This window comes from Notamacropus eugenii, chromosome 4 (assembly GCF_028372415.1).
Source record: "Notamacropus eugenii isolate mMacEug1 chromosome 4, mMacEug1.pri_v2, whole genome shotgun sequence".
Lineage (NCBI taxonomy): Eukaryota > Metazoa > Chordata > Mammalia > Diprotodontia > Macropodidae > Notamacropus > Notamacropus eugenii.
Window position 1 is genome coordinate 362,317,408 of NC_092875.1, and position 72,089 is coordinate 362,389,496.

Consider the following 72,089-nt stretch of genomic DNA (forward strand, 5'->3'; position numbering starts at 1 on the left):
ATAAGTTTTCAGTTCTTCCAAGATGGTGTGTTCGAAGAAGAGGTGTGGTCAATGCTTTATTAGCTTGTTCTTTTATCTATGAGTGATCAGCAGCAATCTTTTTTACCATGAAATTGTGACCAGGTTCATCATTTCACTGAGACGTTACACTCTAATGGTTTAGTGCTTCTCCTTGCTGTGACCTGGAACCACGTATATGCAATGCAATAGCAATGCTAGCAAAGAATTCCACTGTCTCCTTGTGACCAATTGTTCAAACTCCTTATCATTTATGTGAAACTACCACTGTACTTTTAATAACTCCCAGCAACTGTTGTGGGCTTGCCCAGTGCAGCCTACTCTAAACTGTGTTCCAGTCTCACCCCAGTGAGAGAAACCTTTGCTTCCAACCTTATAAATTTTCTTAGGCTAGAAAATTGTTTTACTCCATCCTTTTGTTTTTTCTCTCACTCCAGAATTCCTTTAAATTCATTTTGAAGGGAATTTAGGGGAACTCAGGTGATCCCTTGCCTTTACAATGACATATAGTGAATAAGAAAATTAACTTAGATTTTTTTATTATTATATTGGCTCAGCCTCCCCATGAGCAAGTAATGTGTCTCCAATTATTTAAATCTGCCTTTATTTGTGTGAAAAGTGTTTCATATTTTCTTTCAAACTACAACTTAATATTCCTTTGCTTTATTTTACTTTCAGTGGTAACAATAAGTGATTACCTTATTGATTGAAATCTTGAGATTTCAAGAAAATTACTCTTGATTTTTTAAAACATGCTAATGTTTACTTTTATGCAGTATAATTTCAAGTTTTGAATTTCCCCAGCTAATTTTTCCAAGGGACTATTGTAAAGAGTATTGGAACAAAGGAGGAAAGCAACTTGAAGCAAAAAGCACACTGGTATGGGACTTTGTCTTCATTTTTGGAGAGCAATACCCATCATGTATATGAGAAGTAGACAGGTTTAGTGAGAATAGGTGAGAAGAGAAGTTTGGTTTCTTTAAGTCCTGAATCTATTGGTGATCTTCAGTGTCTTTAGGTTCTGGAGTCACTTATAGTGCCTCTGGCTTCCAGTTTTATAGAAAAAAGAATGGTAACAGCCTCATTTCAGTTTGCTGAAGAGATTCATATTCTAGGAATAAGATTACATGAGAGGAGATGTAATTTTCCTCCATGTCCTTGTCCTCAGTTTGCCATTACAGAGACTTAAAAGGGCAATATTGTTGTGGTATGATATTACCCATTATTTTTCCATTTGGATGTAGCAGTTTTATCTTTGTTGCTTTCTTATGAGTTTTGACTTGATCTTTGATCTTATGGTAAGGGTAACATCCTTGGGTAACATCTGGGGCTCATTTCTAATGGGAAAGATCCTTTACTCTGGGTTGTATGACATATATTCTCATATGTATACTTTTCTGTCTTCTGTTTTACTATTGTCTTAGAAAAATGGGCTTCTTTTAAAGCAAAAGGAAACAAAAGGATATCTTTTAAAATATGCCCTTTCTTATCATACTCTGATAATGGAGTGAGAGACAACTGAGTCATGTGTCATTGAAATTAAAGTAATAGTCAATGCCTTATGAACCATCAGATAGTTTTGACAATGGAAGGATAAGCAAACTTGGTGTTCTGTTATCGCATTGTAATAACAATAATGATGCTTACTCTGTTACAATTTTGTATACTTTCAATAGATATTCACATGCATGCTGTCCCCCACAATAGAAGACAAACATTTTGAGGGTGAATGTTGCTTCATTTTTTTGGCATCCATAGCTCCTTGCACATTTGTAGGGAGCATTCACTTAATAAATTCTCATTAAATGATTGATTTTTTTTTCTCTTATGTCTTGGGTTTGGGGACTAATGTTATGTACTCTGTAGATCCTTTTGAAAAAAGATGACATGTTTAACCTAGACTCTTCAGTAAAGCCGAAAGACCTCAAAACAACCTCAAAATTCTCACAAAATAGCCCCAATATATGCATGGAGATCAAGGATAAGAAGCTATCATTATCAGGCAAATAATTCAATAATTCAAGAAATCTTTAACTTAAAGAATTATTTCAGTACTCTGGATAAAATATTTATCACTTCCAGGTGATTTTCTATTGCTTCTTCCAGCACATGTATCAGTGAGAAGATGGTAATAAAAATAGAATTGGTTCTATCTAATACATACTAATTTTTTCTTCAAAATTTTGAAAATTCAATTAAAAATTACTATTCATTTGAATTTGTTAAATCAAATACAAGTATACCTTAATGTGTTATTGGTTATAAAAAAAAGTGCAAATAGATGTTTAAGATGACAAAACAAAATCGACTGGTGTGCTTTCTTGCTAGATAAGTACTTAGTGAAGTGCAGTCAAGATGCTGAATTAGGAGAAGTGTCATAGTTGAACTCCCTCAACATTCACCTACAGACAACTTTAAAAAATGATTCAAAAAGTTTTAAAGCAGGAAAGCTAACAGGGTGAGACATTTTTGTAGCATGAGAAGATTTAGGAGGTCAACAGAATAAGACTGTGGCACTAAGGTGGAGGCTTATACCTAATTTCCAAAGATTCCAGGTTGAGGAGGAAATGTTGCAAGGAGTCAAAAATAAATAATTGAAATATAATAGTCAGGATCATGCAAGATTTAGTACCTTCCACATAAAAAGAGTAAAGGAATTTCATTATGATATTCTGGATGTCAAAGGACCTTGGATTGCATTAAAAAATAACCTCCCCAGAAAAATTCAGTATAATCTTTTAGGAAGGAAATGGTATTTAATGAAATAGCTTTCAAATATTCTTGAAGACAAGACCAGAGATTAATAGATAATTTGTCATTCAAACAGAGAGTCAAGAGAAGCATGGAACGTTTAAACGTGAAAGAGTAATTATAAGGGACTTAATGAGGTTAAATCGTTTATTTTCTATGTAGAAATATGATACATATGACTCCTAAGAACTTTAATATGTAAGAAAGATCAAAGAAAAGGACAAGGTCCAACACAAGAAAAAATATTGTAGCCACACTTTCTGAGGTGCTGAAATATTAGAAATTGAAGAAATGCTCATAAGTTGTGGAAGGGTTGAACAAGTTAGACCTATGATCAGGATGAAGCAATTTTGTGCTGTAAGAAATGATAAGGGAGTAGTTTGAAAATATAATAAGACCTATATTAACTGAGGCAAAATAAAATGAAAAAAACCAATAGATCACTGTGCACAGGAACAGTGATATTGTAATAATGATCCGCTATGAAAGACTAGGCTTCTCTGGTGAACGATCTAAGGCAATTACAAAGAACTTATGATGACAACATGCTCTCTAACTCCAGAGAGAAAAAGGAGAAACTCTGGGTAAAAATTTAAGCACAATTTTCTCTTTTTTATTTTTCTTGCATTTTTTTCAACATGACTAATATAACAATATGTTTTGCATGACTTCATACACGTAATTGATATCATATTGCTTGCCTTGTCAGTGGGTGGAACAAATGGAGAGAATTTGAAACTCAAAATGTAAAAAGTAATGCGTGTTTATATGTATGTATGTAGGTAGGTTTGTAATATTTTTAAAAGTAGTACTTAGTGATGACAGTTTATGAAAGAGGAAAACAGATTTATTATTTTTTAAAGTAGGAATCAAAGAAAGTAAGATGAAACTTCATTTATTTTACAGACATTGTTAGACAATTGAAAACACCTTATCTGCAATGGAAGAATAATCATTACAAGATTCTTCAGAAACATTGCTAGGATTTATTTAATTCCACTTTCCTTTTAAGGAAAATATTATAGAATATTGGGTTATCTATTCTGCTATTGGTTTTGTAATAAATTAGCCATCCACAAATGTTATTAAAGAATCATAAACCCGGCAACATGACACCTGCAATAAAAACATATAATAAAGTGGAGACTTCAAAAATGTACCACAGATGGTCTATACAAAACATTACTGGGCATTTAAAAAAGTGAACAAAAGTCCACATTTAAACATCTTTAATATGAAACCTATACAGCTGAATTTATTATAAGAAATAACATAAAATATTATATTTGAAGATAAAGTTAAAAAAAAAACTGTAGAGTTCCTCCTGAATCCTCCATTTAGGGAAAGCATCAAAGACAACCATCATTTAATTTCCCACCTAAACTTTGTCATTATGCCTACATGACAGGAAACCTCTCCACTATGCCCAAAGACCCCCTTTCTTCATTGTAAGCTTAGTTTTAAGTATTGTTCTCCTCCATTAGCTCCTTGAAGGCAGGGAATTTTTTCCCCTTTCTTTCTATCACTAACACTTAGCACAGGGCCTGGAACATAAAAGAAATTTAATAAACTTTTTTTTTACTGACTAAAACTCTTGGAGGTCTTGGGAAAAACAAACAAGTAAACAATTAGGAAATAGTCTAAATATATCATAAAAAAGGAAAGTGCAAAAATATTTAAAGCAGCAACATTCATGATGGGAAAATACTGGAAATCAAAGGGATACAGATCAATTAGAGAATGGCTGAACAATTTGTGGTGTATGAATGTAATGGGATACTATTGTGCAATAATACATGATGAACAGGTCCATTTAAGAAAACAAACCTGGGAATACTAGTACAAAGTGATGCAAAATGAAATGATCAGAACTAAGAAAAACACTGTGCACAGAAATCAGCAACATCATTTGATGATCAACTATGAACGGCAACTTTTCTTAACAACACAAAATCCAAGACAAGTATCAAGGACTCATAAAGGAAAATGGCATCAATATCCAGATAAAGCACTGATGGACTTTCAATGCAGTTGAAAACATTTTTTCACTTGCTTTATTCTTTCTGTTTTTTTTTTCTTTTGATCCATTTCTTTTTTCATCAACTGTGTTAAATATGGAAATATTTCACATGACAGCATATCTATGAAGTTTTTCAGGCTGCTTACCATTTAATAATTTCCTCAGGTAGAAATAATTTCTCACTTTCCCAGTTTTTTGTTCATTTTCTCATATTATGATCATAGGCAAATAAGCTGTTCTACCACCGTCCTGAGTCTGCTAGTAGTTAAGTTTTAAACACAGAAATATCCCAGACCTTGGGCTATTTTTCTGGAAATTGACTCTTACATAAAGATTACAGGGTTTAGTGTTAGTAGGAGAGAGAAAGAAAACCAGGTGAGTTACATCTGTGGAAAAGTATCCCCAGGGCAACGCTACTTTTCACAAATGTATTTCACCTGATTCTCTTTTGAGGGAATCTTTTAGGCAGAAAGGTGCTATCCCATAACCCCTAGGTGTATCCAGACTCTAATAACAACTTTTGCTTACCATAGAACTTAGTACAGTGCTCATCATGTTGTGTCTTATACATGTTTATCTATCTATGTATCTACTTATCCATCTATCTTTTCTAAATTGTTGACTTGCATTTTATCCTGATGGCGGTAGGGAACCATTGAAAAACTTCTTTCCTTCCTTCCTTCCTTCCTTCCTTCCTTCCTTCCTTCCTTCCTTCCTTCCCTCCCTCCTTCCCTCCGTCCCTCTCTCCTTCCTTCCTTCCTTCCTTCCTTCCTTCCTTCCTTCCTTCCTTCCTTCCTTCCTTCCTTCCTTCCCTCCCTCCTTCCCTCCGTCCCTCTCTCCTTCCTTCCTTCCTTCCTTCCTTCCTTCCTTCCTTCCTTCCTTCCTTCCTTCCTTCCTTCTCTCCCTCCCTCCTTCCCTCCATCCCTCTCTCCTTCCTTCCTTCCTTCCTTCCTTCCCTCCCTCCTTCCCTCCCTCCCTCTCTCCTTCCTTCCTTCCCTCCCTCCTTCCCTCCATCCCTCTCTCCTTCCTTCCTTCCTCCCTTCCTTCCTTCCTTCCTTCCTTCCTTCCTTCCTTCCTTCCTTCCCTCCTTCCCTCCTTCCCTCCTTCCCTCTCTCCTTCCTTCCTTCCTTCCTTCCTTCCTTCCTTCCTTCCTTCCTTCCTTCCTTCCTTCCTTCCTTCCTTCCTTCTTTCCTTTCTCTCTCTTTCTTTCTCTCCTTCTTTCTCTCTCTTTCTTTCCTTCTTTCTCTTTTCTTTTTAAGAATTACTTGGTCAAATACATCATGTAAACGTGGCTACTATGTGAAAGATGAACTTGGGAAAGTAGAGGCTATTTTAGTGAAAACAATTAGAAGGCTACTGCAATAGAAAAAAATGGGAGAATAATCAAGTGTAGAGGTCTTGGGAAAGGAAGAAAAAGGTCAAGGGAATGAGTTGCTCTTCGATTACTTTTTCTTCCCATGTCAAGTGAGGAGAGGTGGAAGTTGAAGAAATCTTGGCTCACTGTAAGGATGTTGACTATCCAAGTACTTTTATTTTGTGTATACGTCCCTAAAGATAACACATGTGTTGGACTGTACTGTAAAATATTTGCTGTCTTAATCAGCCCCCCATCCCCATGTGTGAAAGCTCATACTTCAAAGATTTTAATGTATGATAGAGACCAGCAAAAAGTTTGGTAGCAGAATCAATTTGATTCAATTAATTTGATTCAATAAGAATTCATTAATTGCCTGTTATATGCCAGTAAATGTGCTAGACACTTAGGGTAAAAAGGACAGAAATAGATTTTTTTATGTTCTGTTGGAATTTGTGTTTTACTGAGATGGGACGAGAAACATCCTATATACAGATACATTAATACGAAAATGTATAAAAATACAAAATAATTTTAAGGAGGAGAACACTGACATACACAAATCAGTAGAGATTTGATTGTTAGAGAGATTAGTACCTTTGAGAGAGTGCTGTACCTCCATTAGCATAAGTATTCTGTGCCTAGAGAAGGGATATCTGAGGTTTTGGTGGTAACTAACATTCACAGGACTTTGAAGGCATGGAACAAGACCCAAGGTTTCATAAAAACAACAAAAAGGAGGAAAACTATCAAGCAAAGAGAAGGAAGTAAAAATGGAATACACACTGTGACACAGGAAATATTTCTATTATGGAGCAGCAACTCTAAGTTCTTTATTTCCTTTTGTAGTTGAAACTTCCAAGAAGGATATGAACCATTAAAAAAAAATATGGAGGCAGTAAAACCTATAGGGTGGAAATATAAGAAAAAATGTTTAGAAGAGGGAACTTAAAATACATACTTTAGAAGCTATATTTGCATGAGAAGTTGAATGAATAATTAAAGAGTGACTAAGCATAAGGAAAATGAAGTTTAGAATATATCAAAATGGAGAAAATTAATAATGACAATGAAAGATAATTTTTAAAAGAAGCAAAAATAAACTAACTTAAATAGAAGAGAAGAAAATAGAGATTTTCATCATTATCTTCTTAGATGAAGGAAAAATAGGGTGATACTTGAATAACTAAATAAAGGGAATTAAGAAAATGAATTAGTAAGTTAAATCTCCAACATTAGTGAAAGAAGTAATAAATGGGGTGTGACCTTGGATTTAATAGTAGAAAGCTTGTGAGAAGAGAGTTGCATTAATTTAGATTAAGAAAAAAGAAATAAAGGCAAAGTAATATGTTTTTAGATGAAGAGATTTTTTAAAAAAAGAATTCAGAAATGAATAGAAACAAATGAAATTTAACTCATGTAACTTAAAATGTGAGTGGATAAAACTAACTAGCAAAATAAAAAAGGGAGCAATAGTTTGCATGAGAACAAAAAGGTCACTATCTATTGCTAACAACAACAACAACAAAAAAAAAACACAAGTAAAAGACTGTACACAGAATAAAATTGAAGAACAGGAAAAAAGATTATTATGAATCACTTGAATTCAGTGAAGGAAGATCACAATATCAGACAAAACAAAAACATTCATAACACAAAAAAGAAAAACAAAGAAGCTACATTAAAGTAGAATAAAATGTAGACAAAAATCCCAATAATATTAAACTTACATGTTTCACAGTTCTGTAGCATCTAAATTCATGACAAAGAAAGAATAACCAATTTGTAAAGAGATAAGAAGAGCAACAGGGTAATTTTAAGTTATGTGTGACCCTTCAAGATATCATTTGTAATTTTCTTAACAAAGATTCTGGAGTAATTTGCCCTTTTTTCTCTAGGAAATTTTACAGATGAGGAAACTGAAACAAAAAGAGTTAAATAACTTTCCCAGAATCATACAGCTAGTAAGTGTCTGAGGTTACATTTCAATTCACAAAGATGAGTCTACCTGAGTTTAGGTTCAGTACTATATTCACCTAGCTGCCCGCATAGCAGGACATTAATATTCATCTATCACTGCAAGAAAAATCTAAAAGGAAAGATTAAGAAAAGAGAAAATATTGAATTTAATAATTTGCTTGAGCTAAAATACTTCACACATTTTCTATATGAGACTGCTAAAGAATATATGTATTACTCAGAATCACATGGAACTTTTATATTTCAAAAAATGACCACATATTAAGGCACAGAGATGTTAGAAATACATATAAAATGGGAGAAATAGTAAACACATTCTTTATAGAACATAGTATAATAAAAATTGATGTTCAAGGAGAAAAAATAAAAGACACTAATTAGAATGGAATCTAACAATGAAATCCTATATAATGAAGGAATAAAATAACAAATCACAGATAAGATATTTTTAGAGAAAATGAGGAAACAATATAACACTATTTTTCAGCATTCAAAAGGGGGGGGAATTGTATCTCTAATAAATATACATTAATGAAAAAGAAATGGCAAATAATAAAAAAGCTAATACGGATTAAAAATTGAAACTGAAAATCAAAGGTTACATAAATGAATTGCAAATTAAGAAGACCATGAAATGAGAAGCAGACCTAATGACTAATTCCTTTAAAAGACTAAGGGGAGAGAATGTCCTGCCATGGCAGGGCTGAGCAAGAAGACCTGGGTGATCTGAGGTAGTGACTGCACTGTGGAATCTTGGGCATATCAGCCCAGGACAGGAGTCCAGCAGAACCTAGCAACTGAGGTCCTCAGAGCCCCAGGTATCTGCAGCAGTTACTCTTGAGACTATGAGCTCACAGATTAAATGTCTGTAAGGCACTTACTTGAACTTCTGGGAGTCAAGATGGTAGAGTGATCAGAAAATAATCTCTCCCTCTCCCCTTGTTGACCTTGAAAGAACCATAAAATATTTCCCCAGAAAAATCCTGAAACAGTGGGATCATCAGAAGGGGCACACAGTCTCTTAGCACAGGAGGCTGGGAAAATCACTAAGGAAGGTCCCTCTTGCTATGGCTGAAGAGGATCAGTGCAGGACCAGAGCTGCCCAAAGAGCTCCACCTCAGCAAACTGGGAGGAGATCTGGAGACCCAGGAGTGTAGAGCCCAGCAACCACCAACACCAGGATCCCAGGTGTGCCTCAGCACCCCAGGGGAATTGGGAAGAGAGTAGGATATCCAGGATCAGAAACCACTGAGCTTGCCTATGCTCTAGCTCAGCAGAGGAAACCTCCTGTGGCCAGACCACCCCTCCTCCACAATTAACAAGCTAGCTCCAGGGTAAATCTGGGGAAACACAAAAAGACTTCACCTGGCCTCTGCTTTCTCACACCAGTCAAGTCAGCACCAGGGAAGCTGGAGCACTTTGGTTTCTACCTGAAAGTACAAGGGGTCACAAAACAGAAAGCCTCAAGTTCAAGGCACAAGAACTGTGGGACAGAGCACCTCATGCCCTAGAAGCAGAGATCTACTTTAAAAGCCAGGAAAAGGGTGATTATCATCATTATGAGTAAGAAGCAAATCAGGAAAGAAAAGACAGAATCTTTCTATGGGAACAAGGACCAAAATACAAATACTGAAGAGGTCAGCATTGAGACTGCACTCCCATCTGAAACTTCAGAGGGCGTTATGAATTAGTCGTAGGCCCAAAGAGCTACTTTGAAACAGCTGAAGAAGAATTTTAAAAGTCGAATTAGAGAAATAGAAGAAAAACTGGCCAATGATCTTAAGTGCACGAAAAAAATTTACTGAAGAAAATTTACTCCTTATAAAGGAAAATTGGACAAATGGAAAAGGAATTACAAAAACTAACTGGAGAAAATAACTCCTTAAAAGGAATAATTGGTCAAATGGAAAAGGAGATGCAAAGTTAACTAAAGAAAACAATTTGACCAAAATTAGAATTACAGAAGTAGAAGCTAATGACTCTTTGAGACATCAAGAATCAGTCAAACAAATTCTAAAGAATGAAAAAATAGAAGAAAAGATAAAATATTTAATTGCAAAAGCAACTGACCTGAAAAATAGATCCAGTAGAGAAAATCTAAGAATTACTGGCCTACCAGAAAGTCGTGATAAAAAAAAGAGCCTGAACAATATCTTCCAAGAAACCATCAAGGAAAATTGCCTGGAAGTCCTAGATTCAGAAGGCAAAATAGTCATTGAATGAATCAACCATTCACCTCCCAAAAAGGATCCCAAACGAACAACACCAAGAAATATTGTTGCCAAATTCTAGAACTATCAAGTGAAGGAGAAAATACTATAGGCAACCAGAAAGAAACCATTCAAATATCGAGGAACTACAGTCAAGATCACACAGGACCTTGAAACTTCTACATTAAAAGATCGAAGGAATTGGAATATGATATTTCATAAGACAAAGGAACTGGGATTACAACCAAGAATCAACTATCCAGCAAAGTTGAGCATAATATTTCAGACAAGGAATGGACATTCAATGAAATAGGGGATTTCCAGACCTTTCTGATGAAAAAGTCAGAACTCAATAGAAAATTTGATCTTCAAACATCAAGAGAGACATAAAAAGGTAAACAGGGGAAAAAAGAACAACAACTAGTTACTCAATATGGGGAAACTGTTTCAATCTCTATAAGGGGAGATGATACTTGTTAATCTTGAGAATTGTATATGTATTATGGAATATAAAAAGAATATACATAGATAGAGGAAGCAAGTATGAAGTAAATCATGTGTTGATAAAAATGTGATTTAAGGGTGTGAAGGGATTGTAGCAGGAGATGTGAAAAGGAGGAGGCAGAAAATGGTAAATTACATCACAAGAAGAGGCATAAAATTATATTACAGTAGAAGGAAAGAGGGGAGAGAGATGAACATTATTTAATATTTACTCTCATCTGATTTGGTTCAAGGAGAGAACAACAAACTTAATTAAGTATATAAATCAAACTAGTTCCATAGGCAGTAGGAGGGGAAGGGGGAAAGAAAAGGGAAGGGAAGCTAAAAGGGAGAGCATAAAGGGGTATAAAAAGGAGGGGGGTCTGAAAGAAGGAAGGGGAGACTGCGGGAGGTGGTGATCAAAAATTAAAACTCTATTGTGGAGGGGAAAGGAGAAGGGAAAACTAGAAGTACCAATAGTGAAAAGAGGATGGAGGGAAAGATACAGATAGTAATCATAACTGTGAATGTGAATGGGATGAACGCTTCCATAAAACGAAGATGGATAGCAGAATGTATTAAAAACTATAATCTAATAATATGTTGTTTACAAGAAACACATTTGTAATAGGGGGTATACACACAAGGTAAAGGTAAAAGATTGGAGCAGAATAAATTCTACTTTATCTGATATAAAAAAAATAGCAGAGGCAACAATCCTAATAGCAGAAATAGATCTAATCCAAAGAGATAAGGAAGGAAACTATATACTGCTAAAAGGCACTATAGGTAACGAAGCAATATCATTACTAAATATATATGCTCCAAAGGGCATAGCATCCAAATTCTTAGAGGAGATAAATGACAGGAAGAAATAGACAGCAAAACTATACTAGTGGAGAATCTCAACCTCCCCCTCTCCAAACTGGAATAAATCTAACCTCAAAATAAGCAAGAAAGAAGTGAAGGAGGTGAATAGAACTCTGGATAAGGTAGATATGATAGATCTCTGGAGAAAACTGAATAGCAATGGGAAGGAATATACCTTTTTCTCAGTGGTACATGGCACGTATACAAAAACTGACCTGTACTAGGGCATAAAAGCCTCACAATCGAGTGTAGAAAGACAGAGATAGTCAATGCATCCTTCTCAGATCATAATTCAATAAAGGGAGCCATGGAATAAAAGGCCATGGAAAGATAGAACAAAAATTAATTGGAAACTAAGTAACCTAACCAGAAAGAATGAGTCAGTTAAACAACAAATCATAGAAACAATCAATAACTTCATTCAATAAAATGACAATAATGAGACAACTTACTAAATCTTATGGGAGACTGCAAACGCAGTTCTTAGGGAAGATTTTATAACTTTGAATGGCTACATGAATAAAATAGTGAAAGAGGAGATCAAAGATGGGACAAGCAGTAGAAAAAGAACAAATTGAAAATCCCCAAGTAGATGCCAAATTAGAAATACTGAAAACCAAGGAAGAGATTAATAAAATTGGAATTAAAAAATCTATTGAAGTAATAAATAAAACTAAAAGTTGGTTTTATGAAAAAAAAACAATAAAATTGATAAAATTTTGTTCAATTTGATTACAAAAAAGAAAGGATGAACTCACCTCCAGTGAGGAGGAAATTAAAACAATAATTAGAAATTACTTTGCCCAATTTTAAGCCTATGATTTCTATAATCTAAATGAGATGGATAATTATTTTAAAAAACATAAATTGCCCAGATTAAAAGAAAAGGTAGTAGAATACAATAAGTAGCCCCATCTCAGAAAAAAAAAAAAATTGAACAAGCCATCAAAAAATTCCCTAGGAAAAAATCTCCAGGGCCAGATGAATTTACAAATGAATTCTATCAAATATTTAAAGAACACTTAATCTCAATACTATAGAGACTATTCGGAAAAATTGGAAAGAAGGAGTCCTCCTAAATTTTTCTTATGATGTAGATCTGTTTTTGATACTTAAACCAGGAAGAGTTACAAGAGAGAAAGAAAATTACAGATCAAATTCTCTAATGAATATACATGCAAGATGTTAGCAAAAAGAATACAGTAACTTATCATGAGAATAATACATTATGATAAGGTAGGATTTATACCAGGAATGCAATACTGGTTCAATATTAAGAAAACTATTAGCAGTATAGATCATATCAACAACAAAAGTAACAGAAAACACATAATTATTTCAAAAGATGCAAAAAAAGCTTTTGTCAAAATACAACACCCATTCCTATAGAAAACACTAGTGAACATATGAATAAATGGAACTTTCCATAAAATAATGACTATCTACCTAAAACTTTCAGCAAGCATTATATGCAATAGGGATAAACTAGATGCATTTCCAGTAAGATCAAGGATGTCTACTATCACCATTCAATATGGTACTAGAAAAGTTAGCTGTAGCAATAAGAGAAGAAAAAGAAATTGAAAGAATTAGAATATGCAAAGAAGAAACTAAGTTATCACTCTTTGCAGATGCTATGATGATACATTTAGAGAATCCCAGAGAATCAAGTAAAAAACTACTTGAAATAATAAACAAGTTTGTCAATGTTGCAGGCTACAAAATAACCCCATACAAATCTTGTGCATTTTTATATATTACTATCAAAGCCCAAGAGTATGAGATAGAAAGAGAAATCCCATTTAAATCAATAAAATATTTCAGAGTCTACCTGTCTAAACAAACCCAGGGACTATATGAACACAATTACAAAACATTTTTCACACAAATATAGCCAGATCTAAGTCAGTGGAAAAACATCAGTTGCTCATGGGTAGGCTGAGCCAATATAATAAAAATGACAATTGTACCTAAATTAATTTACTTATTCATTGCCATTTCAATCATACTATCAGGTAATTATTTTCTAGAGCTAGAAAAAATAATATCAAAATTCATCTGGAAGAACAAAAGGTCCTGAATATCAAGGGAACTAATGAAAAGGAATGCTAGGGAAGGTGACCTACCTCTACCAGATCTCAAATTGTATTATAAAGTTGCAAGTATCAAAACACTTGGTACTGGCTAAGAAACAGAAGAGTAGACCAGTGGAACAAGATAGGTAATCAAGACACTCAAGTCAATGAATACAGCAATGTACTGTTTGATAAACCCAAGGACCTCATCTTCGAGGATAAGAATGCATTTTTTGACAACAACTGCTGAGAAAACTGGATAGCAGTGTGGCAGAAAGTAGGTATACACCAATGCCTGACACAGTACACAAGAAAAAAGTCCAAATGGGTATATGAGCTAGGTAAAAACGCTGGTACTATAAGCAAATTAATGGAGCAAGGAATAGTATATTTATCAGATTTATGGAGAAGGGAATAATTTTTGACTAAATAAGAGATGCAAAAAATTATGAAGTGCAAAATGGATGATATTGATTACATTAAATTTAAAACCCAATGCAGCCAAGATTAGTAGGGAAGCAGAAAACTGGGAAAGAATTTTTGCAACTAGTGTCTGTGATAAAGGCCTCATTTATAAAATATATAGAGAACTGAGTCAAATGTACAAGTGTACAAGTCATTCCCCAATTGATAAATGATCTGAAGATATGACCAGGCAGTTTTTAGAGGAATAAATTAAACCTATCTATAGTCACATGAAAAAAAATGCTCTAAATCACTATTCATTAGAGAAATGCAAATCAAAACCACTTTGAGATGCCGCATCACACCTGTCAGATTGGCTAACATGACAAAACTAGAAGATGATAAATGTTGGAGAAGATGTGGGAGAGTTGGGACACTAATTCAGTGTTGGTGGGGCTGTGAGTTGATCCAACCATTCTGGATATCTATTTGGAACTATGGTCAAAGGATCAAAAAAATGTGCATACCTTTCGACCTAGTAACATCACTTCTAGGACCGTATCCCGCTGAAATCATAGAAAACGGGAAAGGATCCCACATGCACAAAAATATTTATAGCATCTCCCTTTTGGGGGCCCAAAATTTCACATCAAGAGAATGGCCATCAGTTGGGGAATGGCTGAATAAATTGTGGTATATGAATGTAATGGAATACTATTGTGGTATAAGAAATGATGAACATTAAAACTTCAGAGAGGCCTGGAAAGACTTATATCAACTGATGCTGAGTGAAAGGAGCAGAACCACGAGAACTTTGTACACTGCAACAACCACAATGTGTGAGAATTTTTTCTGGTAGATTTTGAACTTCATTGCAGTGCAAAGATTTAAAAAAATTCCAATGGTCTCTTAAGGAAAAATACTTTCCACATCTAGAGAAAGAACTATGGAATTTGATCACAGAACGAAGCAGATCATTTTCTTTTCTGTTGTGTTTTAGCTTGCTTTATGATTCCTTCCATTCATTTTAATTCTTCTATGCAACATGACTAAGGTGAAAATGTATTTAATAGGTATATATATGTAGAACCTATACAAAAGTTGTATGCCATCTCAGGGAGGTGGGGGGGGGAATGGGGGAAGGGAAAGGGAAAAATCTAAGATATATGAAACGATTGTAGAACACTGAAAACAAATGAAATAATATTTTTAAAATAGACTAAGGTGAAGGAGTCTGTTGCATCAAACATACTCATATCTGGTTCACAACTCCAGGGCAAATAGGAGAATGAGTAAAACAGAGCTTTCAGTCACAATGGAGCAGGGAGCATAATCAAAGTTCCATGGTAAAAATTAGTTCTTGTGATTGTTCACAGAACAGAGCACTGTCCAACAAAGGAGCAAATACACCTCTCGTTAGATCATATCAAATTGAAAGAACTGAAAGATTAGATATTTCCAGAACAAACTGAAAAAATAAAGAAATCTGAAAACTCTATTTAAAAAAAAGGATGAAACATGAAACAGCACCCCCTTCACCCACAGGGTAGAGTCCAACTTTAATATAAGCCTAAAAATCAAGAAACAAGTAGGGAAAATGAGCAAACATCAAAAAAAAAAAAAAAAAAAAAAAAAAAGGTCCTGACCATATAAAGTTATTATAGTGATAGGAAAAGTTCAGAACACAAACTCAGAATACAACAGTTAAAACTGCTATATATACAGCCTCAAAAACGAATGTGAATTAGTCTCAGGCACCAAAGAATAATGCTCGAAAGAGATCAAAAAATATTTTTAAAAAATCAAATAGTAGAGGTAGCAGAAAAATTGCAGAAAGAAACAACCGTGATACAAGAAATCATGAAAAAAGCATCAATGACTTGGTAAAGGAAGCACAAAAATACTGAAGAACATACCAGTAGAAAAATGGAATAGGCTAATGGTAAAAGAGAAAGAGAATCTCAAGAAAGAGAAGAACACAGTAAAAAGCAGAATTGGTGAAATGGAAAAATACATTAAAAAATTCACTGAAAAAATTTATAAAATTGGCCAAATTGAAAAAGGGATACAAAATTTCAGTGAAGAAAATAATTCCTTTAAGATTAGAATTGAGCAAGTAGGTGCTAATGACTCCATGAGATATCAAGAAGCAATAAAACAATCAAATGATTTTTAAAAAGAAGAAAAAGTGAAATATCTTATTAGAAAAAAAAATGGACCAGGAAAACAGATATAGAAGAGAAAATTTTAAAATAATTGAACTACCTCAAACTATGATAAAACGAAAGAACCCAGTCATCATTTTTCAAGAAATTATCAAGGAACACAGCATTGATATCATAGAACTAAAGGAAAAATAGAAATTAAATGAATCTACCAATCACCTGATGAAAGACATACTAAAATGAAAACTTTCAGAAATATTATAGTCAAATTCCATAGCTCCCAGGTCAAGGAAAAAAAAAATATTAACAGTCAGAGGAAAGCAATTCAAATATCATGGATATTTGTTCAGGATAACACAAGATTTAGCAGTTTCTGCATTAAAGAATCAGAGGGCTTGGAATATAATATTCTAGAGGGCAAAGGATTTTAAAGGATTCTACCTCATAGTCATCTACACAGAAAAATTGAAAAACGGACATTCATGAAAAGGAGGACTTTCAAGCATTCTTGGTTAAAAAACCTGAGCTGAATAGAAAATTTGTCTTTAAAATACAAAATTCAAGAAAAAAATAAAATGTAAATAGGAAAGAGAAGTCAGAAGGCATTCAATGAGGTTAAACATTTTTTTTACATTCCTACATGGTAAGATGATACTTGAAATCCTAAGGACTTCCTCCTTATTAGAATATTCAAGAGTATTCATAGATAGAGGACACAGATGTGAATTTAATATGATGGGATGAAAAGGGTTGAGACAAAGGAATGCAGTGGGAGAAGGAGGAAAAAGAGGTAGAATGTGTGTACACACAGACACACATGCATATATACACACACACATGTACATGCATATACATAGATGGAGATACATCTATTTATATCTATATCTATCCATTTATATCAAATAAAAAAGCCTGAAAAAGCATTTACAGTGAAGGGGAGGAAGGGGTACATAGGTAGCAGCACTTGAACTTTACTCTTATCAGAATTGGCTTAAAGAAGGAATAATATATATAATCATTATAATCACTAATATGGAAATATGTATTGCATGACTGCATATGAATAACCTGTATCAAATTGTTTGCCTTCTGAATGAGAGTGAAGGGGAGAGAAAGACAGAATTTGGAGCTCAAAGTTTTAAGAAATGAATGTTAAAACTGCTTTTATATACAATTGGAGGAAAGTAATATGTTACAAAGAAAAAATTACAAACTTTTTGAGCAATATAGTATATATGTATATATGTATATATATATATGTATGTGTGTAAACAGAATAAAATCTATTTTCTTGATGATTGAAAATCTATAGAACTTCATCAATCTTTACAATTTTTATTTAAATCAAAAAAGCAAAGAAGAATTGTTCTAGATTCACACCAACTTCCAGAACAGAGACTGGAATTTGCTGGGTTCTGTTTTGTTTTAAATCTTTTTAGTTTGTTTTCTTTTTGTTTGTATTTTACTCATAATAGATGAATGAAGATTGTAAAATTACATGATTTAGGAAGTAAAATATGACTGTCTTTCTTCAAAATTAATTATTAAATCAAAAATTGAAGCAATCATTCATGAGTTGTTTTCTTTCTCACAAAAATCTTCCTTTTCTTTGAGTTTTATGCAACATTTAACATAGTCTCTATTATTTTAGCATCAATAATATAACAAAACTTCTTCAACTTCCTTGCCTGTTCCAACTCTTTCTCTCTTGCTTACCTTAAATTGGGAGATACATTTTCACAAAAAGAGAACGTGCCTAAACAATTCAAGATATTTGTTGTTATATTTTTGAAGAGGCATATATTTCTAAAAATCAAACTGGTGGCACAGACCTCTCCTTAATGTTTCAATTTTAATAATATGCCAATCATTAATATTAAATTTTAATTTTGATGAAATGGAATTTCCAATGTCCTGTAGTGTCAAAAATGGGTCAGCTTTTGCCTAAAATATCTTCTGGAAAAATTGTTATGGAGACTCTGTGACTCTCCCTTTGCCACTGATAAGTAGGATTTTTAAATTTCTATTTTGAGGAAAATGATCCTTCAATCTCTAGACCTTGCCACCATGCATCAACTGTCTTTTCCTTCACTCCTGCACCCTGTGATAACTTTTTTCCATGGATGAGAAGTTATTTGATCATCTATTTTAACCAAGACCCCAGACACAATCCTTTATTTTTTGGACTTCAGCTCCTATTAATATTTTTTCCTCATCTGCTTTAATGTAAGCACTTTGAGGGCAGGGACTGTTCTTCCTATTCATTGTAATTATAACCCCAACCCCTAGACCATTGCTTGAAACTAGTAAGTACTGAAAAATGCTTATTGGCTTGATTTATTTTGCTGAGTTGAGTTGGATGGGTTGATTGGGTCCAAATATAGATAAAACAGAAGGAATAATAACTAGAGCAGAACACTTGAAGCATTAACCCACCTAAAACCACAGGGACATTTACCTCCTTCCAGAGGGCCCTGACCACCACCCCTTAGGTTTGGGTGTGAGAAACAAAGGTAAGCTCCTGGATTAGGTAAGAGTGTAGTGTTACAGGTGATCAAGAGTAAGAAAGTGGGGAAAGGCACTACACCATTTGGGGATGAATATACTTAGATTATTCTATGACTCAGTCTCAAATACTGTATATCACTGCACTCTTTATCAGTCTTTGAGAGAGGCAAAAGATTTCCTACAAGAAGAAGAGATAGGATGCTGTGCCAACTCTAAGAATTCTTTTTCTCCAATATAGAAACAGAAAGATCATTGACCCAAAAAGGAAAGAAGCCTCACTTAATGGAAATAGCATCGGGTAGGGAGTCAAAGGACTTGTATCCAAATGCTTATTATTTGTGTAAACTTGGATAAATCAATTAACCTCTATGAACCTCAAAATTCTCATTTAAAATAGACTTTAAACTAAATGATATGTGACTTCCATTTTAGTTCTAATTCTGACAATCTATATCTGTAATCTATATCTTGGATTATGAGACATTTACTCAGTAAGTGAAAGCTACTATGTTCTATTTCTGCTCCTTTCTACATTGCATATTATGTAAAGGAAAATGTGATAACTGAGCAGGTAAAATGGATAAACAGAGGGAGAGGAAAGGAATAAGAGAGGAGAGATGAGAAACAAGATGGCTTAGTAATAAGAACCACATATATAAGTATAACCAACTGTGAAAGATTCAACTACTGTAATGAAGACAATGACGCAAGGCAATTCCAAAGCATCCATTACAAAAATGTCATCCGCTTCCAAGGAGAAAATTGATGAACTCTGAACACAGGTTGAAGCATATGCTTTTTTCTACTTTCTCTACTTTTCTTTTTGTCTTCTCCAGCAACATGGCTAATGTGGAAATACGTTTTGCAAGATGTTCCATGAATTTTTTAGTCTTGTTGCTCAGTCTTTTCGATCATGTTCAACTCTTCATGACCCCATTTTAGTTGATGAAGATAATGGAGTGATGTACCATTTTCTTCTCCTGCTCATTTTATGTATGAGGAAATTGAGACAAATGGGGTTCAGTGACTTGCCCATGATGATACAGTTATCAAGTGTCCAAGGTCAGATTTTAATTAAGGTCTTTCTAATTCCAGGTCCAGTATTTTATATATGATTCCACTTAGCTTTCCATCCCATCTACAATTGATTTCAAATTACTTGCCTTCTCAAGAAGGAGAGGAGGGAAAGAGAGAATATGGAAGTCAGTGTTAAAAAAAATGAATATTATTTTTTAATGTCATTGGGAATCATTTAAATATATAAATAAATCTTAAAATAAGAAAGTTGATATGTCTGAAAACTTCATTCATTCATTCCCATTAATTAACCTGGATAGTCTTTACACATGGGTGACACACAGTAGATTAATGGCCTATATTCAAAATTTTTCTTTCTTAACTTGATTAATTTCTTTTAACAAAAGTTATCAGCATTTTTTTGCAGCTTCCTGGTTACTTTTTTTTTTGTGATGTACACACACAGAGTTAGCTATCTGTCTGCACACACACACACACACACATGAATATATGCATAAATACAAACATTTGTGTATATTTACACATGTTTTTTCTGGTATTTGATAGATATTAAATCACTTACATGATATAGTATAAATAATATGGAATGAGGATTGCATTTAACATGAAAACCATGTGACTTTTCAGTAAGAACTGGGTGAAGGACAGAATCAATTGCTTATTTTTCTGTTTCTAATCACTCATTTATAACAATATCTAAATATTCTCATTTAATAACATGAGGAGAATATTGAAGTGCAACAAAATTATTTGACTCAGAACCAACATTGACCTAACACTGAAAAATATCGAAGATCTCCCATTTGTCCTGTCAACCTTTTTGAGATTTGCATAGATAATTCTTTGTGTTCTCTTTCAGATTTCACATAATTCTTAGTCTTTTATTTTCTATACCCTTCACTATGGACATTTTAGAATGATAAGCCAGAGCTACTGTTTTCAGTAAACTAAGCTTATATCTATTCTTGTGAATCTAATTATTTCTGTCATTCATCCTGCTATTCTCTCTCACCTAAGTTGAAACTTTGAAATCATATTATTGAGAAAAATAAAATCTCAGATGTAAAAGGAATATGATTTTATGAGAATTCATTTTGTCTAAGATTTATCTAAACAAAACTTCACTTTAAGAAAATCTCCTAAAAATAATCAACCAGATTTTGCAGCAAAAACTTTTAATGAAGAACAACCCGCCTCCATTTGCCTTTGGGTAGATAAGGAGTATAAACCTTTCCTTCCTCATATATCAGGTATACATCTCCCTGTATATAAACCACTGTTCCTTCTCTTCTTTGAGATAAAAGAGAACAAATCTAATCCATTTTCCATGTGATATACTTTCTAATACTTGAATATTACCATATTTTCTTAAGTCTTGTCTTCTCTGGGCTAAATATTCCTATTTTTGTCAATTCTATCATCCAGTTATCCAATTCTATAATCACTGTTGTGACAATCCTTGAGGCATGTCTTACTTAAAATATGAACCTAAAATGAACCACACCATTACAAATTTCTACTATTTTTTTAATAGAATGGATGGATAGAACTATTATTTCTTTTGTTTGCATGCAATGTGAATTAGTTCTTTGTAGTTTCTACATAACATTCTTGACTAACTGAGCTTGTAATCCACTAAAACATCAATATAGTTTCAACATATCCTATCATATTTGTCTCTTCTAGGCTTGCGAAATTTTTGGATCCACTTATAAAACTTCAAGCTTATTACTATTAAATTTTATACTAGTCAATTTTCTCATCATTTTAGTCCTTTAAAATCATTTTGGAAGATTTAATTTCTCTTCTGACATATTAGTATCACTTTTTGCTTTGTCTCATTTACAGATTTGACAAATGAGCTTTATGAGATTTCTTCCAAGTCATGATAAAAAAAAAATCACAAAACAGGACCAAAGAATGATTTAAAATGAACCTCTATTCTAGTTGATATTCACACCTTAACTACTGCAGCCCCAGGCATTTTTTTGCACAGCATGAATCAGAAGAACCTCACTGGATTTCTGAACTCATCCACAATTCTGGTGAGCAATTTGGAACCATGGATAGCAGGATATATAACTGCACATACCCTTTATTCAGTCATACTGCTACTAGCTCTGTATCCCAAAGAGATAATCAAAAAGGGAAAATAACCCACAGGTACCAAAAAACTAGTAGCAACTCAAGTAGTGTTGGCCAAGAGTTGGAAATTAAGGGAATGCACATCAATTAGAGAATGACTAAACAAGTTGTGGTATATGAATGTAATGGAATTTGTTATAAGTAATTATTAGCAGGTAGATTTTAGAAAAACCTGGAAAGACTTATGTGAAGTGATACTGAGTGAAGTGAGCAGAACCAGAGCAGTCTACACAATGATAGCAATATTGTGTGGTGATTAACTATTATAGACTTAGCTCTTCTCAGCAATTCAATAATCCAAAACTATTCCAAAAGACTTGTGATGGAAAATGCTAGCCACATCCAGAGAAAGAACTATGGAGTTTGAATAGAGATTGAAACATACTGTTTTTCCTTTTGGGTTTTTTGTTTTCTTTCTCATGATTTTTCCCTTTGTTCTGATTCTTCTTTCACAGCATGACTAATGTGGAAAATTTTAACATGATTATAAATACACACACACACACACACACACACACACACACACACACAAAACCTGTATCACATTGTTTGCTATCTTGCGGAGGGTTGAGGGCAGGGAAAAAGGGAGGGGGAAAAATTTGGAACTCCAAATCTTATAAAAAGGAATGTTGAAAGCTATCTGTATATGTAATTGGAAAAAAAAAATGCCACTGGTGGGGGTGAGGGGAGTTACCTCCCTGGGATCTCAGAGATTTTGAAAGCTAAGAGGAGAGCATAGGAAAGAAAGTGAAAGAATGAAAGACCAGCAGTTGCACAATGAGTGAGAGCAAAATCCTTTCCATAAGTATTTTCTTCCTGTTTTTCCCTGAACACATTGATGAGAAAATCTGAATCTGATTCTGAATCCCTTTCTTCAGAAACCCTCCACTTTTTAGATAAGCTAAAACCCTTTAGGCAGGTATAAGAGGAGGAAAAAATTACAAAGGCTTTCAAATGCATTGAAACTTTAAAAACTTCTTTGAATTCTTCATTTTTTATTGTTGCTGTTATGTACTGCTAATATATTTTGTGGCCATTAAAACTATTTTTCAATAAATCTCTAAGTTTGTGGTTTACTGTTAAGAGAGGTGAAGTTAACCCATGGGAGAAATGTTATTCTATTCATAGTTTCTGCCAAAATTGAGATCTGGCTTCTAAACACTGGATCATTGGGTTTCTTAAACACTATATTACTGTAGTCATTTACTACTGTGTATTGATTTATCTAATCCATTCAAATGACTGCTCACTTTATTTCTCAGCAATACCAGATTACTTTGGTGACTGCTGATTTCTAACACAATTTAAAATCTGGTACTGCTAAGTCAACATTCTTCACAGTTTTTTTTTCTTTTTGATTCCTTTGATGCTTTTGGCTTTTTGCTCTTCCAGATGAATTTTATTACATTGTGATAGAAGTCATTTTTATAATGTTGACCAGGTCTACCCAAAAGCAATTAATATTTCTCCAATTATTTGGATCTATTTTTATTTGTGTGAAAAGTGTTTTTGTAATTGCATTCATATCGTCTCTGAGTTTGTCCTGGCAGGTCAATTCCCAAGTATTTTATGTTGTCCACAATTATTTTAAGTGGAGTTTCTCTTTTTTATCTCTTGCTGCTGGACATGGTTGGTAATAGGTAGAAATTCCCATGTTCATGTGAGTTTATTTTATATTCTACAACTTTGTTGAAGTTGTTAATTTTTAGTTTTATTCAGTTGATTCTCTTCTTTAAGTATGTCATCTGCTAAGAGTGATAGCATTGTTTCTTCACTGCCTATTTTACTCCTTAAATTTTTTTTTCTTATATATTTTTCTATAGCTAACATTTTTAGTACAATACCAAATAATAATAGTGATAATGGACATTCTTGTTTTACTCCTGATCTTATTGTGAAGGCTTCAAATTTGTCCCTGGTACAGATAATGCTTGCTCTTGGTTTTAGAAAGATAATGACTTAGCAATTTTTATAGTTTTTAATATTTTATTTTTTAGTTGTGGAATAAAATGAGCATTTTCACAACACACTACAAATAAAAAGATGATTATTTATGAAACTGTAAAATCTACTATGCATGTCTTGGTATTCTTTCAAACATTCAAATAATTATCATATATGTATTTTAAAATTTTTCTGCACTCTCCATTCCTGCCCTAGAGATGGCTACTATTATACACACACATACACACACAAACATATGGAGATATAAGCTTATATGTAAATATGTAGAAATGTACATGTGAACATATGCATATATTATTCTCTATATACTTCTGTTTATCAGTTCTTTCTCTGGATGCAGATAGCATCTTTCTTCCATATATCCTTTATCATTTTAAAGAAAGGCTTCATTTATTCCAGTAGTTTCTAGTGTTTTTTGATAAGAATGTGTGTTGTATATTGTCAAATATTTTTTCTGCATCTATGGACAGTAATGGTATGATTTAAGTCAGTGTTTTGGTGAAATACTTCACATTTTCTTCTAATTTTCTTCATTTTGATTGTTTTACTATTTCTTGATGTTTGGTGGAATCATAAGTTTCCACTTGCCCAATTTTTAAGGAATTATTTCCTTCAATGAACTTTTATATCTCCTTTTCCATTTAGTCAATTCTACTTTTTACCAATTTATTTCCATCAGTGAAGTTCTGTACTTCTTTACGTCATTTAATATCTTTACAGCAAATAATCTTTCAGAAGTGGCATCCTTCCTAGCTTCTTTTTTTTACCCATCATCACTATATTTTTAGTTCTCTAGTACTAATAGTACTATATAACTTTTATTATACTCTATAAGTTTTATTTGAAACTGTTGCTTGTTTTTCCTTCCTTTTTTCCTTTTGGCCAATTCTTTGTTTTTATTTCACCTTCTACATTTTTGTACGTTTTTAAAAATTAGTTATTAATTTTTTTCACAATTTTTTCTTTCACTCATTTCTTTACTTATTTTTTTCTTCTTCCACTTTTATTTGACAGAGAAAATCATTTCAATCTGAAATCATTTAGCTTCTCCAGGAATTACTGTTGGACTTATTTCTATTTCCATGTTGAGGTTTTGCCTATAGCACTTTGACTTCACTTTTTTTCTGAGTTTGTACCTGGAACTTTCCTTTTCATATCATAATTTCTATGGTCTTGTTCTATTGGTGTTGTCATTCGCTCTTTTTTCTTTTACCTTATTTCTTGATGTTAAACTTCATGTTGAATTTATGCTCCATTTCCATTGTGGGGAGTAGGAAGGTCTCCATCTAAACCTTTAGGCTTTTTTTTGTGTTGCTATTCTCAGAACTTTTTCAGGGAGTTTGGAAGTTCTCAGTCTTCCAAGGGAGTACGATCTGGAGAGATGTGGTCACTGTTCTCCTTGTCTGCACTCTGGTCCTTACTCAGGGAGAAAACCTGAATTTTAGGAAATTGCAGTGGCTATTGCTCCTGATGGTCTGTGCCCTCTTGGAACCAGAAGTGATAATAATCCTCACTGCCTGTGCTGTTCAAATGATGTCGGTTTGATTCTCCTCTATATTTTTTTTTTCTTTTTGACACTAAACAAGTGATTTAATGTCTTTACATGAAACAACCTTATTTATGAAATGCAGTGGCCATTTTAGATTGCCTCTGGCATCCTTATTACACCTATTTTTACTTTTACACCTATTAATACTGTCTTTAGTACTTGTAAAATTTTATTTGAAAATTTTTCTTAGTCTTATTTAACTCTTTATTCCCCATTTCCTATTCCCACATCTACTTTCTCCATAATAATGTTTGCTTCTACTCTTTGCCCAATTGGTGCCACCATTCTCTCTAACCTTGTTCCTTCCAACTTATCTCCATTCTTCTCTGTTACTCTTTCTTTCATTTCATCTTACTGAATTTTGTCATTAGGTAGGCTCAAAAGTCATCACAAACAGGTCTTAATCTTCCTTCCTCTGGAAGCAAATTAACCAATCAATATTAAACTTTATAATATTAGCTTGTCTCATGCTTGTTCTCAAAGTTATCAGGTCCTTTAGACTTCTGATTTTGTTTCAATGTTCTTTGCCTAAACATTACACTTTTGTGACTGCTACAGAACTGAAGTAATATTGCATTAGTTTAATACTAATATAGATCAATGGTTGAGAGACAGAGAGAAAATCATAATGGCATACATTTTAAACCTTGAAAATTTAATAACCAGAAGTGCTGTTTTTTTTTCACATTCCACAAGATGATTTTTACGTATAGTTGATCTACTATTTCTTTTCTTTATGTGAAGATTTGTTCTCCGCTTTGTTATTCTTTCATTAGAGGCTAAAACCTTATATGTCTCAAAACATATTGCCTTAAATAAATTGTCAGATTAGTTTGAAATTATGACTCCCCAAGTTCACTTACTGAAAATAGTTATATTTTTAGGAATATATGAAACATTTATAAGCAGTATCAAATAAAAATCTCCTAATAAAGACTGAAACTGCTTGTACTATAATAAAACTAATTGTGGCCCAATGTCTTAAGCTGCCGCCAACAATTTGCTGAAGATTTTAGACTCATGCTTCAAGTCTTTAATGTAATATCTAGACAATTAAATACATAACTTTTCTTGAATTGAAAAGTATGTGTACTCCTAAAGATGTGTTCAAAGAATGCATGCTTTTTAATTCATTATGCCTAGCTACATTACACTCACTACTTGACGATCACAATAAAATATGAAACACTTTATTTTCTTTCAGGTCAAGGTTGAAATAAAACCTGTGAGACTGACCTGTTGCATTTTTTTTTTTTGTAACTTGAAAAAGTTTTACATTTGCTTGTTTTAGTAACAAATTCCAGGAATTGAGTAGTTGAACTATAACCCCTGTGGTAATTAAGAAAATTGAGAGGAAATAAAATAATCAAATAGAATGGAAGAAACTGGATTTGAAGATCTGTTGATGGAAACAAATATTTGAATGTGTGTGTATATACAAACACATGTGCATATATAGTTGTCCTTCATTCTTGAAAAGGACAAAAATGACATCACTATGATAAAATCAAGTTTCAATGTGTCCTACTGTGGTTACTCAGACCAATACAAGCTCAGAATGCTCTACCAGTAAACTGCTTTCAAAGTCTTAGAAGTCTGTATAAAGTCTTTCTATTTTATTATGATAATTATTATCTTTGAAAGCCTCAAAAATACCTTAGATGTATTTAAGGTATGCCATCTTCATTTGCTTCCCCCAGGAGAAACTGCTAGCCATCTAACAATTTAATTGCATATTTTTTGTCTCTTGATTTAATTCATAGAGAATATTTATATATAATTGCTTTAGTTTCTTCAGTAGAGTACATTGGAAAGAGGACACAGGCTAAAATACCCATAGTTGAACTAATGTTTTTGATGAACTAATTACTATGTGGGTCCTGGTGCTATTTGTCCTCTTCTATGCATTAGGGGGACAAAAAAGATATGCAAAAGAATACAAAAGAGTGAGGGGATTTGAATCAATCCTTTTCTTGACATGTCTATGCAGATGAAACATAAATCTAGCCAAATCAGAAAGTTTATATAGTGTTGTGAGTAGTCATGCTTTTCTCTTTATACTTTTCAAATTGTGAAGCTCTGGAACACTAGCTCTGGCTCTACCTTGTTTATTGCTCTAAGTTGTTTAACAAATATTTGTTAATTAATTGACTCATTTATTATGGTGAGAAAATAAAGAGATTTGTTAAAGGTAGGTTGGATTTCAATTATAAGCCAGATCAAATATGTATGAAAAAAACGTCTAGAAACTCAGTCAGCTAAATGACTTTCTTTCAGAAGCAGGGCCCAGTATGTCCTGGGTATTTGGAACTGAAATGATTCTCCCTTTCTTTATAACTATAAAGTCCTGATTCACAATTTCTGACTTGTATCCTTTGTATTCCTTACTATAAGGTTTGCTAGGGCTACTCAGAAAGATATACTGTATTGTAGCAGGGTGAGTTTCAAAATAAGTGACATAAAGTGGAAAAAAATGGGAAGTCAGTAAAATAAATCTACATATTAAACTTGATAAAGCTTTTAGTACTGTGGCATATTATTTGGTCACCCTGTCAAAGTTTCCAAAACATATTTACATTTCTGACATATCAGAATATTTATCTTTACTTTGCCTTATCTGTTAACTATCTTCTTAGCTATGTGTGAATTTCTACACACATATGAGTATTTATAGGTACACATATTTATACGTGTATATATTCATTGGGGAATGTTTCATGTTTATGTGTGTGCATGTATGTATGGTGAAATTTACATTTATGTGTGTATAGCTTGAAAATTCCCATAGTGAACATATTCATTTGTAGATACATATACATACATGCATATATGTGTACATATATGTGCATAAGCACTATATGTGCACGTTTGTATGTGTAGTCATAACCATTTAGGTACTTGTGTGCTCCATTTGGGATTACATAGATTCAATGTTGATTTTTTAAATGAATAACTTTTTTTCTCAAACACTTCCTTTCTTCCTTCCACCTGATGGCATTTTTTTCTTCTCCCACAACCTGCCAAGAATTTTTGTATGCTCTTTCTAAATTCCAATTTCCAACTTGATTGATGGAATAGAACCAAATTTTACAGTTTCTTTGGCCACACCAAGAGTCTACTTTACTATTTTTTTCCCTAAGTTTTCAGGTTACTAAAAAAATGAACAACTTTGACCACTAAAAATGAAAAAAAGTGATAAGTGAGGCTCACAGAATTTTCAAGAGTGATTTCCCTTAAGGGGAAGTTGTGGTTGTAAATACTTTTTCTCCTCAATAAACACCTTACAAACCTATCTCTGACATTAACACAGGAGAAAAACATTTTTTAAAAAAATTTATTTTGTTGGCAGGGAATGTCAACTCTGTGTGCTCAGGGATATTTACTCGTTTTCTGAACCTGTGGGAAATTTCTGAAATAGTTCATGATGCCAAACTGCATGTATTTTTCTTTAAAGGTTATTCATAATTGCAAGTGGCTATGAAATAAATCTCTAAATAAATAGAACTTAGATGTCACTGCCATTTGTATTGGAAGCTATTTGCAACAGGTAAAGTCCAGTGAACAGGGGAAATGTAGTACTGTGAATGTTTTTTCTTTTTCTAGTTTGCTTTCACATGGATATTTCAGAAATATATGAGAGAGTATTTTTACACCCTTGTAATAAAAAATTTGAATTTGAAGATTTTTCACCCTACGTTTCTGCAGTTATATGCATAAGAAACAAAATATTATGAAGATTCTTAAAGTTGTATATTTTAACAGAATGCTAACATAGTGACAGAGAAATAAAGATCCAGAGAAACTGAAAGCAAAATCAAATACAACTGGTCTTGTAAAACTTTGCAGAAATTTCTTAATTTTAATTAATTATTTTATTATTTTCCCCCAAAATTATCTACTATGGCCAAAGTATTGAGGTAGATATTATATACTTTAGTAACCAGTGAGAAATTAACATTTAAATTAATATTTTATTTCCCACCTTTCAATTTCTTTATGTATACTTTCAGGTTCTAAAATGAACCAAACTTCAAATAAAAAACTATGAACCTGAAAATCCTTATATTTGATATATTATTTTGTTTAAGGTGAGCAGGAGAGAGAGAAGAGGAAGGGGAAAGAGAGAGGGGGAGGGATTGGAGAAGAGGGAGAGGGAGAGCATTAAAGATCTATAAAGTCTCTAACTTACCTACCTTCTTGAGAGGTTCACACATTAGGATTTCTCCCTACCTGATGAAATCATGGAAACTTTCTGTATTTATATATTGATATCCCTAGAGCTCAAAGTCTGTCAAAGACGTACAAAGGGAAAGATTTTGTTTCTGTAACCTTCATAATTACATTTCATGGAATGAATTACTAGAAATTTAGAGTTTAAAAGGATCTAAGTCATCATTTAGTTTTATTCCTCATTTTATAGATGAGGATTCTTAGTACCAGGAAGATGAAAGGACTTAGCTAATTTTCCTAATTTATGACAAATTTGAGGTGACAAATCAGCATGGCGTGAATGTTTGTAGCTTCATTTTTAAAGGATTTGAAAGGGATTATTATGTAACATTTGAGTAGCCTACTAAAATGTTTTCCATATGAACTCATAGTACTAGCCCAATAAGAATTGCTTATCTAGCTTGAGTATTTCTAGTTGTGATGATAGAATTATGCTGATCCATCTACTAAATTTTGTCCAATGCTTTTTGTGATCAAAAAAGAAATTTGTGAGATGAATGAATATTAACTCATTTTGGCATATTTAAAAAAAACATTTTTCTGCCAATATTATAAGGAAAATAATCACTACTATTAGCATTTATTGTCATAATTTAACACGAAGGAACTAAGATCTAGATTTTGAAGTGCTGAGAAACACACAACTGGAAATTGGTAGAAACAGGTCTCATGCCCAGTTCTTTTGACTACATTGTCACTTTTCTTTCCATTGCAGACATATATAATATATACAATCTATATGCATATTCATATATATGCATGTATGTGTATGTATGTGTATATATGTGTATATGTGTGTGTGTTTATGTGTGTATGTATACATATATACATACACACATACATAAATGTTATGTGTGTGTGTGTGTGTGTGTGTGACTAGACATGGACTATGAACATGGACCTCAACACCATGTTTCTCAAATAAACTATTTAGATAATGTGCTGTTATAAACCACTAAAAATAGCCAACTTTGTTTTTGTTAGTTTACATGCTTTAAGAATTTGTCTGGGAGTTACTTTTGGGAGCTAAGATGGTAGAATAAGCAGGGAATAGCCTGAACTGTCCCATATTCACCTTCAAGCAACTATAAAAGACTGTCCCAAAATGAATTCTGGAAAAGCAGAATCAACAAAGTATTGGGTGAAATAATCTTTTAGTCCAAGAAACTTGAAATGTTGTCAGTAAAGTTCTGTCTCTCTCCAGTAAAACAGGAACACAGTCCAGGAAGGAAATGACCTGGCATTGGCTAGTAGGCCCTGCCTCAACAATCTAGTGGGAAGCCCTGAGCCTCAGTATGGCAATATGCCAAAAGGCAAATGCCAACACTGGGACGCCCCCCACAATGTACCTTAGCTCCATAGCAAGTGAACTGCTAGGCCCTTGCAACACCACACAGCACCAGTCACGCCCACAACCTCCCTCTGCACAGCAACAAATGAGCAGCAAAACCCACCCCTCAAGGCTTCAGAACAGCACAGGAGTCATATACCTGCCTCAGCATAGCACCAAGTGAATGGGTGAAAGTTGGCACTAGCCTTGACCTGTCTCAGCACAGCACCATCAGACCCCTGCAGCCTCCAGCATCACAAGCCATCTCCCATCCTATCCTACTCCTCAGTGCAATATGAAGCAGAAGAATTCTCTGTTGGCCTCACAGCAGTTCTAGTGTAGCCACTAGGAAAGCAATCAAGGCCTTCAGCCTCTGAAACAAGAAGCTTGGGACAGTGACCCTTTCACTACAGAAACAGAGCTCAAATTTTAAAATAAAAGAAAAAAGACTGGAAAGGATGAGCAAAATAAAAATAATAATAGTATTAATAATAATAACCTGAAGATAGAAAGTTATGAGGAGAGGGAAGGTCAAGACGCAAACTCAGAAAAGAGTGATAAATGCAAAATGCCTATGTGTAAAGCCACAAAGAAAAATGGAAATAGGATTCATCCAAAAAAATAACTCACAGAAGGGCTTGAAAAAGTTCAAAAATAAAATAATAGAGGTAGAAGAAAAATTGGGAAAATAAATGAGAGATGCAAGTGAATCATGATAACAAAAGAGTCAACAACTTGTAAAAAGAAAACAAGTCCTTAAAAAGTAGAATTGGATAAATGGAAAAGAGAGCTACCAAATTCAACTGAAGAAAGCATTTTTTTAAATTTTACTATTTTATTTGTTTTCAGAGTTCTACAATCACATCCAAAAAGTTTAGATTTTTCCCCTCCCTTTTCTCCTTCCCCCACTACCTTGCTACTCCTTCCCTGAGATGGCATACAGTTTTATACAGGTTCTACACATACATTCCAATTATATACATTTTTGCCTTAATCATGTTACATAGAAGAATTAAAATGAAAGGGAGAAATCATAAAGCAAACTAAAGCTAATACAAAAGAAAATGATCTGCTTCATTCTGTGATTGAATTCCATATTTCTTTCCCTGGATGTGAAAGGTATTTTGCCTTAAGAGACCATTGGGAATTATTTAAGTCATTGCATTGCAATGAAGTACTAAGTTTGCCAGAAAAATTCCTCTCACACTATGGTTACTGCTGTGTGCAAAGTTCTCCTGCTTCTGCTCCTTTCACTCAGCATCAGTTCATACAGGCTTTTCCAGGCTTCTTTGAGGTCTTCGAGTTCATCATTTCTTTTTTTTCTTTTTTTTTTTTTATTTTGTAATGTTTAACAATCACTGCCATACAATTGTGATTTTATCCCTCCCCACCTACTCCCCACTACCCCCCTCCCTCCCCACGACTGCATACAATTCTGTATAGATTCTACATATACTTTCCTCTTGAGTATATTTTCACTATAGTCATGCTATGTAGTCAGACTAAGATAAATGAAAGAAATCGTATAACAAATCAGAACATGATACACAAACACATACACATACACAAACATGATCTGCTACAATATGTGAGTGACTTCCATATTTCTCTCTCTGAGTGTGGCAGGCATTTTGCCTTGAGATCCTCCACTGGGATTTTTTTTTTTTTTTTTTTTTGGTAAGAAGTTTTTGTGTTATTACAAAAATCTAAGTCTACCAGAAAAAACTCTCACACACTGTGGTTGTTGCTGTGCATAAAGTTCTCCTGGTTCTGCTCCTTTCACTCAGCATCAGGTCACAAGTCCTTCCACGCCTCTCTGAAGTCTTCTTGTTCATCATTTCTTATGGCACAATAGTACTCCATTACATTCATATACCATAATTTATTCAGCCATTCCCCAATTGATGGACATCCCTTTGACTTCCAGTTTTAGGCAACAACATAGAGTGCTGCTACAAATATTTTTGTACATATGGGACCCTTTCCCATTTTTATGATCTCTTGGGGATATAGTCGTAGTAGCGATATTGCTGGGTCAAAGGGTATGCACATTTTTGTAGCCCTTTGGGCATAGTTCCAAATTGCTCTCCAGAACGGTTGGATGCGCTCGCAGCTCCACCAACAATGAATTAGTGTTCCAACTTTCCCACATCCTCTCCAGCATTTATCATTTTCTTGTTCTGTCATGTTTGCCAATCTTATAGGTGTGATGTGGTACCTCAGAGTTGTTTTGATTTGCATCTCTCTAACCAATAGTGATTTAGAGCATTTTTTCATATGATTATAGATAGCCTTAACCTCTTCCTCTGAAAATTGCCTGTTCATATCCTTTGACCATTTATCAATTGGGGAATGACTTGTATGATTATACATTTGGATCAGTTCTCTATATATTCTAGAAATGAGGCCTTTATCACCGAGCTTAGCTGTAAAAATTCTTTCCCAATTTACTACATCCCTCCGGATTTTGGTTGCATTGGGTTTGGTTGTGCAAAAACTTCTCAGTTTAATGTAATCAAAGTTATCCATTTTGCATTTCATAATGCATTCTATCTCTCCTTTAGTAAAGAATTCTTCCCTTCTCCATAGATCTGATAAATACACTATTCCTTGCTTCTCCAGTTTATTCATGGTATCTATCTTTATACCTAAATCATGTACCCATTTGGACTTTATTCTTGTGTACGGTGTCAGGTATGGGTCTATGCTTAATTTCTGCCACACTGTTATCCAGTTTTCCCAGCAATTTTTGTCAAACAATGAGTTCTTATCCCAGAAGCTGGGGTCCTTGGGTTTATCAAACAGAAGGTTGCTATATTCCTTGCCTACTGCATCTTGAGTGCCAAGTCTATTCCACTTGTATACCTCTCTGTTTCTTAGCCAATACCAAGTGGCTTTGATAATTGCTGCTTTATAGTACAGTTTGAGGCCTGGTAGCGCTAGGCCACCTTCCCAAGCATTTCTTTTCATTAGTCCCTTTGATATTCTGGACCTTTTGTTTTTCCAAATGAATTTTGATATTATTTTGTCCAGCTCTAGAAAGTAATTGTCTGATAGTTTAATTGGTATGGCACTAAATAAGTATATTAATTTGGGTAGAATTGTCATTTTTATTATATTAGCACGGCCTACCCATGAGCAACTAATGTTTTTCCACTTACTTAAATCTGACTTTATTTGTGCAAAAAGTGTCTTGTAATTGTGTTCATATAATCCCTGGGTTTGTTTTGGCAGGTAGACTCCTAAGTATTTTATACTATCTACCCTAACTTTAAATGGGATTTCTCTTTCTATCTCTTGCTGTTGGACTTTGTTGCTAATATATAGGAATGCAGAAGATTTGTGTGGGTTTATTTTGTACCCTGCAACTTTGCCAAAGTTGTTTATTAATTCTAGTAATTTTTTACTTGAATCTCTGGGATTCTCTAGGTAAATCATCATATCATCTGCAAAGAGTGATAACTTAGTTTCTTCTTTGGCTATTTTAATTCCTTGGATATCTTTATCTTGTCTAATTGCTACAGCTAACATTTCTAGTACCATATTGAATAATAGTGGTGATAATGGACAACCTTGTTTCACCCCTGATCTTATTGGGAATGCATCTAGCTTATCCCCATTGCATATAATGCTTGCTGAAGGTTTTAGATAGATACTGCTTATTATTTTATGGAAAGTTCCCTTTATTCCTACATTCTCCAATGTTTTTAGTAGGAATGGATGTTGTATTTTGTCAAAAGCTTTTTCTGCATCTATTGAGATAATCATGTGGTTTTTGTTAGCTTTGTTGTTGATGTGATCGATAATGCTAATAGTTTTCCTAATATTGAACCAGCCCTGGAGTCCTGGTATGAATCCTACCTGATCATAATGTATTAATCTCGTGATAAGATGCTGTATTCGTTTTGCTAGAATCTTATTTAAAATTTTTGCATCTATATTCATCAAGGAAATTGGTCTATAATTTTCTTTCCCTGTTTTGTCTCTTCCTGGTTTGGGTATCAAAACCATATTTGTATCATAGAAAGAATTTGGGAGGACTCCTTCTTCCCCAAATTTCAAGAATAGTGTATGTAGTATTGGAATTAACTGTTCTTTAAATGTTTGATAGAATTCACTTGTGAATCCATCTGGCCCTGGAGATTTTTTCCTAGGGAGTTCGTTGATGGCTTGTTCAATTTCTTTTTCTGAGATGGGGTTGTTTAAGTATTCAACTTCGTCTACTGTTAATCTGGGCAATTTGTATTTTTTTAAATATTCATCCATCTCGTTTAGATTATCGAATTTGTGGGCATAAAGTTGGGCAAAGTAGTTTCTAATTATTGTTTTAATTTCTTCCTCATTGGAGGTGAGTTCACCCCTTTCATTTTTAATATTAGTAATTTGGTTTTCTTCTTTCTTTTTTTTAATCAGATTGACCAAAGGTTTATCAATTTTATTAGTTTTTTCATAAAACCAACTATTGGTTTTATTTATTAATTCAATAGTTTTCTTAATTTCAATTTTATTAATCTCTTCTTTGGTTTTCAGTATTTCTAATTTGGTATTTACTTGGGGATTTTCAATTTGTTCTTTTTCTAGCTTTTTCAACTGCAAGCCTAAGTCATTGATCTCCTCTTTCTCTATTTTATTTATGTAAGCATTCAGAGATATAAAACTTCCCCTAATAACTGCTTTTGCAGTATCCCATAAGTTTTGGTATGTTGTCTCACTATTGTCATTCTCTCGAATGAAATTGTTGATTGTTTCTATGATTTCTTCTTTAACCCAACCCTTCTTTAGAATTAGATTATTTAGTTTCCAATTGATTTTTGGTTTCTCTTTCCATGGCCTTTTATTACATGTAATTTTTAATGCATTATGATCTGAAAAGGATGCATTGATTATCTCTACCTTTCTGCACTGGACTGTGAGATTTTTATGTCCTAGTACATGGTCAATTTTTGTAAATGTTCCATGTACCGCTGAGAAAAAAGTATATTCCTTTCTATTCCCATTTAATTTTCTCCAAAGATCTATCATATCTACCTTATCCAGAGTTTTATTTACCTCCTTAACCTCTTTCTTGTTTATTTTGAGGTTGGATTTATCGAGTTCAGAGAGGGCGAGGTTGAGGTCCCCCACTAGTATAGTTTTGCTATCAATTTCTTCCTCCAACTCCCCCAACCTCTCCTCTAAGATGTTTAGTAATGATATTGCTTCATTGTCTATGGTGCCTTTTAGCAGGATATAGTTTCCATCCTTATCCCTTTTGATTAGATCTATTTCTGCTTTTGCTTTGTCTGAGATTAGGATTGCTACTCCTGCCTTTCTTACATGAGCTGAAGCACAATACATTCTGCTCCATCCTTTGACCTTTATCCTATGTGTATCCCCCCGTTTCAAATGTGTTTCTTGTAAGCAGCATATTGTTGGATTATGGCTTTTAATCCATTTTGCTATCCGTCTCCGTTTTATGGCAGAGTTCATTCCATTCACATTCACAGTTATGATTACAATCTGTGTATTTCCCTCCAACCTCTTTCCCACCATTTGTGCTTTTAGCTCTCCCGTCTCCCTTCCCCTCCTCAATAGTATTCCCTTTTCTCCCCCTCCTCCTGCAGCCTTCCCCTCCTTCTTTTGACCCCCCTCCCTTTTAGTCCCCTTTACTCTTATTGCTTCTTTCCTCCCTTTTAGCCACCCTCCCCTTTCTTCCCCCTTCCCCTCCTACTACCTATAAAGCTAGTTAGGGTTATCTACTTAAGATTATTGTTCCCTCCTTTGAACAAATTAGATGAGAGTACCTCTCAAACAATGCTCATCTCCCTCCCCTCCTTCCCTCTACTATAGTTTTGTACTTCTTCCTGTGATATAATTTGCCATTTTCTGCTTCGCCCTTTCCACACCTCCTATTACATTCCCTTCTCATACTTAAATCATATTTTTGACATGACATCATTTACTTTATGCCCGTTCCCTCTACATATATCCCTTTTATCATAATAGCTGCACAGTTCTCAAGATTAACAGGTATCATCTTCCCTTATAGGGAGGTAAACAGTTTGCCCTAATTGAGTAGCAAGTTTTTGTTATTGTTTTTTCCCCTCTGTTTACCTTTTTATGATTCTCTGGAGACCTGCATTTGAAGATCAAATTGTCTATTGAGTTCTGGTGTTTTGGTCAGGAAACTCTGGAAATCCCTTATTTCGTTGAATGACTTTCTCCTTGCCTGAAATGTTATGCTTAACTTTGCTGGGTAGTTGATCCTTCGTTGAAGTCCCAACTCCTTTGCCTTACGGAATATTGGGTTCCAATTCTTTCGATCTTTTAATGTAGAAGCTGCAAGGTCCTGTGTGATCCTGACTGTGTGTCCTTGATATTTGAATTGTTTCTTTCTGGCTGCTTGTAGTATTTTCTCCTTCACTTGATAGCTCTGGAATTTGGCAAATATATTTCTTGGGGTTTTGAGTTTGGGATCCCTTTTGGGAGGGGAACGGTGGATTCTTTCGATGACTATCTTGCCCTCTGAGTCTAGTACTTCTGGACAGTTTTCCTTGATGATTTCCTGGAAGATATTGTCCAGACTCTTTTCTTCATCATGGGTTTCTGGCAGGCCAATAATTGTTAGATTTTCTCTCCTGCATCTATTTTCCAGGTCAGTTGTTTTTCCAATTAAATATTTTACATTTTCTTCTATCTTTTCATTCTTTAGATTTTGTTTGACTGATTCTTGTTGCCTCATTGAGTCATTAGTTTCTACTTGCCCAATTCTAATCTTCATCGTGGTGTTTTCTTCAGTTAGCTTTTCCATCTCCTTTTCCATCTGACCAATTTTTCCCTTTAAGGAGCTATTTTCTCCATTTAATTTTTGTACTTCTTTTTCCATTCGACCAATTTTCCCAGTTAGGTTTTGGGTTTCCTTTTCCATCTGATCAATTTTCCCAATTAGGTTTTGGGTTTCCTTTTCCATTTGATTAGCTCTTCCTTTTAGGGAATTATTCTCTCCAGTTAATTTTTGAACTTCCTTTTCCATTTCTTCAATTTTCTTTTTCAGGGTGATGTTCTCATCAGTGAATTCTTTTTTTATAGTTTTAAAATCATTGGCCAGTTTTTCTTTTATATCCTTCTTCAGACGTTCCAGGTAATCTAGTTGTGCTTGCGAGAAATTCATAGTCCCATCTGAGGTTTCAGATGGAAGTACAGTCTCAGCTCTAACCTCTTTGGTGTTTGTGTTTTGGTCCTTATCCCCATAGAAAGATTCTATGGTTTTTTCACTTTTCGTCGGCTTTTTCCGATTCATGATGTTGGCTGAGTGTTGTAGCTTTTGGTTCTTTCAGTCAGAAGGTACAGATCTTTAAGTTGAGCTGATGTGTGTCTAGGCTAAAAGCAGGCTTTTGTTTTTTGTTTCCCCGATCAACCCTGGAGTTAGCTTGTTAGGTGTGTTGGAGGGGTGGTCTGGTCTCAGGATATCTCCTCAGCTGACTTGAGGCAAAGGCAAGGTCAGGGGATGGTGATCCCAGCTTCCCTATTGTCTTCCCTTTTCCCCTGGAGGGCTGGGGCACGCCTAGAAGCTAATGCGTGTTCTCGCCCCTCCTGGGGCTCGTCTCCTGGCTCTGAGGCTTGCCTGCGTCTCAGTGCGAATTTTCTCTGCCCTGGGTCGTCTGTCCTTCCAGCTGTCTCTGCCACCGTAGGAAGAATCCCCCTTTGCCACTTTTCCAGCCTCTGGTGTTATGAGACCACCCGCCCCCTTCTGCTGTTCCCGCTGATCCAGGATTAATCTGGGGAAGAATTTTATGGTTCCCTCACGGTCATCAGGGGGGAGGAGAGAGCACTTACTGATCACTCTGCCATCCCAGTTCCTGGAAGTTCAAGTAGTGACCCACCGAAGTCCGTCTTCAGGCTGAAGATTTCAAGGGCTGCTGCGCTGATGTCTGGCACTCAGCGGCTCTCACCGGCTCGGCCTGGCTTATCTCCTGCTCCGCTGGTCTCGCCCGCCACTCTCGGGCTTCTCTGGTCCTCTCCGCCCTGCCACGCTGACCGCACTGCGCTGTGCGCCGGGGTCTTACCCCCGCGTAACAGATCCCTCCCGTGGACCCTCCGGTCCAGCCTGGGCTCCGAATCCATCAAAGTCCGTCACCCACTGGATTCTACACCTCCAAAGTCTGGTCAGACTCTCCCCCCAGAGATATCCAGAGGAGCTTTTCTAGAAGCTTAGGTGAGTCGTTGCTTTCACTCCGCCATCTTGGCTCTGCCCCGAGTTCATCATTTCTTATAACAGAGTAGTATTCCATTACATTCATATACCCAAATTTATTCAGCCATTCCCCAATTGATGGGCATCCCCTTGATTTGCAGTTTTTGGACACCACAAGGAGAGCTGCTATAAATATTTTTGTATATGTGGGACCCTTTCTGATTTTTATGATCTCTTGGGGATACAGTCCTAGAATCTGGGTTGCTGGGTCAAAGGGTATGTACATTTTTGTAGCCTTGTGGGCATAATTTCCAAATTGATATCCAGAATGGTTGAATCAACTCACAGCTCCACCAACAATGAATCAGTGTTCCAACTCTCCCATATTTTCTACAACATTTATCATTTTCCAGTTTTGTCATGTTAGCCAATCTGACAGGGGTGATGTGGTATCTCAGAGTTGTTTTCATTTGCATCTCTCTAATCAATAGTTATTTAGAGTATTTTTTCAAATAGCTTTAATTTCTTCCTCTGAAAACTGCCTTTTCATATCCTCTGAACATTTATCCACTGGAGAATGAGGTATATTCTTGTACATTTGACTCAGTTCTCTGTATGTTTTAGAAATAAGCCCTTTATCAGAGGAACTGACAGTAAACATTCTTTCCCAGTTTCCTGCTTCCCTCCAAATTTTGGTTGCATTGAGTTTGGTTGTGCAAAAACTTTTCAGTTTAATGTAATCAAAATTGTCTATTTTCACTTCATAATACTTTCTATCTCTTGTATAGTCAAAAATTCTTCCCTTCTCCATAAATCTGATTAATATACTATTCCTTGCTCCACTAATTTGTTTATAGTATCAGTCTTCATACCTAGATCATGTACCAATTTGGACTTTAGTCTTGTGTACAGTGTAAGGCATTGATCTATGACTAGTTTCCACCACACTCTTATCCAGTTTTCACAGCAATTTTTTATGGAACAGTGAGTTCTTAACCCAGATGCTGGGGTCCTTGGGTTTGTCAAATAATAGAATGCTATCTTCATTGACTACTGTGTCTTGAGTACCTAACATATTCCTCTGGTCTACCCTTCTGTCTCTTAGCCAGTATGAAGTGGTTTTGATAATTGTAGTTTTATGATAGAATTTGAGATCTAATAAATCTGGACCACCTAACCTCGCATTTCTTTTTATTACTTCCCTTGATATCCTGGACCTTTTGTTCTTCCAGATGAATTTTGATATTATTCTTTCCCGCTCTAGGAAATATCTGATAGTTTGATTGGTATGGCACTGAATAAGTCAGTTATATTGTCTCAGCCTACCCACATGCAACTGATGTTTTTCCACTTACTTAGATCTGACTTTATTTGTGTGAAAAGTGTTTTGTAATTGTGTTCATATAGTTCCAGAATTTGTGTTGGCAGGTAGACTCCCAAATATTTTATAGTGTCTACCCTAACTTTAAATGGAATTTCTCTTTCTATCTCTTGCTGTTGGGTTTTGCTAGTAATATATGCAAATGCAGAAGATTTCTGTGGGGTTATTTTGTAACCTGCAACTTTACCAGAGTTGTTTATTATTTCAAGTGGTTTTTTACTTGAATCTTTGGGATTCTCTAAGTATATCATCATGTCATCTGCAAAGATTCAAGTGGTTTTTTACTTGAATCTTTGGGATTCTCTAAGTATATCATCATGTCATCTGCAAAGAGTGATAACTTAGTTTCTTTGCCTATTCTAATTCCTTCAATTTCTTTTCTGTCTCTTATTGCTACAGCTTGTATCTCTAGTACCATATTGAATAATAGTGGTGATAATGGACATCCTTGTTTCATCCCTGATCATAATCAAATGCATCCAGCTTATACCCGTTGCATATAATGCTTCCTGAAGGTTTTTGGTAGATGTTGACTATCATTTTACTGAAAGGTCCATTTATTCCACTGCTCTCCAGTGTTTTCAATAGGCTTGCGTGTTGTATTATGTCAAATGCTTTTTCTGCATCTATTGAGATAATCATGTGGTTTCTGTTACTGTTGTTGATGGTATGGTCAATAATGCTAATAGTTTTTCTAGTATTTCACCAGGCCTGTATTCCTGGTATGAATCCTACCTGATCATAATGTATTATTCTCATGATAAGTTGCTGTATTCTTTTTGCTAAAATCTTATTTAAAAATTTTGTATCTGTGTTCATTAGAGAAATTGGTCTACCATTTTCTTTCTCTGCTTTGGCTTTTCCTGATTTAGGTATCAAAACCATATTTTTATCATAGAAAGAATTTTGGAGGATTCCTTCTTTCCCAATTTTCCCAAATAGTTTATATAGTATTGGAATTAACTGTTCTTTAAATGTGTGATAGAATTCAATTGTAAATCCTTCTGGCCCTGGAGATTTTTTTCTGAGGGATTCCATTGACGGATTGTTGAAATTCTTTTTCTGAGATGGGGTTATTTAAGTATTCAATTTCCTCTTCTGTTAGTCTGGGCAACTTTTATTTGTTAAAATAGTCATTCATCTCATTCAGATTGCCTAATGTGTGGGTATAATGCTGGACAAAGCAATTTGCAGTTATTATTTTCATTTTCTCCTCATTGGAGGGGAGATCACCCTTTTCATTTCTAATATTGGTAATTTGATTTTCTTCTTTCTTTTTTAAATCTAATTGACCAAAGGTTTACTTTATTGGTTTCTTTAAGAAAGCAACTTTTAATTAAATTTATTGATTTAATAGTTTTCTGAATTTCAATTTTATTAATCTATCCTTTGGTTTGCAGTATTTCTCATTTGATATTTCCTTGAGTATTTTCAATTTGCTCTTTTTTGAACTTTTTCACCTGTACTCAACTCACTGATCTCCTCTTTCTCTGTTTTATTCATGTAGGCATTCAAAGGTATAAACTTTCCCCTAAGAACTGCTTTTGCAGTATCCCATATGGTTTACTAGGTTATCTCCTCATGGTCATTCTTTTGAATGAAGTTGTTGATATTTTCTATGATGTGTTGTATAACCGACTCCCTCTTTAGGATTGGATTATTTAGTTTCAAGTTAATTTTTGGTGTATCTTTCCATGACCTTTTATTACATATAATTTTTATTGCATTATGATCTGAGAAGGATGCATTAACTATCTCTGATTTTCTGCACTGGATTGTAAGGATTTTATACCCTAGTACATGGTCAGTTTTTGTATCTGTTCCATTGCTGGGAAAAAGGCTTATTCCTTTGTATCCTCACTCAATTTTCTCCAGAGATCTCTCATATCTACCTTATCCACAGTTTTATTCACCTCCTTAACTTCTTCCTTGTTTACTTTGAAATCAGATTTATCAAGTTTAGAGAGGGGGAGGTTAATGTCCCCTACTAGCATAGTTTTGCTTTCTGTTTCTTCCTGCAACTCCCTTAACTTCTCCTCTAAGAATTTGGATGGTATACCACTTGGAGCATATATGTTTAGTAAAGTTATTGCTTTGTTTTCTATGGTGCCTTTTAGCAGGATATAGGTTTCTTTCTTATCTCTTGTGATTAGATCTATTTCTGCTTTTGCTTTGTATGAGATTAGGATTTCTACCCCTTCTTTTTTACATCAGATCAAGCACAACATATTCTGTTCCAACTTTTTACCTTTACCCTGTGTGTATCTCCCCATTTCAAATGTGTTTCGTGCAAACAACATACTGTTGGATTATGCTTTTTAATCCATTCTGCTATCTGTCTCCATTTTATAGGAGAATTCATCCCTTTCACATTCATATTACTGTGTCTTTCCCTCCATCTTTTTTCCCACCATTTGTGGTTTTAGTTCTTCCTTCTCCCTTTCCCTCTAAAATAAAATTCTAATTTTTGAACACAACCACCTGCAGTCTTCCCTTACTTCTCTCAGCCCCTCCTCACTTTTACTCCCCTTTACCCTCTTATTCCCTATATAGTTAGTTAAATTTATATACTTAATTAAGTTTGTTTTTCCCTCCTTGAGCTAAATCAGATGAAGGTGTTTCTCAAACAATGCTCATCTCCCTCCCCTTTTTCCCTCTACTCTACTATAATTTTGTGCTGCTTCCTATGATGGAATTTGTCATTTTCCATCTCCTTCTTTTCACATCTCCTGTTATAATCTCTTCACACCCTTAAATCATATTTTTATCATCACATCATTTACTTTATACCCACTTCCTCTATATATATCTTTTATATTTCATTATAAATATACAATTCCCAAGATTAACAAGTATCATCTTCCCCTATAGGGATGTGAACAGTGTGTCTATATTGTGTAACATTTTTTTTATCCATTTATCTTTTTATGTTTCTCTTGTTACCTGTGTTTGAAGATCAAATTTTCTATTGACTTCTGGCCTTTTCATCAGGAATGTCTGGAAATTCCTTCTTTCATTGAACGTCCATCTCCTTGTCAAAATACTATGCTCAACTTTTCTGTGTAATTAATCCTTGATTGTAGTCCCAACTCCTTTGCCTTACGGAGTATAATATTCCAATTTCTTTGATCTTTTAATGTCGAAGATGTAAGGTCCTGTGTGATCCTGACTGTAGTTCCTCGATATTTGAATGGTTTCTTTTTGGCTGCCTATAGCATTTTCTCCTTCACTTGATAGTTCTGGAATTTGGCAACAATATTCCTTGGTGCTTTTAGACTGGGATCCCTTTCAGGAGGTGAACAGTGGATTCTTTCTATGAGTGTTTTGTCTTCCAGATCTAGGACTTCTGGGCAGTTTTCCTTGATGATTTCTTGGAAGTATTGTCCAGGCTATTTTTTTCATCATGGCTTTCTGGTAGGCTAATAATTCCTAGATTTTCTCTCCTGGATCTATTTTCTAGGTCAATTGTTTTTCCAATTAGATATTTTATATTTTCTTCTACCTTTTCATTCTTTAAATTTTGTCTGACTGTTTCTTGATGTCTCACAGAGTCATTAGCTTCTACTTGCCAAATTCTAACTTTTACTATATTGTTTTCTTCAGTTAACTTTTGGATCTACTTTTCCATCTGTCTAATTATTCCTTTTAAGGAATTATTTTCTCCAGTTAGTTTTTGTACTTCATTTTTCATTTGTCCAGTTTTCCCAGTTAGGTTATGTGCTTTCTTTTCCTTTTGTCCAATATTCCTTTTTAAGGGGCTGTTCTCTTCAGTGAACTCTTTTTTCATACTTTTAAAATCATTGGCTAGTTTTTCTTCTACTTCTCTAATTTGGTTTTAAAATCCTTCTTCAGCTATTCCAAGAGCGCTCTTTGTGCTTGCAACCAGTTCATAGTGCCTTCTGAAGTTTCAGAAGGGAATATAGTCTGAATGTTGATCTCTTTGGTATTCATGTTTTGATCCTTGTCCCCACTAAACGATTTTATAGTCTTTTCTTTCCTGCTTTGCCTCTTGCTCATGATGCTGCTGCTTTGTTTGTTGTGGCCTCTGGTTCTTTCAGCTAGAAGCTAAAGAACCTGGGGCTGAGCTGGCTGGTGCGAAAAAGCAGAGGCCAAGTGAAGTCTTTTTGTGTTTCCCCATTTTTTCCCTAGAGCTAGCTTGTTAAGTGTGTGGGAGGTGTGATCTGGCCAGAGGAGGTCTCCTATTCTGAGCTAGAGCAAAGGTATGCTCAGTGGTTTGTGATCCTGGCTGCCCTAACACCCTAGTGTCTTCATTGGGGTCCTCGTGTTGGTGGTTGTGAGTCTCCACCCTCCTGGAGCTCTGGATTTCCTTGTGGTTCCTTTATGTGGGGCTGTCTGGGAGAGCTCTGGTCCTCTGTCGCAGCAAGAGGAATCCTCATTAGTGATTTTGCTAGTCTCACATTCTACGAGACTGTTTGCACCTTTTGCTAAGCCTGCTGATCCAGGATTTTTCTGGTAATATTTTACAATTCTTTCAAGGTCAACAAGGGGAGGGGGAGAAAGCATTTACTGATCACTCCACCATTTTATCTCTCAGAAGTTCAGGTAGGTGACTTACAAACATTTACTCTGTGGGCTGATAGTCTCAGGAGCAGCTGCTGCAGATACCTGGGGCTCCACAGCTATCACTCTCTCAGTTCCACTGGACTTCTGTCCTGGTCTGATATGCCTTAGATTTCACTATCCTGCCACTGCCTCAGACGACCCCAGGGCTTTCCATGCTCAGCCCTGTTACCCTGAAGGAGACATCTTAAAAAATAGAATTTGATTATTTATATGAACTGATGAAAAGGGAAATGAGCAGAACCAGAAGATTATACCAAAAACAGCAATGGTTTGGGATGATCAACTATGAATGACTTCATTTTTTTTAGCAACACAATGATGCAAGACAATTATAAAGGATTCATGATGGAAAATGCTATCCACATCCAGGGAAAGAATTGATGGAGTTTGAATGCAGATAAAAGCATATTATTTTCACTTTGTTTTTTCATATTTTTTTTTTCCTTTCAGTTTCTTCTTTCACTACGTGACTACCATGGAAATATGCTTTGTATGAATGCATATGTGTTTCTTGTATTGAATTGCTTACCATTTAGGAAGGGCAGAGGGAAAAAGAGAGGAAGAAATATTTGGAATCTAAAATACTATAAAAATGAATGATAAAAATTATCTGTACATTTAATTAAAAATAATATAAATAATGTGTCTGAGTGAGATTGACAGATATGCTTAGCATTGAATAATTGATTTTTTCTTCTTCTATCTCCCAATATTCCAATGTATATAATTCAAATTTAGGAACGCATTCAAAATCCATTCTCCTTTTGAGAGAGAGAGACAGACAGAGACAGGGAGACAGAGAGAGAGAGAGAGAGAGAGAGAGAGAGAGAGAGAGAGAGAGAGTTATCATTTAAAGCATGGCTTTAAAAAATAGACCAAAGTATTCAATTGAAATTCTAGAGTTGATTTTGTTGTTGTTTGAAAGTATAATAATAAAACCATTAAAAAAGAAATTGGATTTTTCTCAGTATAACTTCAGTAGATATAATTTCACTTCTGTAATTCCTTTATCTTTATATCCCATGCCTCACAAGTGATTATTTATGCATTATTTGGAATAAGTATATTTTACAATTTTAATAAAGAGGGTGAAGAATAGTCTGAGTCAATATCCCAACAGGGATAAGAAGTGTGATCCCTTTTAAAGTTTGGATTAATATTCTTTCTGAAAGAAAGGAATGTATTACATTTATACTGCTGAGGGGGTCCTCTTATTAAATAAATAAAAGGATGAGCCTTTCCCCTATTCTATCTGCTTCCTAATAAAAAAAAAAAAGTGAGATATTCCTGAAAGTGGACTTCCAATTTCATGTTAAATGAGGAAAGTAGACTATGACTTCAGGATAGCTTTTTATCTGGTTCTACTATTTTATTCATGATCACTCATTCTTTGTGCATGGTCAACCAGATTTTCTCAAAGTCTTACCAAAGTAAAACTATTTGTTGGTTGATATTTCCACTAACCAAACCCTCAATACTCCTTCTTCTTGACTGTTTTCTTAGCACCAAAGGTATAGTAAATCTGATTCTTGGGAAAAGAAAGTCACTATGCTACTCATGTCTCTACTTTTTATCCTTCCATTAATTTTTCTTTCCAATTACAATCTTATTATACCTTCCATCCCTTCCTCTCCCATCCCATCCTCTCCTTTTCTTTTCCCTTATGTTTCCCTTAGTTCTCTTCCTATTTTTTTCAAAATCAAAAATTTATTTTTGTTTTTCCCCCAATAGTATTATCATGTTTAACTACACCTCACCCTTACCTTAATCCTTACTTTTTTTTTTCCCTCAATGTTGATATATTTCTTTAGCAAACTGGTGTATATATGTGTATCTTGCCTTCCATTATGTGTTTTAGATAAGACTGCAGTTCGTCTGAAGACAGCTGCTCGCACCCCATTCTTCATGTATGTACACTCTTCTTCTCATGTACTCCAGGAATGAGAAATAGCAATTTCTATGCTCTTCTTCCTTTCTCTTGCATTACTGTATTGCTTTTTTACTTTACTTTCTCTTGTAGAATTTCTGGATCAAGCTGAAGTCTATTGTAGGGGTAGTCTTGATATTCTACTCTCCATCTTGGCATTATTTAAGGTTATTTGAATTTCCCCAATGTCAAAAGAATTCTGGTTACAATTGTTTTGACTTTTGCTCCTGAGGACTTTTCCTGCTCCAATTCATTGTCTAATAACACATGATTATGTGTGTTACTTTGGGTTCAAAGTTTCCCATTATCAGTGAAATAGCATTGGTTAATTTTTAAGAGAAATGGTGATATCCATTGACTCTGACTGAGACTGAGTTTATCTGACACCCTAGTAGATTGGAATAAGAATAAAGCTGGGGATTTATCAAGGCTTGCAAATAACTGATAGCCTGAGGGGTATTAAAAAATCATTCAGAAGAGAAAGATATGCTTTAAATGAAGCATACACAAACAGACCCATGCATGCATGTGTGTATGAATGTATATATATATATATATATATATATATATATATATATATATATATATATATATATATATATATATATATATACACACCCACACTGTATTTATAATTATATGTATATGTGTATGGGTATGTATAAATATATACATACACACATACATACATGCATATATATATATATGTGTGTGTATATATATATATATATATATATATATATATACATATATATATATATATATATATATATATAGTTAATAACACAGTGAAGAAAAACAACCTGTTATGGAATGTCTCGCTATTTAAAATATGAAGATGAATAAAAATTGAATAAAAAGAATTGGTACTGTCACAAATTGTTCTCTTCTTTGAATACTAGATGGAAAAGGTCTCCTAATAAATAAAAAAGGGAGGCAGAGCCAAGATGGTGGAGCGGAAAGACGCACATATGCTACCTCCGAACCCACTGCCCATAAAATACCTGTAACATAAAAAACCACGGGCGAATTCTGGAGCAGCAGAAGCCACAGAACAATGGAGGGAAGGAGATTTCTGCTCCAGAGAGCCTGAAAACCTCTCACAAAAGGTCCCTCGCACCCCAGATCCAGAGCAGAGAGCCCAACCCTGCCTCAGTGGCGCAGTGCTGAAAGGAGCAGATCCGACCAGGCTTCAGGGACGGAATCTCCAGCAGCCGCGTGGGTCCCTCCACCCACAGGTGACAAGGGTCAGTGAGAGGGTCTCTTTGGTGGGTCGAGAGGGGAGTGGGGTGCCCCCATAACTCAGGCCCCCTCGGGAGACAGCAGCGGAGGTGGGAGCAGACCAGGGCTCCCCAAGCAGGAAGGAGCCTGGATCCACTGTTGAAGGTCTCTGCATAAACCCCCTGAGGGAACTGAGCCCATGAGACGGCCCTGCCCTGACCTGAGCACCTGAACTTAATCTCACACTGAATAGCAGCCCTGCCCCTGCCCAAAGCCCTGAGGCTGGGGAGCAGCATTTGAATCTCAGACCCCAAGTGCTGGCTGGGCAGATCTGGAGGCAAGGTGGGGGTGGAGAGGACACTCAGAAGTCAAGTCACTGGCTGGGAAAATGCCCAGAAAAGGGGAAAAGAATGACTACAGAAGATTATTTTCTTGGTGAACAGGCATTTCCTCCCTTCCTTTCTAATGAGGAAGAACAATGCTTACCATCAGGGAAAAACGCAGAAGTCAAGGCTTCTGTATCCCAGCCCACTCAATGGGCTCAGGCCATGGAAGAGCTCAAAAAGGATTTTGAAAATCAAGTTAGAGAGGTGAAGGAAAAACTGGGAAGAGAATTGAGTGACATGCAAGCAAAGCATGAAAAACAAGTAAACACCCTGCTAAAGGAGACCCAAAAAAATGCTGAAGAAAATAACACCTTGAAAAATAGGCTAACTCAATTGGCAAAAGAGGTTCAAAAAGCCAGTGAGGAGAAGAATGCTTTCAAAAGCAGAATTAGCCAAATGGAAAAGGAGCTTCAAAAGCTCACTGAAGAAAATAGTTCTTTCAAAATTAGAATGGAACAGATGGAGGCTAATGAGTTTATGAGAAACCAAGAAATCACAAAACAAAAAATAAATTTAAAAGGCATTAAAATTTCATCCCTATAAAGTTAGCTTATTTACTATAAGCAAAAAAAAAATGAGATCACCAAATTGATTTTTCAAAATTCCCTGTGTCCAATTTCTTTTCCCACCCACCTATTCCGTACACAGTTAACAGATGAATTTTCCTAGACCATTACCTTGACTTATTTCCAAGGAGACCAACACCAGAAATGTCATAAGCAAAATATAGCAGTAGGGGGTGCCCCAGGATCATTCTCAAAGATAAGAGTTTCCTTGGCTTAGTCTAGGGTCAGCGATGATCCTCAGTAGTCACCTTTTATCATTGGATTGGATCATTTCAGCAGCTGGTGTATTATATTGCCAATATACAGTCAGAAACTAAACTATCCCTTTCCAAAGTTTGTGTTTTCTTGCTCAGGTACATCTTCACAGTTTGCTTTCCTGTGAGTCCTTGCATAAAGGTTGTGTGCTTCTGCCAAGAACTTGCCATTCTGTTTATCACTTACTGAATGATCATCCTTCTGTTACTGGAGAAAAGGGGAGTGTGGGAGAAGTATTGACTGTAGCTTATTGTGATATTCACCTGTTAGGAAATCTTCAGTGGTTCCCCCTTTGAGATTGCACATAGCATGGCAATCAAATATTTCCACAAACGTATCCCAGTCTCTACACAAACTTCTCTCTTTAATATTGTCAGTAGCTTCTTTACAGTGAAATTCAATTGGAGGCCTCACCTCTCTGCCGTGTCTAGAACCAGTGACTGCACACTCCTCTTGAGCATTTTCTCCTCCCCAGGTTTTTATAGTAGATCTTGTTCTTCACTCTTTTCCTAGCTGTCAAACTTATGCTTCTCTTTCTCTTGTGTAGCTTCATCATTCATATCTTCTCCTTCCCACTCCCAACCGATGTGTGGGCATATAAAAAGCTCTCTTCTGGTCCCTTATGTCTTCTCTTTTTATATCCTTTCTTACAGATCTCAATCAGTTTCCATAGATCCAAATATAATCTCCATGCAGACTGTTCCCAAATATATACAGCTACCTTTTCTTTTTTAACCTAACCTCTAGTTCCATATATTCAAGTTCCTGCTAGAGATCCCCACTTTCATGTCCCATACACATCTTAAATTAAAATGGCCAGAATGGAGCATATTATCTTTCCCTTTAAGGGTGATGAATAATCCTACTCCATCTACCCTATTTATTTTGAGGCCATCACCATTCTATCTGTCATCAAGGCTTGAAACTGTGGTTCATTGTTCAATTGTCATTACTCCTCTCTCCTTCCATATCTAATTAATTTTTGTATATTGTTGATTCCACCTCCTCAGTATTTCTAGCATCCATGCTATTTTTCTTCTTCCACTAAAACCCTGATTTAGGATATTATAACCTTATATCTGGACTACTTTAAATGCTTCCAAATTTGTGTTCTTGCTTCTAGTCTCAAGGCTCTCCAATGTTGCCTTAATACAACCTTTAAATTAATATTTCTAACATGCCAATTTACTCACATTTCTACTCCATTAAAAAATTTTCAGTGGTTCCCTATGACTTTTAGGTTAAAATATTACCATTTTTTATACTTTATATTTTTATATTTTAAAAAATATAAACTTTTGTTTTTGCTCCTTACAGTTTTTCATGACCTGGTTTGATCTGATTTTCCTGCTTAAAATGTTCTATATGTAATATGTCTCCTGCCATGCTTTACATGGGTTGTCATGCTCCTTTTGAATAGAATAGTCTCCTTCTCTACCTCCTCTTCTTCACCACAATCGTTATTTTCAAGGAAGTTAGTTGAAATGACAACTTATTCAAGAAGGCTTTTCTTCTCAATTTTTAGTGCACCACCTCCATTCCCTTTGTAATATGTGTATGTATGTATGTATATATGTTTTTATATACCCTTGTATCCCATATTTTATCCTGTGATAAATTTTTACATACTCCTAATAGAAAGTAAGTTTCTCAACAGCAGAGACTACCTCACATTTGTTTTCAATATTTTGAAAATTAATACTTTTGGCACATATTAGACATATAATACATGTTTATTGGTTAAATTATTCATCTTCTAGTCTTGTCAATTCCCCTACAAGTGTCCTCCAATCAATCTCAATTGGGTTATTAACTGACAATTGAATATCATTTGGATTTTTTTTTCTGATCTTGCACTTTATAACAGTACCCTGGTGAAGAATGGCATCCTTGTTCTTCTGCACCTGTCCCAATATTATCCATGTTTCAGTACTCAATTTAAAATATGCCCTTTGAAGATGTTTCTTTGGCCATAGGCCAGTGTTATCACTTTACCATCTAAACTCCAATAGTACATATTGCATGTACAAATTATTTTCTTTTTATCATTTTATCTTATAGCTTTTACATGTATAAATGATTGTTCTAATTATGTTATACTCAATGAAGAAGCTAATGTCATTTTCATTATGTATACATGAAATATTTAGCAGAATTCCTGGTATTTGTGAAATAGTCACTATATTTTTTTTCTAGTTGACAAATCATAGGTAAATTATATTCAGTCATTGTCTTAAGGGCTAATTTCTATTTTCTCTCTGTCTGTCTCTGTCTCTGTCTCTGTCTCCCTCTTTCTCTGCTTATATGTAAATATTTATAAAGAAAAGAAATTTGATATATTTGTTAAAATAGCATATTAAATGACATACTAAAAAGACTTAATTTATCGTTTTAGTGTTAACAATTTTTAAAATTATCATATAAATATGGTTTAACAACCTAAAAAAATAAGCTTTTGTGGGTAACACAAAAAGAACAATGGCAAGATAATAAGAACTGAATTGTTTTCTATAAAAATTAGAACTTTCCTTTTTTTGGAGAATGTTCCTCTAGAGACTCTACTCTGTAATATGGGTAGCACTGGTAAAATGTTTTTTTGCTTATTTTTATAAAAAAGAGAAAATCTATACTCAAAATCAAAAGTTGTTTCAGCCTGTCATATGGTAACAGCATTCTTTTAATAAAAAGAAATCTCAATTAGGCATATATGTGTGTGTGTATGTGTGTGTGTGTATGTGTCTATGTATACATGTAGGTATGTGAATGTATATGTATATGATATATTTTTGTGTATAATCTAAATATTTTGAGATTATAGAAATGAGCTGGTCATCAATTATAAGAAGCCATGGTGGGAGCCTCAGTGTTATATCCTATAATCTCTTTAAAATTCCAGGTGAAAATAATCATCAAATCAAGATGATAGTAGACCTCTCCTATTGTTGGGTCTGTCCTTGCATGCTATATAACATCTTAATAGTGATTGAGATGTGTATACTTCTGCTCAGTTTGTTTTGGTATTGGCCAAGGCTTCTTTATTTGTTTGCCCTTTCTTTTGCCCCATTAGGTGACATTTTTACTTTTCAGTACTTTGCTTCATTCAACTTTGTTTACATTGTGTTCTTGGTTCAGATGTTTAATACACCTTACAATCCTTTCTACTCTGTGAGCTTTCTGTGGAAAATTCACAGTAATTATATGACCCAGTTCTGCTTCTTAGTAGCTGTGAGGCCTTAAATATATCATTTCATTTTCGTGGGCTTCAGTTTCTTCATCTACAAAATAATATATAGAGGATTGTGGACTTCCTGTCTTTCATTGGTGTCCTGACAGTAGTAGTAGTAATAATAATAATAATTGTTGCATTTATATAGCAATGATTAGGCATCAGAGAATGTGCTAAACCAGGGGTGGGAAACCTACAGTCTTGAGACCACATACAGCTTTCTAGGACCTCAGGTGCCACATTTTGACTGAGTCCAAATTTTACAGAACAAATTTGTTTATTAAGGGGATTTACAAATCTCCATCTCTCCTAACCACTTTACAAATCTTACGTCATTTGATCCTCACAATAACCCTAAGAGGTAGGTGTATTAGTATCCAATTTTATAGATGAAAAAACTGAGGCAAATAGAAGTTAAATGACCCGTTTCAGGTTGCTGTGTCTGATGCCACATTTGAACTAAGGTCTTCCTGACTCTTTTTTTCAGTTCTTCATCCATTGCACCACATTGCTACTTCCTCTGCAACTGAAGACTAGTACTCATTAAAACAACAAAAAGGGATAGAGAGGATAGAATAAACAGGTTCACGATGTTTAAGGAAAATTTCTTAAGAAAAGGAGTTCTGGCAAAGAGAAGCTTTGAGTTCCTCCTTTACTATGTGTACTCTCTAAGACTGAGTTCACTTTCCCTTGGAATCTGCATGTACTTGGGGGAGAGAGTATTACAGAATTATAGAGGTATGTTTTGTAAGCAACTATTTGCTTTAAAACCTTAGTGAATAATCCTTCCTCCTCCCTGAATGATTATTAAACAAACCAGTACAGAATTGGTCTGAGGATATTAGTGGAATTACTCTGATTTCTTAGGGTTACCACTAGGACCTTGAGAAGATAAGATAGCAAAGTATGAGCATCAGACTTACCAGTAAGAGTGACATTATGACAGCTATCCTCAAGGTTTATATGGACTGTGCTTAAAAAGCTGAGTCTCTTATTTGTATCTTTGAGTCTGTTCCCTCTCATCTCTATTAACACTTTATTTACATAAGATGTTTCTCATTCATTTTCTTTTAATTAAAACCATCATTGTTATTATCATTTGCATTGCGATTTTTTTTTTTTGTATTCTTTCCTGGTTTTGTTCCTTGACTCTAGATGAGTTCATATGGTTTCCATGGTTTCTTATCATCTTATTCCTTGTTTTTTTCACAAGTTAATATTTCATTATGTTTATGTATCGTAATTTATTCAGCTGTTCCCCAATCAATAAGTGTACATTTTGTATCTAATTTTTACTATTAAAATGCTACTATATGTTTGTTGTTATATATAAGATCTTTGTTTCTGTTCTTTGACTCCCTAGTCAGCTAAATAATAAAACAGAGTGCTAGGTCTTGGTCAGGAAGACCTGAGTTGAAAACTAATGTCAAAACACTTATGAGTTGTGTGACCCTAGGCAAGTGACTTCATTTCTGCCTCAATTTCCTCATCTTTAAAATGGTGATCATAGTAGAACTTGTCTTAAAATTTTATTAAGGGATCAAATGAAGCAATATTCGTCAATCACTTAGCCTAATCCCTGCTGCAAAGTAAACATTTAATAAGTGCTTGTTTCCTTCCTTCTTGTGTGTGACTAGCAGGGAAACTTTTGTATAAAAGGAATAATATGCTCTTTATATATTTCTAGGTTGTATTTGGACTAATTCAAAGCATTAGCTATAGTCTGTAATTTTACATGTCTTTTCACAGCCCCTTCAACATTGATTATTCTTGTTTTCTTGTCTTTGTCCATTTATTGAGGGTGAAATCTTGGAATTGCTTTGGTTTACATTTTTTTTTGGTAAATTTGAGCAATTTTGGGGTTAGTATTTCTTAATTTCAATATTATTTAGTGTACAAATATTGTATAAATTTTATTAGCTAATATATGAACAAAGCTAAAGTATTTTTTTAAATAATAAATTGCATTAACTCTAGTGCGAGCATGTAACATGGATTTATTCCCTCATGGTAATTAATGGCATTTTGTCTAATTTTTCCTGCATGGTATGACTTGACCTCCTAATGTTAATCATTCCCTGTTCATTAACCAAAGGCTAGTGAGATACCCCTACTAACCACCACACTTAACTTACAATCTTGTACCATTTGCTACAAAATAAGCAGTTGCTTTAGATGAAAGATTCCCCATTGTCTCAAGGTTTTTTTTTTTTGGTGGGAGGTGGGCTGGGAGCTGGGAGGGTTGCAAATTAACAGGCCTAATTTTCTTCCTTCATTCCTTCCTTTCATTTTTTTCTTTTTTAACATTCTAGCACTTATGAAAAACTTTTCTGTCCAAAAATTACCTTAATGCAGGACACATTTTGGAAACTACCAACACTTCCCACCCCACCTCCAGCCTCTAATGTCCATCTTTTTAACTTTCTCTAACAAAGATGAAGCATTAGTGGTATTGCTGGGGCTAAAAATAAATAGCTGGGAACTCTTTTTTTCCCAGCCCTTTAATCTCACTGCATTTTTCAAGCAATGCAGTTTCATTCCAGATATATTCTTGAGATGGGGGCAAACCCTTTTGGGGCCCTCAGAATTCCTTTTCTAAGAGTTAGGGTTTGAACTACTGTTAAAGTAACCTATATTAGTAAGGTCCCAGTCACCTTATTGCCATATATACCAGCCATCCTCAAGAGTGAGGATTGGGTATTCTTCAACATTTTTCTGCAAGACCCAAAGTCAACCTATACCTTTCAAATGAGAGTCATTGATGGTTGTCATGAAGGAACTTGGTGGAGACAGGGAGGTAGTGCATACAGGAAAGATAAATTAAATATGGGACATTAGAAGGGCAGTCTTTGGGTGATTGATAGCCACTTTGTGGTCTGTCCTGTCTTTTTGTAGTGGAAAATCTCTGATGTTTTGCAAGCTTTAGTTTCTGACAGAAATAATGAGACATTCCACAAATGTTAGTCTTTCACAAGCTCCACAGCCTCAGGATAGGCAAAGGGCTTTTGAGACTGACTCTGCCCTTGTATCTGAAAGGCTGCATATCTCTCCCCAGTACTCCCTCAACCCAGACTAAAAGTGGAGGTGCCAATGCCAACAACATACTGGAGAACTTGCTCACTGGGGCAAAAATTATATTAATAGCTTATAACTCTTTAAAGGTCATTTACATCCTTTAACCACTTATGCATTTCCTTTATTATTTAATAAAAATTAAAAATGGATTTATTGTTTAAAATATATATACATTTATTTTTATAAAATGTATCTCTTCCACACATACTCTTAGATTTAACTTACTGCCATCTCCTTTAAAAGTCACAAGAAAAAATGAAGAATTTTTCATTACCACAGCTATCATATACTTCAGTAAATCTTCACTCTTCCAGGTTAAACATCTCTGGTTCTTTCAAACTATTTTTATCTGGAAAAAATACAAAACATTTCAATTCAATAGTTGTTGATATTTTACAACTTATCCATAGTATCCCAAAGATAAGTGCTCATATCGGAACATAATACTTTACATATGGTCCCACCATCACAGAGAAAAGAATTACCTTCTTCATATTCACAGATATCAAACCTCCCTTAATGCAGAATGAAATTGTGCTACCTTTCTTAGATGCAATATCATATTGTTGACTCATCAGAACATTTTATCAAGCACTCTGGAAAGTGTAAAGATTACAAAAAATAAAAAAGGAAACAAGAAAAACAAAATCCACATTTCTTGCCCTCAAAGAGTTTACGTTTTACTGGAGGATAAAACACATAAATTACTAGGCATATATAAAAAATTATATGCAGAGTAGATGAAAAGTAATCTCAGAGGGGAAGGAATTAGCTCTTAGGAAGACTCAGAAAGACCTATTGTAGAAAGTGGAATTTGAGAAGAGTCTTAAGGAGACCAAAACATTAGTGGGAATGAAGAGAGCCAGTATTCTAAGCATTGGGAAAAAAGCTATACTTTAAAATCTGCAAATGTTACAAATCATTTCGTAATTTATTGCAATACTGATTGTCTATTCTTATGGGAGTAATGGAAAAACGTTAACAATAAAGATTACACTTAAAAATGTGTCATATGCACCTTTGTTTTCCCCAGAGAGTTGGTTGTCAAGTATTTATTAAATGACTGCTGGTGGCTTCCTTGAACTGCTACAATTACCCTGATGAGTTTTTATTTTTAGTTTAAAAGTCAGTAGTAAAGAAAAATTTTCTGACAGCTGGTTATCCAAAAGTAGAGCAGTGGGTTATCTCAGGATACTGTGAATTCCTCATCTTTGGAGATCTTTACATTTGAGGCTGTTTGACCTTCGTGGAATTCCTTTTCAGGTATGCATTGGATTAGATGATTTCTAAGGTGATGTCTCGTCCAAAACTAATCCTGTGTCATTTTAGGGGAGGTTTAACTTACTCCTTATTTTCTTCAACATACTCCATGGTCTTCATTCATTTCTCCTCCTTTACACCTTTGGATCTTTGGGTTACTTACTTTCTTGAACACTGAAACATGCTTCACAGCTTTTTCAGAGAGGGATTGGGTTGATCAAGCTCCTTTTCTAAAAGCAAACCACTTTCAAAACCAAAGCCTAGCATCTGGTACATATTGGGATATTCTAGAGTGAACATTATCCTAGGTCTTTCTGAACTATAGAGTGGCCTCAATAATTTTCTACGATCTGTTTATGAAAACTTTCTTTAAAACAGTCACATGTTCCTTTCAGTGGCACTGAAATCTTGTTCTGTAAACTCCTCTAGCTTTATAATCTTAAGAAACAAAAACCTTAAAATGATGATTTGGTGACTAAAAGTGGTGGAGGAAGGGGAGTCCATTCTGTGAAAGGTCATAAGGTTTTGTGGAGCTACTCTAACTTGCTGTTCTGAACATGTTAAAATATATAGGTTGCAGATAATTAGGGAAAAAAGAATTGTTATTGAGACCTAAAACAAGGAAATAACAAAAGAAAGCAAGGAAATAGAAAAAAAAATGAGGCATCATAGAAATATTATAGAGGGGAGTAGACCACTTAAACATAGAAGGAAAAGAAAAAAGATCTTAGAGGAGTTCTGACTTACAGAAAAAAATCCTCATCTGCAGTGGGGGGAATTTCTGTAGTAAGAGTTCCCTGCACTGATGAAATCAGAGATGTGGACCAAAAAGCAACCCTATATTATAAATCATTCAAACACCCAAATGTGAAAGCAAGAAGACAAGAATGGATAAACTTGGATACAGGAAAATAAAGGATTTCCATGTTCTTGTGACATCAAGACCCAACAAAAATAGTCATTTGCACTTGCTGTTTCTCATCCTAAAAGTTAAGTTAAATGTAAGTAAAATTGGACCCCTATTGTGAGAATTTTCTTAATGAACTGATATGGGAATATTTTCCTTATTTCTTGTTTATTGTTCATTGAAAGAATGAAAAGTGATTTTTTAGCAAAGAATAATTAGATTTTGGGGGGCAAGTACAAATTTTAGTGCTAGTTACAGGTGACTTTAGAAAGCTAAACATCTTTGGTGAAAAGTAACTAAATATCTTGAAGGTGGAGAATAGTGTTTTGAATGTTTTTAGATGTCTACCTGTAGGTCTGCTTGATGTATTCTTCCTAAAAGACGTCATCTTTTATGAAACCCCTCTCCATTTTGGTCATGGCAAAGCCTATTGTGCCCACCAAAATTAATGTGCCTCTTCCCTATCCTTCACCAAACTCCTTAAGAAAAGAATAAATTGTGTACCATGTACACATTTGCATAAAACCTTTAGCAATGGAAAGCCATGAACTTCCAGAGATGGACAGATTTTTTTGTATGAACAAATGTTTTTGATCTGTTTCATAATTTTGTACTTGATGTAAAGCATCAGGAACATTTTAGACATGAGTTTACATCAAGGTGGCAGAGTTATCCTATCAGATGATTTTAGCAATTACCAAAACTGAGTATAATATTTTTACCATCATCATGCCTGCTTTTGTTACATTATTAATTCAGTTGGTAGACAAAGGTGTCGTTCAAAATATAATATGTTATAGAAATCTCAAGAATGTTGGTTTATTTTATAAGCAAGCATTATACAGAACTTTCAGTCTTAAGTTGAATTTTTTAATGTTGCTTGTACTTCCAGGTGTTAAAAAGTGAAATATTAAAGGGCTTGGAGGGAAAAAAATGGCTGGATTCATCCTACTTAAACAGTCTGGTGGCGCTCTACCCCTGGTGGGGGAAGAAAGGGATGTGAGAAGAGGTCATCATATTGTTGCCAGACTTTGATTAAAGATCTGATAGTCTTTAGTTCTATTGTAACTTCTAACTCTGGAGTTGAAATATAATACCAGCCTCTACCTCTCCCAATTGAAGTGAGGTCAAGCTAAAATTTTTTAAAAAGCAAACAAAAACAAATTGCAACAATAAAAACAAAAACCAAAAGCACTCACCCATCTTGTACTTCTGAATGATTTATTTTAATTGAAATCAAGGTTTACATTTATTCTCATCATGTTTCACTTTGCTGAAACTAACCTAAAGCTCTAGCTAGTAAAATTCACCTTGAAACTAAAGTCTCCATCCCTGATCGTGTCTTCTGCAAGTGTAAATAAACATGCCATCTATGTCTTTATCCAAGTCATTGATAAAAGTGTTAAACAACACAAGGTAAAGCATAGATCTTAGACTGTGGAGAAGGTATCAAACTGTCATACTTTGATATTCACAGGTAAGAACATACACATTTTTTAAAAAGTGGCCTTGACATATGGCATAGAACTACAACTCTGCTGCAGAAATGGGACATTAGCCTCTATCTATAAAAGCAAGCTTTAAAAACTATAGAGGAATACTATATATCTTTTTTTCTGACCATCCAAGTAAACTTTTTCCCCTGTCCATTGAAGAAGAATTTCCTGATTAATTAATTTACTCTCTGTATACTCCTAGTATCCTATTGATGAGGCCCGGAAAGGGGTGGGAGACCCCCACAAAAACCACGGTACCAGGGGCAGATCGTCTGGAGAATTCATGAACTCAAGCATTGTTGAAGTCAAGGTAAAGATTATTATTATGCTTTTCAGCAGGCAAGAGTTCTTAGGGAACCTGAAACCTTAGAGGGGTACAGGGAAAGTTTATATAGAATATTTTATCACTTGTGTCAAATATGCTAAGTATGTGTTTTGGGGTGGGATTAGGGAGTGGTTAAGGAGTGATCAGTTCTTAAAGGAACATGCACTTTTGGTATCTACTGCCCAGGTAGGGAGCTACCTGGAAGTGAGGTTTTAGGCCTAAAATGTCACTAAGTCAACCAATGATCAAGGCTGACCAGGAAAAATCAGGCTTTTCTCGGCAATGTCTTGTTAGACAAGATTAATGTAAGGGAGTATAGGTATGTCCAAGTCTAGGATACATATGAATGGCCAGTGAGTAGTAAATGTCATTATGACCCAGTGCACAGCCCATTAAGCCAGTACACAGCTGGATAAGCCTAATGAGTTCTATAGGTGCAGCTGGCTACTATAGCAGGAAGGGAGATAACGGTTGTTGCTAGGACAAGCTGTGTCCTTGGGTTGGAGAGAAACTGCTTGACATAGTATTTTGAGGCTAAGGAGAAATGTGACTTTTAAAGAGAAATGCGATTTTAAAATTGGGACCCAAGTGCATGTACTGAAGTACCCCATCACTATTAATTTAGGAAAATAAACTTGTCCTAATATAATTGCACTATGCCATGGATAAATCCTCCTAAACTGTGTGAACCTAGATAAAACAATTAACTTCACAAGGCCTCAGTTTCTTCATCCATACAATAGAAGAGCTGGAATCAATGGTCTATAAGGTCTCTTCTATCTAGAAAGTTGTGATCCTATGATCATTGATATAACCATATATATATATATACATATATATGTATGTATGTATGTATGCATACATATATAGGATATATATACATGTATGTATCTATCCATGCACTTGTGTGTATGCATGTGTATATACACATACATGCATCCACACATATACATATACATATATACACGTATATTAGCTTCATATATATATACACACTATATGTGTATGTGTATGTTTGTGTATGTATAGAGATAGAGATATAGATAGATACATAGATAGATAGATCAGTTTCTTTAGTCCACTTGTTTCCCTAAGCAGCATTGCATATGTATCACTGCAGAATATAATTTTATTAATTTAGGTGATATATGATGAAATACAAATACACTCTATAATACCAAAAATAGTATGAAATTAGCCACATTTTGAAAAGAACATTGCATTTGAAGTTTTAGGATCTACATTCAAATATAAACCTAGCTAATCAATAGCTACGTGGTCTTAGTCATATTACTTGAATTCTCTGACTCATAATTTCTTCATTTGTAAAAATTAGGATATTCTACCAGATAACCTATGTGGTCCCAGATTTCAATGGGTGATATTAGAGAGACAAAATATTAGCCTGGCTATTGAGTTGAAAATATATTAATTTTGGAGAGGAAGGCAGGAGAAGGGAAGACTAGTATGAATAAAAGATGAAGAGCTAAAAAAAAGAAAGAAATAGTTGTTAGCACCAAGAGTGAGCATAGTGATGCAGAGGTCAGTGATTTCTTTAATTTACATTTCATAAATTTCATACTGCTTTCAGAAATAAAAACGTCTCATCAGTTACCAAACTATCATGTGAGAATTCCCATTGATTTTGGTCTTTTAGGTCATTCTTCTTGGGTGAAATACTCTTGATAAGGGGTTTTTGGTAAATTTCCATTCATACAATGAATTTGTGAATATTATTTCTATATTCCATACCTATGAACAGCTTCAACTACTTACATGGAAGGTTTCTTGGTTGATAAACCCAAATGTTCCACGTCAACAAGCCAAAAAGAAAGAAAAACAGCAAAAAATACCCTATTGGTTTTGATAGTATTATTCCTGTTCAAACCTTCCCAGCTCTGCTGCTCTTTGCTTATCAAGTAGCCTTCCTCTTTTCATTTGGCAACAGAAATAAATTTCTCCTGCTGGAGGAAGATGCATTGATAAGCCAAATCAAAAATTGCTCTGTTTGGCAGCTACATATTTCACTGAAAATTATTAAATTGGCATCATTACAAATCAAATCGTGAAAATTTAGACAGTATGAACTGAGATTCTGACTGACAAGGTTCCCTAGGTTCTGAATGATAAAAAACAAACAAAAAACAAAACCACCCAAAATAAAACAAAACAAAACAAACAAACCAAAAAACAGTTAACCATTGAGATTCAAGACTTGTGGAATTAAAATATAGATTCCCTGAGAATCAATAGCAGCGGGATTCTCAGGGAATCTATATTTTAATTCCACATAGTTATTCCATATAGTTACATAGTTGCAGTTATAGAATATTTCTTTTCATGTCTGTTAAGTGCTTTCTTCCCCCCAAAAAACTGATATAGGAAATAACCCAAACTTCCCTCAGATGTGACAGTCTTTGTACATTTTACATAATGACCTCCTTTTCCTCCATGTACTTTTCATTCCAGTGGTTCCAGTATGCCTGTGTAAGACCAATGAGATACCCACAGGAGCTGCTATGGATATACATGTGTATTTCCAGGGTAAATTAGCAAAATATAAATTTTCTTCCTCAAAGAGGAAACCGGAATATTTATTCAGACACCAGAAAAACAATTCCACCATGAAGTTTGTACGCATTACCAATAAAGAGAGCACCAGTATCCTCAAGCCTTCCCTCCTACAGATTTCCCCACAATCAACTTCCCTAGGAAAAATTCCATCCTGTCTCATAAAAGCTAGTTGCTCTGCCTCAGCTCTGCCTCACTCTCTGAGCTCTGCCCTTCCTGTTCCATCCATGCAGCAAACTCCTCCCATCATGGACTCCATGTGACTCAGGCTGAGGGCTAGACCCAAATTCAAAGCAAGTTATGTAAGCCTATTAAGGAACAGGGAAGATGTTCAAATTCCCTTACCATTACCACCTGTTGTTTTCCAACCTGACCCTCCATCTCTCAAAACCTGGTATTTTCATTGACTATCCCCATGTATAGAACACTCTTTTTTCTCATTTCTAACTCTAAGCTACCTTGGCTTCCTTCAAGACACAATTTAACCTTCATCTTCTATAGTAAGTCTTTCTTTAACCCTCTAAATTCTAATACAATACTTTTGTTTATTTTTCCTGTTCATCTTATATCTCTTTCTTTTTTTTTTTTTTTTTGTACTTATCTGTTTGCATGTTGCTTTCTCCTTTAAATTGTGAGCTCAGACAGGGACTATTTTTTGCCTCTCTCTGTATCATCCATTCTTAGCAAACAGTAGGTGCTTAATAAATGTCAGGACTTGACCAAAGTGGGAATTTGTTTTGCACACACACATGCACACATGCACAACCATACACATATGTCTCTGTGTTTGTGTGTATGTGTGTGTGTTGTAAGGGATTATTTTACTTTTTCTTATTTTCGAGTTTGGAGAATAAGGTCCTGGGGAGAAAACATAGACCCTTCTTAATTAATAGGCAGTAAATTAAAATGTCATTTAAAGAATATTACTCATATTTAAGAGTGAGGAAACTGAGGTTGCAAGATACTAAAGGTCAAGTGTTTGAAGTGGAATTCAATTCAGGCTTCCTAATGTCACATCCAATTCTTTATTTACCACTATTCACTGTTTCACATGTTAAGAAAATGTTCCTGAATGCTCATAATCCCATGCAATTCTAAAAGAACAATATATAATAAACCCTAATAAAACACTGTACATTATCTTTGTGGCATGATAAATATTAAAAAAAAATTAAAAATAACAAGTACCATTTTATATTAAAAAATTGACAACATAATTTCTCACATATTAAACATTGAATTTCCAGTTAAAATGTTACATAGTTTATCCTTGTGAATATAATTTTAATTATTTAGAACTTTTGTCTGTCAAATGCAATGTGTGCAGTCCCAAAATATTCACAGTGACTTTTTCTTTTACCCTTCAATCTCAAACTGAAATCCACCAGTAGATAAGCCACTGATATACTTGTCCATGTCCACTCAGTCGATAAACGTTTAGTAAGTACCTTCTATGTACCAGGCACTGTGGTAAGTACTGAAGATACAAAAAAAAAAAAAAAAAAAAAAAAAGCAAAGTGGAGTAGATCAAAGATAGTAAAAAAAAAAAAAAAAAAAAAAAGCAAGGACTCACCTGAGTTCTTTCCAAAACCCCTCTACAACCCTTTAAATAATGCCTCAGAACAAATTCTGAAATAGGAGAACCCACAAAAGATGGGGTGAAACAATTTTCTAAGCCAACACAACTTAGAACTTTGGCAGGAAAGATTTGTTGCATCAGAGTGAGAATAGATTCCAGTCCAGAACAGGCTGCAGCTCACCAATGAGGAGTAGGATATGGGAGTCCCACATCCTACAAGTCAGTGGCAGCAGTGGAAGTTTCCAGACCTCTCCTCCACAAATGATAAGGGGGCCAGACAATTGGTCAAAACGAGACTATGAGATTCCTTTAGCTGGCACTTGGGAGAGGACTCTGTTGCATTTTCTGTACTTGGATCTGGATCTCAGTCTGGGATATCAGTTCCAGAATGAGGAGCAATACACTAGCACACTTGAGCTTTTGGCTACAGAAGAGCTGGGACCATGATCACAGTGTCAGGGCAGAAAAATGTGCTTATAGTCACTCACAAACCAGTGCATAGAGGAGGTGAGTAGTAAACACACATCTTCCCTTATCACACCACCTTGGAAGAATAAAAAAAAAAAAGTCCCTAGAATTACCTCTGAAAACAGCTGCACTAAACAACTGAAGCATGGGGCAGTACCCCTTTCGTTCGGGAAGCAGAGTCCCATTTTAGCAGAGAGTTAAATCAAAAGATATGATCATTTTTCAGATGCAATAATGAAAGCTATCAGCATGTGAAAAAAATGCTTTAACACACCATATTGATTGGAGAAATCCAAATTAAAGCAATTCTGATGGTATTGTTCCGTAGCTATTGGATTATCTAATAGGACAGAAAATGTAAATGACAAATGATGGAGGAGATGTGATAAAAATGCATTGTTGATGGAGTTGTGAACTGATTGACCCTTTCTGTATGGAACTGTGTATTGTAACTCTGCCCAAAGGGCCATAAAATCATATGTATCCTTTGATTACTACTAGGTCTCCATCCCAAAAAAGATTTTAAATAAAGAAAAGGACATGTATGTACAAAAAAAAAATTATAATAGCTCTTTTAGTGATGACAATTAATTGGAAATTGAGAGGATGCCTATCAATTGGTGAATCGCTGAACAAATTGTTGTATGTGATCATGATGGAATAATATTGTGGTATAAGAAATGATGAGTAAGGTGCTCTCGGAAAAAATCTGGAAAGACCTTTATTAGCTCATGAGAAGTGAAATATACTGTGTACAAAGTAACTGCAGTATTGTAAGATGATAAATTGTAAATGACTTAACTATTCTTAGCAACATAATGATCCAAGACAATTTTGAAAGACTTCTAATGAAAAATACTATTCATCCCCAATGAAAGAACTAATGGTGCCTGAATACAGATTGAAGCATACATTTGTTTTTACTTTATTTTTCTTGAGATTTTTTAGCTTGTTTTCTTTCACAGCATACCTAATAAGGAAACATTTTGCATGTCTACATATGTATAATCTAGATGAAATTGCTTGCTTTCTCAATGGGTGGGTGTGGGGGTAGGGAGGGAGAGAATTTAGAACTGAAAGTTTTAAAAATGAATGTTAAAAATTGTTTTTACATGTAACTGGGGAAAATAAAATATTATATATTTTTAGAAAAAAGACAGAAAAATTCTTGCCCTTGAGGAGCTCACAATCTAATGGAAGAAACAACAACAAATGTATAAATAAACTATACAGAGGATGAATCAGGAATAATTAACAGAGGAAAGACAATAGAATTAAGAGGGATTGACAAAGGCTTTCTGGAGAAGATGGAATTTTAATTCGGTTGTGAAGGAAGTTAGTAAATGAAGATAAGAAGGGAGAATATGTTACTCATGAGGAATTATCAGGGGGAAAACATGCCCAGACCCAAAAGATAGAGGGTGACATTCATGGACAAACAAGGAAGCTACTGTCCCCAGAGCAAAATGTATGTGTTGGGGAATAAAATGGATTGGAAAGATAGATAGGATCAAGATAATGAAGGGCATTGAGTACGAAGCATCATTTTTTATGGGATCCTAGCAACAATAGGGAACCATTAGAGTTTATTGAGTGACATGATTGGTAAGTTGTTCTGACCTGCGCTTAAAAAAATTATTTAATTGGCTGAATAGAGAGTAGATTGCAGTGGGAAGAAAGCTGAAGCAGGCATACTCACAGGCATTCTATTTCAATAATCCACATATAAAGTGACGAGAGTCTATACTACAGTGGTGACAGTGTCATAGGAGAGGATCAGGAATATTTAAAAGAAATTGCAAACAGTAAAATTGACAGGCTGTTGCCACAATTTGGATATGAGAGGTGAGAGACAGTGAGGAAACCTGGATGAATACTATTTTGAGGGCATGAGGGCCTTGGAGGATGGTATTGCTCACTATAATAATAAGAGAAGTAAGAGGGGGAAGGTATTTTTTTGAGAAAGACTATGAGTTCTATTTTGGACAATGAGTTTAAGATAATCTACTGGGCATTCAGTCTGAGATGTCTAAAATGCAATTAGAGATAGGAGAATGGAGCTGGGCAGAGTGATTAGGGCAGGATAGGTGGATTGGAGAGTCATCAGCATAAAGTTGGTAATTAAATCCATGGGAACTGAAGAAATCATCTAGTGAAGTAGTTTAGCGGGAGAAGAAGAGAGCTCCAGACTGAATGCCTAGGGTTCAGTTATATTATAATTCTATGGTTAGAGGATATGGTCCAGAGAAAAAAAGGAAGATTCAGAAAGAATCTAGTCAGATGATGATACTAATAGTAACAATAATAATAATTTACTTAACAATTACTATGTGCCAATCACTGTGAATAGTTTACAATTATACACTGCTGAGTACTTTGCAGTTGTTATCTCATTTGATCCTCATAACAATCCTGGAAGGTAGGTGCTATAATTCTGATTTTACAGATAAGGGAACTGAGAAAAAATAAAGATTAAGTGACTTGCTCAGGGTCACATAGCTAGTAAGTATCTGCATTTAAAATCATGTCTTCCCAACTCAGGATCTAGTGATCAATCTATCATACCATCTAGCTGAGAAGAAGCCAAGAGAAAATTACAGTAAATGTCCCTTTAGGCTAGATATTGTAAATTTGGGGCAGTTAAATGGCTCAGTAGATAGAGTGTTAGATATGGAGTCAGGAAGTCCTGAGATCAAATCAAGTCTCAGATACTTAGTTAATTGTGGGACCTTGAACAAGAGACAATCTAGTTTTCTTCAGTTTCCTCATCCATAAAATAAGCTGGAAAAGGATATTTAAAAAGCACTCCAGTATCTTTGTGAAGAAAACCCCAATTAGGATCACAGTGTCAGACATGACTAAAACAACTGAATAACAACAAGAACAATATAAAATTTTAATGGACATAGGCAAATCAGTTGCATGATTTCCCTCATCTTCATTACCCAGAATATGTGTAGGATTGAAGGTGGCAAATGGAAAGAAAAAGCCAAGGTTGAAATTGCAGGATGCCATTGGCAATATGATAAGGTAGCTAGGGACCCAAGAAAAGCGGACAGTATAGAGTTGAACTGTGTCACCAAGGATAGGGAAGAAAGACAAATTTTGGCTCTGGCACTGAACTGGTTGTGAAAGAGAGTCTCATTACCCATTGACTTTCTTTTTCCGTATTCCCTCAAGAACACCAAGAGTTAGATGGTCTGAGGTCATCCAGGATGTCATTTATCTTCCTATCAGAAGCTCCCCACATCTCAAATATATAAGATCAGGCTAGCAGGTACAGTAAAAGGTGGAAGTTGCATAGTGCTGGCACAGATGGAGGTCAGGTGGGTTGCGAAAGAGGGAGTCTTAAGCACAGAGGGAGATGGAAAATGAGTTGGTACAGATAGAAGTTGATCTGATCCCTTTGTTGCCTTATCTCAGGAGACATATAAAATAGGATAGAGTAGCCTTCAGGTCAGAAAGAGGTTACCCATAACATTCATACAAAGGGTTAACCCAACTTTGTGAGAGTTTTTGCGACCTTTTGACACAGAGAGAGGATATTAGTGAAACACTTAGGCTGTCCACCTCACTGCCATGTGATCAGTCCATTTTCTTTTCTGAGCTTAAATTTCCCTGATGACACCTTTTCCTCTGCTTCTTCTTCAAAGTTCCTGTTGATACACATACATACATGCAAACATGCATGCATGAATATAAGTATACACACATATACATGCATATATGTATATACAACGTATGTATATGTGTATGCATGTATACACATATACATTTAAAAGTAGGTGTGTGTTATTTATGTATGTGCATGTTTATATATAAATACATATATATGCACATATACACATACATACACATATACATATTGCTGTCAGTTCACAAAGACCGTAAATTACAATGAAAATACTGCCATCAAAAATGTAAACCATTGTTTCTTGAAAGAGCAGGAGACTAACCAATTACATAAAGATATAATTTGTCATATTTTCTTATTGTTACTTGCACAACTTTTTTAAAGAACTCCATGTCTCCTTTTCTTCTCAGAGGGACAGTAACAGACCTAAAATTGCAACTGAAGTCCTCAGATGCAGGATTCCATTTATGTTCTTTCAGTTAGAGCCACACATGTTTTGCTCTGTTTCCTTCTTCATCAACCAGTTCCTCAGTTTACCTCCTTTCTTGCTATGAACTCAGTGAGTAATCTGAAAGTGACTTCCCACATTCCTTGTGAAGAACATATTTTTAACTACAAAGAATGATGAAAGGAGAAATGATTTAGTGTAGAAAGTAGCCACAAAGAAGGAAGAAAAAGAATATAAGCTGAAACACCTAGAAATTCAAAGGAGACAAAATCAAAGAAAAGAGCTTATAGTTAAACCCATGACCTAAATTGTCTATAAAACAATTGTACAAAGTTCAGTTAATAGACAAGATGATCTAGAATTCCTGAATTCAAAAAGGAACATTTAAACTCAGAGGTATTACTGAGACTTGTTAGGATAAAACCAAAGTCTATACCTGCATCAGTAAGCACCCCAACATACACAAGGGGACCTGCTACCACAGGTTCTTTGATCTGCTTCTCTAAAAGTAAAGGCAACTTTTGAGAGGCTAACAATCAAGCACAAGTATTAGAGAAAATAAAAATCAAAATTTCAGAGAAATCAAAAATAAATCAACACATAATGCTTCCAAACCGCCTCACCATTACATACATACTCACTTACTAGAAAGGGAAGCCTCACCTTCTGGGATTTTTTTTTATGGGGGAGGATTCCTCAGTGGCTTCTCAGAGTCTTTGGCTAAACACTTCCAGTTAGTAAGCTCCAAAGTAAAACATCATCCTCAGAGTGTTTATACACTTTTTAGAGCCAGAGAGCATGACCCTCTGACCCAGTGCCTCAATAGAAAAAACAAAAGGTACTTGGGACCCTCCTACAAAATAACTTCCCTAACTAAGCTTCCCCCTGGGGAAGGCCCATCAATGGGTGGGAAAGATCCTCCTTATCACATTATTCAATCAGAAGCACATTTAGTAAAACAGAAACAGCAAAAGATCCTGTTTTACTTGCCATTACAATACTACTGGTGTAGAAAGATTTCAGGTTTTTTTTTTCTTTTTTTTGAGAAAGGTAAAAAGGAAGAGGGGGAGAAAAAGTTTGAATTTTATTTGAGAGATTATTCATGAATGAATCCAAACATCATAATGGACAAATAGAATTAGCAATTGGGTAAGGTCAAAGGACAGAGAAATTGAAATGATTTTGTTATTTGAATAGATAGCAGACACTTGAGCAGAAAGAGGAAATTGATGAGGATAGACTATATCTCCATGTCTCTCCATGTCTTTCTGTCTGTGTCTTTGAATCTCTCCCAATCTCTGTCTCTCTCTCTGTCTCTCTCTCTTTCCAAAAATGAGATAATGAATTAATTAATATATGCTGGATTTTTTTTTTTTTGGTGAAAATTTCATCTTGCAAAAGGCAGAAGCATGAACAAGAGGAATTGATTTTTCTGACCTCTTATGTCTTTCTCACTATTAAACAGAAACTGACTATGCAGGGTTAGCAATGAGGAGAATCCTTAGGGAAATGGCCATTTCACTTTGCTGTTTGTCACAGAGAGTCACAAATTCCTGAAATAAAGATACATGTACCAAGATTTCCAGAAAATCAACTTTTAGGAGATCAGAGGAAATACAAGAGTAGGAATTAATGGAATCAAATGCTACATGTTAAGTGAGACATGGAGAGATGGCAGATATTCAAGAATGAAATACTGAAGATAGCAATGAAAACAATTCCAATGGGGAAGATAAATGTCATTTTTTTCCTGAAAAGCCTAAAGTAGATAATCAGAGAACTCTCCAACTTAGATGTTAAAAAGAATGTACAGAAGATAAGAGGCAAGATCAGGTTATCAGAGAATCAACATGGGAGTCAAAATAGTGTCCAGAAGGTTAAAGTTCAGAATGAGATAAGGCTGACAAGGGTTTTCTTTTCTAGTTTAACTGCTTGTCTCCTTTACTACATCTTCAAATCATAAGGAACTGGCAGCTATGATTTTCTGCTATCACTGACTGACAAATATTATCATAGATTAAAAAAAATGAAAGAGAATAGTCTCCAAATCATATGCTAGTAGCATTTAACTCATTTCCTAGGAAAATACTAGATCACCGCATTAATAATATATTTGGTGAATGTGTGGATACAGTGACCCTTACTCAAATTAAACTCAGAAGCTTGTCAAAGTAGAGGGCAAAAAGGAATTTATTACAATCTCATGAGAAGGGGCACTTCCCACAAGACCATGGGTGGTGCCAGCAAGGGAGTGCACCTGTGCAAAGCAGAGTACAGGATTTTATTTGCCTAAGGGGGATACTTAGTTATTTTGGCTTTGGCAGGAAGGGTGAGGGTTTGGGGGAATTCATGCCTGAAAGGTCTTCACTTAACCTGATTTCACTCAATCCCTCCTCTTACTTTTGTCCTTCTGAAGACCCCTCACAGCACCCATTATTCAAGATAGTGTCTAAGCTTAAGGGTCTCCTAAGGAATGCTAAATCAGCCCCATCTGGCTTTGTTGATATAGGAAGAGGTATTCTCGAGTTTACCTCTGAGAACAAAGAGACTGTTAGATCCAGGCTCTTCTTCATGCTCTGAACCTTATTAAAGTATCATCTTCACTTTGTAGCCAGACTCAGAAATAGTCAAGTGGGAAAACATTCCTTTTCAAAGGAATACATGGGGAAACTGAATCAGAGGGATACCATCCCAAGCTGAGGACAGGATTGTCCCTTGAGGCCTGTACATTAGATAGTAGGTTTCACTGATCAAAAGTTTTATCAGGACTCACATCTTAAATGTGAACTTTATCCCAAGAACCAATCACTAGAGATTATTTGTCATCTAAAAAAATTCCTGACTTAGGAACTCCATATACAGCTTACACTTTACACAGAGATTACAACTTTAACTAAGTGAAGGACCACATCACTTGGGTGATCATTTTAAACTCTCTAAATCTTAGCTGCCCCTGGGTAGGGATGGGGCCACTCTTCTCCTTTGACAATAGAAAGAGTTAGCATCTCTCCACTGAGCATTTCCAGTAGATCTTAAGTAGATCTCCATTAGATCTTGAGAAGTTCTTCCGTAATGACTGGATTTCAAAAGGAAAGGAGGATGAGACCAGGAGATTTTTGTCTTAAAATTATCACAGAGCTTCCTGGGTCCCCAAAATTCCTGATCTCTGTTATCTTGTCCCTTATCTCCCAAACTCCATAAAACCTGAACCTATTATAACAAGTTAGCTTACAAATATAAATTTGGTAGGTAGGCCTTTCAAAAATCATACAAAAGATTTTACAAAGTATTTCTTCATGCAACAAATATTTTCCTCCCTTAAGAAAAATTTGCAATTTATCACAAAACCCTCATGAACCTAACAGGCAAAAATTACAATATCTAAAACTCAAGGTCTTTTCAAATTTGGCCATAAGTTTCCCTTTATATACTTTTGTAAATGTTTTATTCACAGCAAAAACAATTTTAGCTAAAACTTCCTTCTTAACAGTAGAAATACTTAGTACATTCT